Source organism: Strongylocentrotus purpuratus, unplaced genomic scaffold, assembly GCF_000002235.5.
Source record: "Strongylocentrotus purpuratus isolate Spur 01 unplaced genomic scaffold, Spur_5.0 spur5_scaffold_20, whole genome shotgun sequence".
NCBI lineage: Eukaryota > Metazoa > Echinodermata > Echinoidea > Camarodonta > Strongylocentrotidae > Strongylocentrotus > Strongylocentrotus purpuratus.
This window is the reverse complement of record NW_022145606.1, coordinates 38882950-38955038: the sequence shown is the minus strand read 5'-3', so window position 1 is coordinate 38955038 and position 72089 is coordinate 38882950. Positions and strand designations below refer to the sequence as shown.

The window sequence follows — 72089 nt, the reverse complement described above, 5'->3', positions numbered from 1 at the left end:
TCAGTCGCCCTTTAAGACAACACGATCACAAACCATGTGAATATATTTTGTATAAAAGCTGCGCTATATAATTTATTGTTATTATTATTATTATTATTATTAATGTTTGTATAATAATTGCTACCATTGTCACTTTTATTAGATGGTTATTGTCAATAGTGTTATTGTTCTTATTTTCGTTTTCATTATTTCTTATTGCCTCTGTGGAGAAGGGATGTACAATTCATATATATTCTTTATTAATGTAAAATTATTTCACAAGCATTAGTTGAATCATGTAATTCTTACCCTCGTTCTTTAAAAAAAATATAATTTGCAGGAGTAGAAATGGTCCTCTAAACGACAGAGACGACGTCGAGGTGAGTAAACTTTTGTTATACGGGTGCATGTATTTTGCTTTGAAATATCCGAGAATGAGGTATCCTCTGCCTTAATGTATGGAAATTGCAAAATAAGTAGCATCGTTAGTTTTTATGAACAAAAATTAATACGTTATCAGATTATGAAGTTAGGCGGCGCATTTTATAAGAATTGTATTTTCAACTACACTCGTGCCAAGTTATATCTGCCCACATTAAGTCTCAATATATATGTTTCCATTTGCTTGTAGAATACTAGGTTTGAGATACAGCAGTGCCAGCTATCTACTGAGATGACCGAGAAGTTGTGGTCCTGCCTCAGATCTTTCACCTCACTGAACCACCTCAGCATCTCAGACTCCTCTCTCAGTTTCCCTCCATCTCCTCCTGAGCTTCTATCCGTCACAAAGCTATCGGCCGAGAGAGTGACGTCACTAAACTACGAAGGAGTGCTCTCATCGGTACCTGGTGTGAGAGAGATCGATGTCTCTATCAATGTTGCACAGCTAGAGACGAGCAACACCTTTCAGATCGCCGCCGCCTCCAGGCCTATGGGTCAGACCAGGCCTAGGGATGAACAGTTATTAGTTCATATCAGATTACTTGCCTGGCCAGCACCCACCGCAGACAGGAAGGTTGAATCAGGAGAGACAATTGGAGAGCTTAGTCTTCTATATGGAGACCAAACCAGAAACCAACAGCGGCTGCATGTTTCCGGGATGAAGGGCAGAGATGAGGCAGCCTTGGTCGACCTGTTTGTCAAGACTAAACAACTAACGTACTTGAATTTGGGGTACGTAGATGTAGATGTAGATCGTAATTCATGTACAGAATTGCATGTTTATATCAGTCGCTTTTTTAAGACAAAACAAACACATTTTGTTGTATTAGATTGTTTTACTATTAATGTTCGTATTATCATTGCTATCATTTTCATTTTATTAGATGATTATTGTCAATAGTGTTATTGTTATTTCGCTTTTGTTTTCATTATCTTTATTACCTCTGTGGAGAAGGAATGTACAATTCATTTATATTCTTTATTAATGTAAAATAATTTCCGAAGCATTGATTGAATCATATAATTCTTACCCTCGTTCTTTAAACAAATATATATTTGTAGGACTGGAGGTGGTTCTCTACTCAACAGAGACGCAGGCCAGGTGAGTAGACTTTTGTTATACGGGTGCATGCATTCCGCTTTGAAATATCCGAGAATGGGGTATCCTCTGCCTTAAGGTATGGAAATTGCAAAATAAGTAGCACCGTTAGTTTTCATGAAATAATCCAATATATTATCAGATTGTGAATTTAAACGGCGGATTAAAGCCTTTTATTTCCAACTTTACTCATATCAAATTATATCTCCCCACATTAAATGTCAACATGTATGTTTGCATTTGATTGTAGAATACTAGGTTTGAGATACAGCAGTGCCAGCTATCTACTGAGATGACCGGGAAGTTGTGGTCCTGCCTCAGATCTTTCACCTCACTGAACCAGCTCAGCATCGCAGACTCTTCCCTCTGTTTCCCTCCATCTCCTCCTGAGCTTTCATCCGTCACAAAGCTATCGGCCGAGAGAGTGACGTCACAAAGCTATGAAGGAGTGCTCTCATCGGTACCTGGTGTGAGACAAATCGATGTATCTATCAATAATGCACAGCTAGAGACGAGCAACACCTTTCAGATCGCCACCGCCTCCAGGCCTATGGGTCAGACCAGGCCTAGGGATGAACAGTTATTAGTTCAATTTAGATTACTTGCCTGGCCAGCACTCACCGCAGAGAGGAAAATTGAATCAGGAGAGACAATTGGAGAGCTTAGTCTTCTATTTGGAGACCAAACCAATAACCAACAGTGGCTGCATGTTTCCGGAATGAAGGGCAGAGACGAAGAAGTCTTGGTCGACTTGTTCGTCAAAACTACACAACTAACGTCCTTGAATTCGGGGTACGTAGATGTAGATGTAGGTCTTAATTCATGTACAGATATGTTTTTTTTTTATCAGTCGCTTTTTAAGACAACATAAACATAGACTATATATTGAAATGTGTTACTGCAAATGTTCGTATTATCATGGTTATCACTTTCACTTTTATTAGATGATTTTTGTCAATAGTGTTATTCTTAGTATTTTTGTTTTTATTATTGTCTTTATTACCTCTGTGGAGAAGGGACGTACAATTCATTTATATTTTTTTATTAATGTACAGTAGTTTCCCAAGCATTGGTTGAATTACACAATTATTACCCTCGTTCTTTTAAAAATAGAATCTTTAGGAGTGGAGATGGTTCTCTAGGCGACAGAGACGTCGTCGAGGTGAGTAGACTTGTGTTATACGGGTGCATGCATTTTGCTTTGAAATATTCGAGAATGAGGTATCCACTATACTTATATAAAAGCAATTGCAGAACAAGTAGCATTGTTAGTTTATATGAAAGAATCCAATAAATTATCATATTATGAAGCTAGGCGGCGCATTTAAGCCTTGGATTTTCAACGTCACTCATACCAAATTATATCTCCCCACAATAAGTGTGTAGTGACTTGACCTTAGAAGAACTTTGCATTTGTAGATATTATTGTCTTGTCTTTATTGTGTAGCTTGAAGTCTGGCCTTTTATTCGATTGTCACTCATTTCTTTACTGACACCTTTTACATTACTAGAGTGCCACATATACATTCTCTGGCAAGCACATTCCACATCCTATGTTTTGGGATGTGCAACCACCTAATGTACTGGTATATCATATACAGGCATATTACACTTTCTTGCCACACCTATTTTCGTCACGTCTCCTGATGCTGTTCTTAAAGAGCACACGTCTTCTGGAGAGAGTCTTGGGTCTACACCAAAGCTAATTCAGCTTCATTATAATTCATGTCCTTTTTCTTCTCTGCTCGGTTTTGAGGCCTTATTAATTTATAGAGATTATAAGTTTCTTCTTCCTTACTTAATCTGCAAACAAGCGACATTACTTTGTACATATTCTTACATATTCTTTCTACGGGTGCTGTGCAATATTTGAACTAATACTTTTGAGAAAATATATGTCCCAAGTGTCGGTATTCAACAGGTGTATCTATGAAACAAGGTGGGAAAGAAATCATTTTTCATTTAGGTGATCAATTCCCTAAAACTGTCAATATGTATGTTTACATTTGATTGTAGAATACTAGGTTTGAGATACAGCAGTGCCAGCTATCTACTGAGATGACCGGGAAGTTGTGGTCCTGCCTCAAATCCGTCACCTCACTGAACCACCTCGTCATCTCAGACTCCTCTCTCTGTTTCCCTCCATCTCCTCCGGAGCTTCCATCCGTCACCAAGCTATCAGCCGAGAGAGTGACGTCACAAGGCTACGAAGGAGTGCTCTCATCGGTACCTGGTGTGAAGGAGATTGATGTATCTATCAATGTTGCACAGCTAGAGCCGAGCAACACTTTTCAGATTGCCACCGCCTCCAGGCCTATGGGTCAAACCAGGCCTAAGGATGAACAGTTATTAGTTCATATCAGATTACTTGCCTGGCCAGCACTCACCGCATACAGGAAGATTGAATCAGGAGAGACAATTGGAGAGCTTAGTCTTCTATATGGAGACCAAACCAGAAACCAACAGCGGCTGCATGTTTCCGGGATGAAGGGCAGAGACGAAGCAGCCTTGGTCGACCTGTTCGTCAAAACTACACAACTAACGTCCTTGAATTCGGGGTACGTAGATATAGATGTAGATGTTAACTCATGTACAGATATGTGTGTTTATATCAGTCGCATTTTAAGACAACATGAACACAAACTATACAGTGTGTCCCGAAAAAAACTATACACTTTTGAAATGGCTGCCGAATAAAAAAATATATGATTCTAGGGGAAAAAGTTGTATATGTATGGAAAGCCCATAAACTCAACTTTCATATGACACCAACAAGTTTGAAAATAATTCATGCTTGGGTGAGCACTGCTCACTTTTGTAAAGGGTATGAAAATTAGGTTGCGCAGGAATTAGCCTTCCAATGTGTGAGAGGTAAATCCTTTGGAGCTTACAACATTGAGGGTGATATGATAAATTCATGATTTGCTGAGTGAATTCCATGGTTTATTAAACCAAACTTTTATGCATGGAACAGGAATTTCATTTTTCTATTGTAGCATTGTAACTTTCCCTGGTAGACTCAGTGGTGTGTTCATGAGAGTCAGGATGGGGTGATGGTACATGTTGTAATTTCCATGTTACAAACTGTTATTTTTTTACATTTGTGACTTTGAATAAAAACCTTCACCCCACATGTCAGTTACCATTTACCTGAAGAATAAGTAGCCGACATCTTGGACATTCCTTTTTTCAGCAAACCGTATTTGAATATTCGATTTACATTATCCCTACCTGGGTATTGAATAAATCAATGAGATGTTCAACTAATCTTACAATAATTGAAATGTGGGGTGAAGGTTTTTATTCAAAGTCACAGATGTAAGAGAATAACAGTTTGTAACATGGAAATTACAACATGTACCATCACCCCATCCTGACTCCCATGAACACACCACTGAGTCTAACAGGGAAGTTACAGTGCTACAATAAAAAATGCAATTCCTGTTCACTCATGCATAAAATGTTAATCCCATAAACCAAACATTTCACTCAGCAAACCCAAACTCATCACAATTGATCAAAAATTGGTCATATCATCCTCAATTCCGTAAGCTCCAAAGGATTTACCTCTCACACATGGGAAGGCTAATTCCTGCGCAACCTAATTTTCATACCCTTTACAAAAGTGAGCAGTGCTCACCCGAGCATGAATTATTTTCGCAACTTTTGGTGTCATATGAAAGTTGAGTATATGAGCTTTCCATACATATATAAATTTTCCCCTAGAATCATATATTTGTTATTCGGCAGCCATTTCAAAAGTGTATAGTTTTTTTCGAGACACACTGTATATTATAATTTATTACTATTAATATTTGCATTATAATTGCTATCATTCTCAGTTTAATTCGGTGAATATTGTCAATATTGTTATTGTTATTTCGCTTTTGTTTTCATTTTCTGTATTATCTCTGTGGAGAAGGAATGTGAAATCCATTTGTATTCTTTATTAATGTAAAATAATTTCCCAAGCATTGGTTGAATCTTATAATTCTAACCCTCGTTCGTTAAACAAATATTATTTGTAGGAGTGGAGATGGTTCTCTCAACACCAGAGACGCCGTCGAGGTGAGTAGACTTTTGTTTAATACTGGTGCATGCATTTCGCTATAAAATATTCGAGAAAGGGGAATCCTCATCTTAAATTAAGGAAATTGCTGAATAAGTAGCATTATTAGTTTTTTTCTGAAAGAATCCAATGAATTATCAGATTATGAAGGTAGGTGGCGCATTTAAGACTTGTATTTTCAACTTTACTCATATCAAATTATATCTCCCCACATTAAATGTCAACATGTATGTTTGCATTTGATTGTAGAAAACTAGGTTCGAGATACAGCAGTGCCAGCTATCTACTGAGATGACCGAGAAGTTGTGGTCCTGCCTCAGATCCTTCACCTCACTGAACCACCTCAGCATCTCAGACTCCTCTCTCTGTTTCCCTCCATCTCCTCCGGAGCTTCCATCCGTCACCAAGCTATCAGCCGAAAGAGTGACGTCACAAAGCTATGAAGGTCTGCTCTCATCGCTACCTGGCTTGAGAGATATCGATATCATTATCGATGATGCAGAGAGAGACATACCCGAGATCACGGCTTGTCTTCGTCGGACTGGAGGACAGCAGCTCACACACATCAAACTTATAGCACCACCATCGCTCCCATCAGGGAAGAACTGTGTATCGGGAGAGACGATGAGAGGACTGGATTCTCTGATCACAGAACAAATCACGAACCTGCAGTGGCTAGGCCTGTCCGGGATGAAGTCCATGGCCGAAGAAGACTTTGTTGAACTTGTGGAGTCGTCAACATATTTGAAAGCATTGGATAGTCTGCATTTAAAGTGAGTTTGGATATAATGAAAATGAACCAAAATAAACAGATTATCTGAAATGCACAACAAAAGGTTTATCAGAGCCCAAAAGGCGTTGCCTGTGTGTTAAAGTGTATGTGTTAACACCCTTGTGGCTCCAAACTGACGGTTTTGTGTTTCCTTTTTTAATTAAATGTTATTAAGTAAAAATGTCAGAAAATATGAATTAAATATTAGTAACGTGTGTGAAATATAAAATGCTAGCAACATACATTGGAATGAATTCAATGACATTGATGGGGTGAAGAAGAAGAAAGAACAAAAAATGTAATGAGGTTCCCATGGATGCCCGTTAACTCACAAACTCCAGTCAGCTCTATTTCTTATCGAAAGAGGGGTGTCATTGTTATTTTATCATTTTTCTATAGCCCTTATCATATACATCCCTTACCGAAAATATATATATTCAAAGTTTTCAAATTCAAACTATATAAGGCTTGTAAGGCTTGTCATTTTAAATGGCATATAGCCTTTGCTTAAAATCTTATTGACAATTTCTAACATACATGTAACTATGAGCTTCTAGGACCTATTGCATTAAGCGCTTCTAACAGACAGGAATGATTATCAATGTTACGGCTTGAATGTTACTCAATTAAAACCAAAGGTTTCTTTTTCTTTCGCACACATATCTTTTTAAACAAATAATACAGGTCTATTGATTATGAGACTTTCAAGTACGATAGACAATCAGATGTTCAGGTAAGGAAATTTATTAAATCACATGTAGGCCTAATATTATACGACATCCAATGTTTAGGAAATCAGTATAGTATATGCACCTATAGGGTAAACAGAAATACAACTTTCTTTAAAGCAATAAACTCATAGATAGCTCTTATGGATTAAAAAAACTATGTAATAGATCCACAGCTCGTGACATGATATCAATTGCGAGGATTGCAATTTGCAATGTTAACATCCAATCATTAAGACATGACCACAATCATGGTCAAATTCTTGTATTTTTGCGCTATGGGACAAAATGATTAAGAGCGCAAATATTCCTTGCGATCCTATACATATCTAGTCATTTAATCCAGGTATCATCTGTTAGATGGTATAGCCTCGATTGCATTTCGTTACAAGTTACTTAAGTTAATAGTGATCTTATGCCTTGTGTTTTTCTCGAGCTACCCAGTCTTCGTGTCAACATGCGCGCTGACAACGCAAACAATGATCACGTGTAGTTATTGAGACTCAAATTACGTTTTAGAGATTAGAATATTCATTAAAATGGTTTAAATAATAATAGAGGATTACAGTAAAGTAGAGTAGACATGTCACCGGAATGTGAATCACAAGGTCTGCGGTTCAAGCTCCGCCGCGGCACTAATGTCCTTTGGCAAGACTTTAATCTACGTTAGCCACACTCGACCCAGGTAAGGTAAGCGGGTACCTTGCAGGAATTAATTCCTTGAAATGTTAGAGCGCCATAATGGCAGCCACGCTAAAGCCGGAGTTATAATTCCAAAGCTCCTTGGAAGCGCATAAAGAAGTTATAATGTGATATGCGCTATACAAGAACCGAATATCATTATTTTTATATTCAATACCGTACCTGTGATGGCACCTGGAATTACGGGATATCCATGGACATATCAAATTAATCTAATATACAGTGCGAACCAGAAAAAAGAAACCGAGAATTATCGATGTTTTATCATAACTGAATGCATATTTCACGCATGAGTGATTACAAACAATTTGAAGAGAGGAAACCAAAAATTCATTTGGCGGGCGGTATCTGAATTTCAAGGAAAAATTACATTTCTAGAAAGTTCATTTTCTGCCCTTTCATGTGACACCTCAATCAGAAAAAAAATGAACCAGGAATAACAAAGTTCTGTTTGTTTAAAGTAATGCTTGTATTTCCATAATTTGATTAAACGAATTAGTTTTCACTTGCTGCCGGCTGTAGCAACAAACAGAGTTGACAAAAGACTTAACTCCGTTTCGTTGACGATCTGACGATCAATCATCCATCAAGTCTTTCGTCTTCTTTGTCGTTTCGTTTTTTCTGGGACGCACTGTAGAGCATTCTGTGTATATCTTTTTGTATCAAAGTGTCTGTACTTTACGAGGTGTGAGCAAGAGAAGATACTCGAAGGGCTCGCAAGAAGGACAGAGGAAGTGCTACCTAGTAAGTTGATACTTTGTTTTACAATTTATTTATATCCTATTTGGCATTCAACGTCGATTAATATGTAAGTTATGTTTTGATCACTCTAATGTTTATTTGTACTTTTACACACTTTGAATATCTCCTCCAAAGTTTAAATGTCATGATATATGCACAATTAGTCTAATTAAATTTTGGGTGAAGGTCTTCAAAGTCTGATGACACTAAAACAAATAAAAACATCTTACGTACAAGAAAAATTTGCCAAAACTAGCTTGTTTTGACCTTGGATTGGATCAAGCAACAAATCAGACAGTTACTGCATGTGTTCTGTTAAGTATCGAAAATTCATTTGAACAATCATTTGATCTCTATCCTTATACCAAGCTGTGCATACCCTAGGTGGCATAACCAGAAATTGATCAATAGTAGAGAAGCATCCTCCCAAGAAAGGAGTTTCGTGAATCTATCTTAGCAGGCCCTTTATTCCCCATACAAGTTTTAATGAGTTTTTGGAAGATGTTCTAACATTTACATGTTTTCTTTAAGTTTCTAATTTATCTTAAAAGTCACGATTCCTAAGAAACAGGGTATTTTATGTTGAATTTGAAATATATAAAAATGACACATTTTTAATGATAAAGGTAATGCTTTGTTTTCTTTACTTTAAAATATATGCGAAAGATATTGAAACTACATGTCTTTCACATACTTTGGATAGCAATCCGTCATGGAAATGAAAATGAAATGGAAGAGATAGGGGAAACCAAGGAAACAAATTACTTAATGTTTAAAGTATCTCTATTTAAAACAAATATTGAATAACTTTTGAACACAGAATGCCCGAAATTCCAGGACTTACATACAGCAGCAACTGAAGAAGCAACTAAAGCAAGGTTAGAACTATTACATAATCCATTGTTATTTTAACTTTTATCATGCCACATGGCTAATCCCCATTGTGCCAAGCCCAAAATCCGTCCGTGTCAAGTTTATTTTAAGATAATCTGATTCACGCGATGGTTCTATAAATAGCGAGTGCAAAAGACACAGCACATTCCAATGAGCATGAACAATAACTGCTATTACGAATGCGTGCTTGCACGCACAAGGCATTGAAGCAATGGCTCTCTCGCATGTACAAAGCACTATAACGGTAGCGTGCATGCAGCCTCATGGCATGCTTTGAGTTAATAAAAATGTATTCGATGGAATAATCCAACTTAGATAATAACATTATATCGATATCGTTCCTAGATGCAAAGATCAAAATGTGCACACAAGAATTGTCATGAATGTTTGCGGTTTGGTACAGTATTTTCATTCATTGGTTTGACAATGCCATCATCAGAGTAAATTTTTTGCTAGTATTCAGATTTCGTATCCAGACACCTACCCCATGGACATCAATCCCCGGATGAGCACCCCCAGTCTACCCCCTAGGACAACTACCCCCTAGAGCAACCACCCTCTAGGACGACTTCCCCGGGACAACTATCCCCGGACAACAACCCATTAGGATAGCTGTCCGGGGGTAGTTGTCATAGAGGATGGTTGTTGTAGGGGTTAGTTGTATGGGGGATAGTTGTCCGGGGGTACTTGTCCATGGGGTAGTTGTCCTAGGGGGTAGTTCTTCGGGGGTAGTTGTCCCAGGAGGTAGTTGTCTTAGGGGTTAGTTGTCTGGGGGTGGATGTCCAGGGGGTAGGTGTCCTAGAACCTTCAGATTTAAATGAATAAATTTATTATGGAATTTTTTCGAGCGAGCGTAGCGAGCGAACTTTGGGGCAAATCGCTCTTATTCGCTTGGAATTTGGGGCACATTTAACAATGAGAGGAAAAGGTGACGGCTTATTATCAGAGGTGAAAATGGGGCACTTCTCACACTTAAAAAAGAGGCATGCACCAAGGATGAAAAGGAAATGGGCATTTGTCGACGGTTAAGAGGCACCTATCAGATTTTGATAAGGGTTTTTATAAGAAGTGAAAAGGGGCATTTATGAAAAAAGGATAGGTTCCTTATAAAAAAGGAAAAAGGGGTACATATCATTGTTAAAAGGGTAATTATCAGAGGTGGAAAGGGGCACTGATCGCATCTGAAAAGGGGCACTGACCATACATGAAAAGAGGAATTTATGAGAATGAAAAGGTACACTAATGATAAAGGGAAATGTGCATTTGTTGAAATAAAAAGGGCACCGATCAGATTTTATTAGGGGCAATTATCAAAGATGAAAAGGGGTAATTAGAAGAAGGGGAAGGTGCACTTATAAGAAGGTAAAAGAGCATTTATGAGGAAGAAAAAGGGAGTGGTGTCAAAATAAAGGGGCATCTACAAGAGATGAAAAGTGCACTTATCAAGAGGGGAAGGGGCACTTGTCAAAGTAAAATGAGTATCTCTTAGAATTGAATAGGGTCATTTACAAGAGATGAAAAGGGGCACTTATGAGAATGAAAAGGAACTATTTTCATAAAGGAAAAGGAGCATTAATGAGAAGGGAAAGGGACTCTTTTTTAAATGGGGGCACTTATCATAAGGAAAGGAAAAGGAAAGGGGGCACATGTGAAATATAAGGTGCGCTTATCCAAGTTAAAAAGCGGTAGTTATTAAAAGGGGAATGGGCACTTTTTACAAAGGAAAAGGGGAACTTTTTAAAGCAAAAGAGGAACCTCTCAAATTTAAATAGGGCAATGATCAGAGATGAAAGGGGCGCTTATCAAAAGTGAAAAGGGGCGCTTCTCGTACCTGAACAGGGGAACTTACTAGAGATTAAAAAGGGTACTTATGAGAAAGGAAAATGGACACTTATTACAAAGGAAAATGGGAACTTGTCAAAGGAAAAGGTGTACGTGTCAAAATAAAAGGGGCACTTATCAGAGGTGGAAAGGGAAAGGGGCACTCTTAAAAACTAATAGGGGCACTTGTCAAAGTAAAAGGGGCACTTTTCTTATGTAAAAGGGGCACTTTTCCTATGCAAAAAGGGGCAATTTTAGGGTACTTGAAAAATTGGGAGGGCACTGTGCCCCCCTGCCCCCCCCCCCCGGAAGCGCCGCATCTGGACGAGGGTCAACACGATTTTTTTCGGAATCAGTGCAAACTTTTAATCTGAATAAGCTATACAAACCTTTCCAATCAAAATTCGGAATAATGCTCCTTATCTCTATAGGATAATGAGCCATTATTCACGAAGAGAGAGAGAGGATTTAGTGTTAACACGTGCATGAATATTGCTCAAATCTTACTATAAATTGTGATCTTTCGTTTTAGAATTTCGAGTACTGACGAGCAACATGAAGATGAAGGTAGGTATCTTCTATATGCAATTGGTATTATTGTTTTTTTTTAGTAAAGAAATTAATGATGTTCCATTTTCAAAGTGCAGTAAGTGAACCATTTTTAAATGTTTGTATTTATCCAATATTAATCAAACGACATTTGTCTTAAAATCTCCATACCACTAAGTAAAAATGAAATACGAGAAAAGAACAACCCTGTTATGCCTTGTCTTATTATATTAACGTTTCATTTTATTGTAAAATCACTCTTCAAAAAATCCAAGTAGGCCTAACTGAAAGTCAGAAATTTCCCCCAAAATATTTTGATGTAGAATGTTTCTAAAGAACATATTGCTCCGGTTGTCTAATTTTCACTCGCTGGAACATTGCCAGCACACACCACTGACCACTACCTCCTGGACGGATCATTGCCCATTCCCATTCACTATATGTTACGTACTAAAAGGCTGTACTGTCTGACCGTTCATGCATATTCATGTTTTTGCTTATCTCGGCAAAATGTTTGCTTTTACTAAATGGAAAAAGGACGGTGGGGGTTGGATGAAATGGACATAATGAACCAAGCAGAAGTGATCTATGATAATTCATGCTTCTTATCCTTCGTGTGCTTGACCTATAATCTTAAAATCGATTGGCAAACTGAGTCCAAAACCTATTTCGATCAAATTACGGTGGGTGAACTTTCAAAAGTCAATGGGACATGAGGGTTCCGATGAAAGAGCTAGTGATAACGTATGTCGGGGTGGATGTGCTTTTCGTTCAAACAAAAAAATGAATTTTTAACGATTTCTTTTTGGTAAAATTCCATAGGGTAAACATGTTAGGCTGCTGACTCTGACGATATGGGGCGTTGTAAAATGAGACCAAACGGAGCTACATGTTTCTTCATAAATGCCCCACATGACAACTTTAAGTAAAAAAGACGAGCGTACGGCAAATATGTCAAAAGCGGAGATGGTCCCATGCTACCCCTATTGTTTCACGGTCTTCAATTTCTTTCAATTACTATGATAATAAAATACCGGATGCTTGGTATTCAGCTTTTATCACACCAAACCAGTTTTCGCTAGTTTCTTGAAAATGTTGCCAAACGGGCTCAAACTGTGTGCGAACGGAGTTGAACCTAGTAGCAACTATTGGCAATCTGTTTAAGAACTTCACGGACAGGCTCAGACTGACTAGGATAGGAGGGTACTCTAGAACTTAGATCCTATTCAAAATGTTCCTCGTCCTGCAATTAGATGGAGTACGTACTTAAAACGAGACGTAAAACGAATGGACTAATTGCCGTACTATGAACGGAAGTGCCGTACTTTGATCCTTATAGGGACGTGTTACAACGTGACACGGTCGAGCATCAATTAGCAGTAGTTTAAGCCCCATCACACCAAACTAGATCTAACTAAGTTCTGGAACCGTCCTAAAAAAATCGTAGAACGGGTTATATTCGGGGTGGAATGTGTAAATAATGTCTTTTGTACGATCCTAGCTCATTCATAAACTGTCCTCAATACGTCCATCTCGTCTGTACCCCATCCATAGTCGAGTTCATATCAAGTTCAGATCGGGTAAATTTGCCTTTTTTTGAGAGAGAGGCACTTCTTGATCATTTTGAAGCGATTTTTTTTTTGGTAAAGGCTTCAATATTACTCCATATCACAGGCACTAACATTGTTAAACGATGCCTTTAAAAAATAGATGTGCAAGATATTGATTTTCTCTCACACGCTTAAGACTGCAACACCTCATGAAACTGGGATGGCAGAGATAGGGCTAACAAAGGAAACATATTAAGTGTTGGAAAATAGTTTTTATCTCTCTTTTATGAAATTTGAAAGATGCTGGGACACAGAATGCCTGGATGTAATTTTGAGCCGCTCCCAAGACTTGCATTATTCTGGTGTACCACGGCGCGCGCGTGAAACATGTATCAGGCTGGCTCGGTGTAAAAATGTCAGAGGTAATACGTCAGAGGTGATACGTCAGAGGTAAAAATGTCAGAAGTAAAATTGTCAAAGGCCATGAATCAAAGGGTTCATCTGTCAAGCCTTAACAAAAAAACAAAAAAAATCTTCATTTCTTTTGGTCCTTCTTGACTTTTTTTTTACCCAAATACTAGCATCATCATTATATGTTTAACTCACCTGAGCCGGAGGCTCGAGGTGAGATATGGACGTCCGTCCCCGTTTGCCCTCCGAACAAATTTTACATTTTCATCTTCTTCTTGAAAACGCATGGTCAAATTTTAACCAAAGATCTTTATAACTGATAATAACCATCCATTTTCAGAGATCTCACGCTTGCTAAACCCCTCGATAAAAGGTAAACACGGTCACATGGCTTGGTGACGCATTTGACGTCATTGCGGGAATGTCCTTGTATTTGTCATACATATGGCTCCGGATAGTCCCATTAGACAACGCCCTCTGTCGTTAAAGTTCAGCAGCCTAACATGTTAGCCTATCGACTTTTACCCCCCAAAATCGTTAAAAGTTCATTTTTTGTACAAACGAAAAGCACATCCACCCCAACGTACGTTATCACTAGCTCTTTGGACGCAATTTGCCACGCGATTGTAAGGTTATAGGTCAAGCATACGAAGGATAACAAGCATTAATTATCATAGACAACCGGAGCAATATGCAACTAAGAATCTTACAATCTCATTGTAATTCATAACTAGGAATGACGAAACGATCAGAAACGTTCTGGAATTATGAAGTGCATATGATTTTTTTGATCAATGTCTCTTTTTTTCTTCAATAATATCATACCCTGCCTTTTTAAAGACATTTTAATGCCTAAATCACCCTACTTTTCACCGAAAAGTCGCAAGCAGACGATGTTTGCTTAGACTCATACCACAGTCCTTTCATTATTTTGCGTGTGTGTTCTTGTCAGCCTGGCGTCAGTTTCGTCTAGAACACAAACTATCAAACGAATTGGGCAAAGAGTCTACGGTGTCTATTGTTATCAATTGTTTTGGGGGTTTCGTGCTTTTGCGCTTGTGGCTTAGTTTTGTATTATCAATTTTATGGCTGGAATCTGCCGATACTATCAGGCCACAACCATAGGATTGGGATGATGATCATCAATTCATAATGTGAATTACTTGCATGAATTTGATGAGGATCTGAGAGTAGAGTCGCTTACTTCAGGCACGCGCGTGCGTCCGCACCCCATCGTCGTTATGCATTTGTATTGTACAGCAGTTTGTCGTGAAACCTGTGAGAAAGTGCATGTATGTCTTCGTTTTTAGGGAAAATACTCCAAAAAATATAAGAAAATTGACATGAAACAAATAGAAAGATAACGAATTTTAAAGCATGAGCATTATTTGAACAATTTTTGAAGATTTAGTTGGTTTTTGGTATGTTATAGAAATTATAGTAGGGTATCTCCATTCAAGTGCAAGTACGTTGTGTATAATGCCAATGTTGTCTCCTGCAGTGACGTCATTTGCTATTGCGCAATATAGCTCCGAAACTGGGCTTTTTTCTGAGCGTTCTGAGTCGTCATTTTTAAAGCTACATTCCAGAATTATTGATGATTTCTAAGAAATATCATTGTCATATTCGGAATCTCCGTCAAATTTTCTTCTGCATGTCTCTTTTTTCAATTTTAAGCCCGTTTTGATTAGAGGGGACCTTTAAATAAATAGTCCATACCAGTAAGTACGGAGAAAATAAAGGACTTTTTGAATGCCTTGCCTCATTACATCAATATCTATTTTTATTTTAAAATCACGCACTGTTTAAAAAATCCAACTACACTATTTCCCATGAACTTGAAATAATTTTGTTTCAAACAGATTCCTCTGTTTATTTCTATTGAAAGATGTCAATAATCACCTATGACAAGGTGTAATGATTACAAATGAGTCCAAATCGCAGAGGTTAAATGCATGTATGCATAGCATTCAAATGCATAAGCTATCCCTTTGTTTGGTGCTAATAAAGGCAATACCATTTCCTTCGAAGAAACTGTACTCGATGAGTCCATGTTATCAGCCTTGGCAGTATATCATTTTCAACCAAATTGGACGCGTAAGTTCCATAGACTATGCCTTGTCCGCCGCCACTGGCATTACGCTAATAAGATGGACACAAACAAGCCTATATTGATGATCTCCTTGGAATATCACAAAGTGTGGTCTGTAGAATCCTCAAATGTAATCGAAAGGAGGGTAATTTAAGGCCACGAAAATCTGAAGGACTACAAGGACTAAACCACGTTTAAAGGGATATGGTAACATTGTTAAGATGAGAGAAAGTGGTGGTACGGTAGTGACTTCAATGCTAGATGTACGATTAAAGATAATATGAAAACTTGAGTGAAAACGGACCATTATTAATTTACAAAATGGGAAAAACTGATCTGATCGATTCCCTAAATCTCCTAACTACATTATTACAATTTAATTACATTTTAGGTGAATGTAAATCGTCACAAGGAAATTAATTGGCTCTATAAAGCGTTACAGACATTTTAATGGTGAAAGGTTTTTAAAGCCTGTTTTATGTCTTTTTTCATGGAAAAACGATTGGGAAAATTCAAAAATGGTTAGCAGAATTTACTGTTAATCACTGTTATATGGTGTTGCACAGTGACGCCTTCAAAGAAAACAATAAATATCTGTGTGGTTTGAGCATTTTTGTATGGATTTTTTGCATGTTAGAGGGTTAATACATTAGAAGGAATATAATAAGTAACATTTCAGACAAAAATTACGCAATTTGTTCATCAACCTTCAACAATGACTGAGTCACTTTAAAGGAATGCTTACATTTTCATTATTTTAGTAAACGAATCCGTTCCACTAGCTGTCTGCCCTAACAACAGAGAAGACGAAAGACTTCATACATGGCTGATCGTCAACGAAACGGAGTTTGTTGTTTGTTGCTACGGCAGGCAGCCAGGGAAAACGAATTCGTTTACTAAAATTATGGATATGCAAGCATTACTTTAAACAAACAGAACTTTGTTATTCCTGGTTTTTTCCTAATTGAGGTGACATATGAAAGGGCAGAAAATGAACTTTTTGGAAAATGTGATTTTCTCTTTGGAATTCAGATACCGTTCGCCAAACTGTTGTCAAATTGTTTTAATCAACCATGCGTCAAATTTGCATCATATGAGTTGCATCTAATGAAAGAGGACCTAAGCTTTACAAATATTTGTCATTTGTTAATCATAATTGTGATAAAGTTATAATAAATTTTGATAATTCTCGGTTTCTTTTTTCTGGGACGCACTGTATGATACATATAATGTAACATTATAGTATTAATGACTGCTTTGAGAGAAATAGTTGTTTTATTACGCTCAAGGGAAGGTTAGAATTGTGCTATTCCCCGAGGCTTGCCGAGGGGAATAGCCCAATTGTAACCTTCCCGAGAGCGTATGAAAACAACTATTTCTCGAATATTAAAGCAGTCATTAATACTTTTATATGCCGAAAAAAAAATAGACTAAAAAATAAAAAATAAAAAATAATTTACATTTTTGTCGAAGACGGGATTCGAACTCTTGCGTACAACAAGAAGTGTATCGAAAACCAACGCTTAGACCACTCGGCTATCGCGCGCCGTTAACATGCTTGGCAGTTTTCTCCAATATATACATTAAAATGGATTGAAAACGGCTCCGCGTGAGGGATGCTTCGCAAAAGCTCCATGAAACGGACCCTTCTTTTACTTTTGCAATGCATATTGACACGAACTTAGATCAAGATCTATCGGCAGATGTTGTTTTTTTGTTTTTGAGAGTTTATTTTCGTCTTCATGTCAACAATGCAAGATAAAATTGTCGGTAAGATCGATCGAGATTCAATTGTATTGAAATTGCCGACCAATTTTTCGCACACGTATGGTATCCTCCATCGCTCAAACCATTTTTTAACATGTAAACCTATGGGGTAACCATGGAGACTGACCTATTTTTTTAATAACCATGGTTATTAAAAATATTGAAATGTTTTAAGCATGGTTACCGGGAATTTTACAGGAACAGTTGAAGTTTATGAATGCAATTCGACCAATCAGATGGCTGGATTTCTTAAGTGAGGTATATAAATTCTGTTAATACATACATTTGCTGTTTTCAGATGGAAGCTCTGCAACTGGCATTTTTGGAGCCCTTGGAGGAGAGCTGTCTTCAGAATCCCATGGGTTTACACTCCACATTCCACCTGGTGCCCTTGAAGAAGATCAGAAAATCAGTCTTGGGGTACTGACCGAGATTCCAAATGGCCTCACACTGAAAGACGACGAGGTTCTTGTTAGCCATGGGTTCCAGTGTTACCCGTCCGGGTTACGCTTTAACAAACCGGCAAAGCTGATAATACCTCACTGTGCAATAGTCACTGCTCCAAATAAAATACAGTCCGTACTGTATTCCTGGAACCAGTCAGGTATCGAAATCAAGTTTTCAGCTTTTCCGTATGTATAAACATTTAAAGCAAATTATGTGTTGTTGTCTTTAAGTATTTGTTGGTTTGAGGTGGCACATAATCTACTGGAGTTTAATACTTCCCATTGACATCACTCTAAAACATGATACCTAATGAGGCAAAATGATTATGGAATGAGTTTGGCTTATTTTGTATTTTAAGAGCTTGTTTTCTCGATTTTCTGTTTTGTTTTGGTTGGAGTTGGAGGTCATCATTGGCACTACAGACTCTACATCATATAACATGATTAATGTAGGGATACACAACTCCCCAAACCCCGCCACTGACGGACTTTGATAAACATTGTTATAACTTTTAGTACAAAATATGACATACAGAAGATAAATGCCCATTCTCCAATTTTCAGATTGCGATATCGGATACGTCCACGCTAAAAAAAAATAGCAAGTTCACAAAAAATATCTACAATACCAGTTGGGAACTCATTACACAAGAAACGTTAAGATACATTAAGAATGGTCCTACGAAACGTTTAATAACTTGGATATCATTTCGTGACCTCATATTGACTAAGTTTGACAATAAGTAACAAATGTAATAGTGGAATTTATCAAAACCTTAACGTTGATTGTTTGTTTCGTCTTATTTATGTCAACACAAACGTTACCAAACACGGCCCGAGGAATGGCGATGTTGCCAAAACATAGAATTATGTTAGGATGTCCATTAATTTAATGAAGCCTAACATTAATTAGCATGCATTATAAACGGTGAATACATGTACACGTACATGCCGTGATTCATTTATTATGATGTTTACATCCCCAATTAGTTTGATATTTTTAAACAGTTTCTGAGGTTTCGGGGGCGCTTACCCGACATTTTTTTAATTTAAATGCAATACATTATTTATACACGAATTGCCAAAGAAAATTGAACAGTGGCTAATCTTGGTATAAGGATAAAGTAAACATGGTGATCAGAAATTAGAATTCTAATTTCCTCCATTAAAGATTGAGGCCTAGCCTTTATATAAGTATGTGGGAGATTTTTACGTTACTCGACAGAAATATTATTACAAGAAAAAATATGTTTTGGAATGTTCATTTTGAATTTGTGCAGGAAATTATGTTTATTGAATTGAATTGAAAATATATCAATATTACATCTTCATAGTCGCCAAAGGTAATTGTTTGTGGAGTTGATCTTTAATATTAAAATTTAATTGTTCCTGGGAGAAATTTAAATTGCTTAAACCTATTTGTGGCTCACACACAGTAAATAAGATCTGTAATTGAAACATGTTTAATGTTCAAATCCCGCTGGCTCAAAAATCTGTTCCGACGTTTTTTTTAATTATGGATCGATCAATCGATCTAATTTACTAGATGTAAGCCACAAATATGTTTAACCGATGGGAGTTTATCGTGTTTTTGTGTTTGTTTTTGTTATTGTAACTTTAACGTTCGAATTGTATTCCAGTCACAAAAACACGATGTGAAATTAGGCTAAAGGTAAAGAGCAATTTTGGAAACGCCCCCCCCCCCCCTCTGGAAAAATGAAATGTAAGCTCTTATTACCAATCATGTGAAAGAATATGTTTTCACTAATACGTGATAATTTTGCCGGGAAACCGCCTACTAATTGATATATTTGGTAAATCATTATATCTATCCGGACTGGATAGATATAGGTTAGTCCCGTTTACATCTTTCTGTGTACAGTGCTTGTAGCTTTACCAAGACTGGGCCAAATTTCTTTTCATGTTGATAATTCCATAACCTTGCAGTACACACCAATACTGTCATGCTAGATGATCAACCTTTTCTGATCAATTCCATAACGTTTCTTTCACAATGCAATCGCATGACCAGAACTGGTCTATACCTTTAACCTTACTTAGCTAAGAAAAGTCCCTGATATTTCAGTCCTTTCCCGTCATTTTCCATTGAAATGAATTCGTTTTTGTAATTTCGAAGGTACACCTAAGCGACTTCCTCATTCGTCTGACATTATTTGTTCAGTACAAGAACGGTGGCTAGACGTCTCAATCAGCCGTTTTTCTGGAGGGTACTTTGCCTTAATTTGGGACTTGCTATTTCTGAAGGGCATATTACTGTCATGCATGTCGTTTCTACCTAGAGTCTTGCCTTATAATAGACATCCTGTTCTTGAAGTCCGTTTCGTCAAGATGCTTCATGAACAAAACAGGGTAAATGTAAATGTGAAACACCATTAGGCCTTTAAAAAAAATGTTGTATTACCATTTAGGTGCCATTACTTCGGTCGGTCGACTTTAACAAATAAAAAAAATCTTCCTTCTTTGGGCTGATTTTTTTTCTTTAGTTTTGAATGCTTTAATCCTTTTTTTAATTCATTAAACATTTTTTTCTTTAAAAAGCGGTTTAGAATAAATGATAAAAAGCCGACCGTATATTTTAAGATTCTGGGGTCGGTCGTAAAGAGCAATACAACAACTTTTTTAAAAGCCTTTATTGATGTATTTAAGCTTGATCAATTCAGGTAGTTACACTGGGGTCGATGGTTTGTAAGTGTCATTCTCCTATAAATCTTTCTGTCTCAAATTAACATTCTTCAAGCCTTGTCTGAATGTAAGGGATGAGGCAAATTCTTTTCTGTAACCATAAATATTTCTTTGTTAAAAACAAAACTTTACCTTCCCTTTGTTTAGATTTTTCTCTTTTTTCTCTTTTTTTTCTTTCTTCATGTTTGTACATTTTCATTGGGCTTGGTCTAATAAACGATTTGACTGCTATCTTGCATTTCGGACAATACCCTGTAACTGTTCTACTTTGATAATATCAATTGAACACAATAATGAATATCCCGAAGCCTGAATATACTATTAGACTTATCTGTGACATCTCTACGGTGATTAGCAAGCTCTATACTGTTCTAGCTGTATCTCAACGGTTGGCCATTTCAAAAGCCATCTTCGTTTTCCTATTTTCCTGACAGCTAAAGCATATTTTAACTGATCTAAATATAATCCTGGACACCTGGAATCTCATACTATCTTTTAGAACGATTCCTGTGCAGGATAGACTGTAGTTGAAATGAAATAAACCCGAGAGAAGACATATGATACAAATGTGAAAATGAGTTCTATCTACTTGATAATTTCCAGATAACTTTATCAAAACTCCTTTTGGATACATGATTTTCTAGAATGATGCCCATGCATTAACGGGAAGCAGTTTCTCACACCCAGTCAAGGACGAGGACGATTATGTTGTGTTTCGGCGGAGCACCCTAACAGTCTCTTGCCAGCTTGGTGAGACGAGTACCGAGACAGATGTAAGTGTGTTTTGACGACGGGTCTAGGTATTGCCATACTTAGTTAAAATAAATTGAAACAAGGGCCAGCTGGAAAAAGAACAATTGAAATTTATGTTTAATAGTCCATAAAACCAATTCGTTTTGCTTCATTCATATCTTAAAGGGCGTCTTTACTTGTTTGGTTAGGAGGGATTAGACCGCCCAGGGTGGTCACTGGCAGGTGGCTATCTCATCAACTCAGCTTTAAATTAACATAAGAAAAAGAGGTTCATGGGGGACCAATGGTCACCGATTAGGCATTGTTTTCTACATAGAGAGCAAGTAGCTACAAGTAGAACAGTGTGGCTTTACTAACAAACATTTGGTTTTTTTAAAAATTAATTATCAATACCAACTGGTCTTTGACACCATATATACCCGAATAAAAAACTAGTATATGGTAAAAATGCTTCTAATATCATGGTTATAACACGTGCGTAACTTTGAAGGTACTAAATTTTCTTCTTGTGGCGATACAATTTAAATTGAACGAGGAGACTGATAGTGCAGCTACAATTTACATATTCGATGTTCTTTATGTACAATATATTATTATATTTAAGGATTTCCTGTCCATTTTAGAACTTTTTTCCGAATCTGAGAACGTTCTAATATTAAAACTTATAAGTAATTTGTCATTCAATTTGGGCGATTGTTATCGATTTCAACGCCTTTGCATTAATTTTCAGCAAATTACATATGAAAGTGTTTCCCCTGACGGATTGCTACAGAATATGATGATCGAATTCATTTATACATGTCATTGGTAAAATGAATTAAATGTGTACTATTGCTTTCTCGTATTTTGAAAGCAGGGAATGATCATGATCAAAGGTGGATCAAAAGGAGAATGTTTAAAAACAAAGTGGCAATGAACTCAAGTAAATAACTCAAAAACTTACTTGACGAATATTTGTTTATGGACATACACGTACATAAAGAAATAAATTCATGGAAAAAAGTTCAAACAGACGGAAATTCTTATATTTTGTTTTTATTTTCACCATGCGCATTTTAGTGCATATTTCATTCAATCATGCATGATCATTTCTTATTATCTGGCAGTCTCATCAGGCTATTCAGTACAGCGATTTGAGTTCGAAAACGAAAGAGATAAAGTACTTTCCACTCAATCTAACCGAGAGGAGTGATGAGACATTAGTGACGCTTAGCTTGGTTCAAACCACTACACAGACGATCAAATTCAACACACATTTCCAAGGTAAGGCATTTAAAGAAGGAGCTTTCTTATTCTAAAGTGGTGTAGATCTAGGTATACTAAAGGCCATCAATAATTTATATATTAAATTAGACATAATTGATATAAATGAAATTAAAATTAGATAAACTGAAGATGAAGTACAGTATGGACGATTTGTATTGGGGACCAATACAAATCAAAGTACATGGTTATTGCTTTTATTCTTATATATGCCATTTAGTGTCCTTTTAGGTTCTAAAATTGCTATGAAGGTAATTTTATACACCCAAAATGTGTGAAATTTAGCCAATACGATCATATCAATTCAGCTCCACTTTCAACAAATTACGGTGACCGTTAATTAATTAATTAATTATTATAACAATACATGGACCGGCTGGTTGTGTGTAATATAACCAAGACAAAAAAGCCACACAAAAAAAACTCAACATCGGCATTGGCTGAAATACAACTTAAAAGGCGCTATTTTGTTTTTCTAATGGCTTTCAACGGCTGGTTCAAATTATATAATATTTGTGGAGGTACACAAGTATTAGAAATCGTTATATTTATGGATATTTCAGCCGTCTCTGAACCGATTTTGATCAAATAAAGATGATTATGTCATTTAAACTGTATGTTCTTTCAAATTTGACACTCAGTTTTTCATTATCTCACAAAAAAATTATTTTGTGTAGCGCCCTCTGCAGCAGAACTTTCCATGTCGAAAAGTCACTCATAATTTAGATGAGGACCAAAATTGAAGTTCGAACAAAGCAAAATGACCCATAATTGGCAATATAACAACAATTTTAACTCTGAAAACTACCACTCTTTCTCCCTTCCAAACACGCCATGCGACAAAACAACATGACGATACGACATACTAGATGGCAACCACAACAAACCGTTCACACCTAGGCTACACGACATGACGATGTCGTGTTTGATGATGAGAATATCGTGATGGAATTCATTTATAGTGTCTGAGATCTTTCCAAACAAACATATTTATGTATGTTAGAAGAGACTCTAAGTAGATCGAGATCTAGTTTACGTTTAATAGAGGCCATGGTCGAGCTCTAGATCTATAAATAATCTTGATAGATCTTCTTTATCGAGTCTTTAACAAACCCTGGACATCTATTCCAGTTACACAGTGATGTAATGAGAATTAACAAGTCCAGTTTCTTACAGTTAGAGTATGTCTAGACTATGACCATCGACGAGCTATTTGTACAAATAGAGTCTAGAAGCTAATTAAGAACGAGTAACACGTTTGTTTTCAATCGTCCTAAGGTTAAGTTACATGAATATATAGATTACAGATAAAGAGCAAACTGATAAATCCCGAGTCTAACTAATTTTCTAAACTCACCTGTGACTAATTGGACCTGCCAACGTAAGTATAAACGTTTATCTACAAAAGATATAGGCCTACGTTACTCAAGTCGTTAGATCTAATTCAATATGTCTTGTTAAAGTCATCTCACAGGCAGGCGCCAGCCGTAGACTGACTATCCACATGTAGGTATATGTCTTTTTTTTAACAAACGGGTCATCAAGTCTTGGAACGTTTACCTGTACACGTGACAGTGTCTCTACATTCTAGTAACTGCTACCAGCATCAATTAATTTAAACACTGCTTGGATTCATTTTGGTCAGACAAACACTTTGTAAAATAGCATAGTCTGACATCCACGCATGCACTGTTTTATAAACCAATGTACCAAGTGATTGACGGGAGACCTATAGTATAGTATAGTATTGATGACTGCTAACGCCTCGGACAATAACACAATTGTAACCTTCCCTTGAGCGTATAAAAACAACTATTTCTCGAATATTAAAACAGTCATTAATACTTTTATATGCCGAAAAAAGAGTCAACATATGACACCGCCTTGGCCTTTCTCTAATTTATCTGCACGGTTGTTTTTTATGACTATGAGTATGACTGAGTGTATCTTTCAGAGTAGACTAGATCTATATTCTAGTCTAAGGAAGAAGATATTTTTACAATTTTGGGGGTGGGCCGGCCCTGTGGGGAATATGGAGAAAAATCTGCTCTTTCATATGACACATCACTTTATTGAGTATCACATTCAGGATCACGAGCAATATTAGTTTGAATCTCATGAGTGCGCAATGCACAGGGAAGTGTGCAATCTCTATTATAGGGATGTGTGCAATCTCTATCATAGAGATTGCACACATCCCTATGCATTGCGCACTCATGAGAGTCTATGGGAAGGATTTTAGCACTACTATAGATCCATTTTCAATACATTATGGAGAATTTGATGTTCCCTTTTGATGTTCTTGCTGTCAGCAAGTCTTGCATTTGAAGTTTAAATGTTGGGAGAGTTTCTTCAGCCATTTTTGCCCGAGAATGCCGTACGTACGGTCGTCTGCTCTGTGCTGTGCTGTATTACAAATATCGACCAATTCTTTGCACACGTACGGTATCCTCGATCGCTCATACCAGTTTTTAACATGTGAACCTATGGGTATTTCACCAAGACTGAACTATTTTCCCGGTAACCATTGTAACTGGAATTTTGCCGGGATTTTAGAACTATTATTTTAGAACTATTACATGGATTTGGAATTTCACCGGGAATTTTACAGGAATAGTTAAAGTTTATGAATGCAATTTCGACCAATCAGATGGCTGGATTTCTTAAGTGAGGTATATAATATAGGCTATACATGATATCCTACACTCCCGTATAGGCCTAGGCCTAGCTTGATGATAATGATGTATATGTAGTAGTAGAAGTACTAGTAGTAGAAGTAGTAGTACTGGTACGTCACACGTATAATCTAACTTGCTCTTTGTTAAGATTTAGACCCTTATCTAACTTAGAATATTGTTCTAGGCCTCTAGTTATAAAGTAATTATAATGTTCTCACTTACCGTAGTCTCGTAAAGAAATATGCAGCAACTTTTAAACCAAAGTCAGGGACTATCAGACCGCAAGTCTTTGGCAGAATCTAGGACTCGATGAGACGCCGTGTACTAGATAGTGCGGCTAGGCTCCGTATGGTAATTTTAAGGCAGCATAATAACACAAATACACATAAAATCCTATAGAGATTTGAGGGTGAGGGAAGAAAAGCTTCTGACAATCTATAACCGAGCGTAGATAAATATGACGTCATCGGAAATCCTCCGCGCTAAAATGATTGATAGCCAAAATGTCGTTTCATCGATTTTTCGGAATTGATACAAACGTCGTAGGCCTACACGGCATTTGAAATTGATGTTGTGTCATACTTCCTACGGTCAGTAAGCACGGGACCAGTGTCATAAGATTCGTGTTAGAGCGATTTTGTAAAAATATTGTCGTGGTGTCGGGTCGTTTTGTAGTGTGTCGTGTTTGGTGTGCAGAGTCCTTCACTGTCTGATAGATACCCAAGACGAAAATCCAATTGAAACCAATTGAACACCAATTGAAATTTCAATTGGTTTCAATTGGTCTCAATAGGTTTTAACAGGTTTCAATGGGACCTCAGATGTTTTCAATTGGTCCAGATTGGCCCCATTGGACAAATTGGCCCCATTGGCCCCATTGGCCTAGGCCCCATTAGACTTTAATGGGTCCCCAATTGGTTTCAATTGGTCCGGATTGGCCCCATTGGACAAATTGGCCCCATTGGCCCCATTGGCCTAGGCCCCATTAGACTTTAATGGGTCCCCAATTGGTTTCAATTGGTCCGGATTGGCCCCATTGGACAAATTGGACCCATTGGCCCCATTGGCCTAGGCCCCATTAGACTTTAATGGGTCCCTAATCGGTTTCAATTGGACCAATTGGCCTTAATTTGGACTTCAATTGGTCCCATTGAAACCAATTGGCCAATTGAAACTAACAAATCTAGGCATCTCATGAATATTCATTATCACTTTACACGCGTCACAGAAAAATAAATTTATCATGATTTGTTAAGCAAATCATGACAATGCACATCAATTTTGTGATTTCTTTATTCCTTCAGCAATTATTAACCAATAGATTATTTTGTCTGATCATGTAACAATTACATTCACGTTTTAGCAATAGATATATTGATTTATATATTGATTATATGATTACTAACCAAGAAACAATATACATATTTAGTATATATATTTGTACGAGCGAATGTCACTGTAAATGAAACTCTTGAATTCACTTCAAATGATCTTTGTGATGTAGTTAATGCAAATGAGATTGGAATATACCTAATTGGTGGACAGTTGCCAATATCGATTATGAAGAATCAATAATTTATTACTGGTTCTTCTAACTGGATCGATTTACCAATTGAATCCCCATTGAATGCCCCCATTGAATCCCAATTCAATACCAATTGGCAATTTGGAGTAAATGGAAAGTGAAACAATGGGTACCCATTGAAACCAATTGGCAATTGGTCCCCAATTTGGAGTAATTGGAAAGTGAAACAATGGGTACCCATTGAAACCAATTGGCAATTGGTCCCCATTGGTTTCAATGGGTACCCATTGTTTCACTTTCCATTTACTCCAAATTGGATTCAATGGGGATTCAATTGGATTTTCGTCTTGCGATAATCGAAAGGGCCAACACCCCCCATTTAACATATAAACCTAAATGAAATGTGCGGATTTTGGTTACATTAATCAATATACAAGTTTAAAAATTAAACTCATCTCGTGAACGCAAATAACAAATTACTATGCTGTTGGTTGAGCTGGTGACAACACTCAATCTGAATCACTGATATATAATTATGGGTGTAATTAAATTTCTAATGAACAATGATTATACAAACAATAACATAAACCTAATTACGAAGTTAACACAATTTCCCACTCTTACAATCAGGAATAACCGAATCTCTGAGACCGGCGGCATCCACATCAGTCGACATTGCTCCTCAAGATGCATCAGCAGCAGCCGGTGAGGTTTATAGATCTCGAGCCAGGTTAGAATATGTTCCCTGATGGTCGAAAAGTAATCTAATTGACCCTCCCCCCAAAAAACAAAAACAAAAAACAAAACAATCTTGTTCAACTGTTGTCCACTTTCAGACCTTATTTTTAGTTCAGTTATAATCAAAGGACAGGTAAGTTTTGACGTCGAAATACCGTATGAAAATATGTGCTGATATCAGCAACTTCAGAACAATTGATCTAATTGAATAAAAATTACTTAGGTCAACATCGAAAGAAAAGAATTCAGCCGAAGTAAATGAATGGTATGTTGAAAAAATAGGGCTGGTATTTAATAACAAAATTAAAAATTTGTCTTAAGTCTACAAAAATGTCTTAGAACATGTCTAGTTTAAGAAAAATACCTTAGCCATAATCACTTCGTCTTAGCTAAGATGACAGACAAACAAAGACTAGATGACGTAATGTTGGAAAGTCATTTTGGTCGAGTCGGGTGACTCAACTGCAGCTCAGTTTGTCTATGCTGATGGAAGTCATTTTACCTATTTTCTACCATCCGGGCACATTTTAAAATAGAACATGTCTATCAAAGCTCCTTTTCTGACGATATGAAAATAAGCTTGACCCTGACAAAACGTGACCGAAATGGTCAGAGTGGGCCAAAAATAGTTGTCAAAGAGACCGAATTATCATGACGAGGGTCAAAAGGATTTTTTAAAACTATCAGCGCAAACTTTTACCCCGAATTATTACAAACTATTTAAACCTATCCGACTAAATATTCTGATTACAGCTCTTTATCTCTTACGGTTAACGGCTCTTTATTTACCAAAGGTTAGGTACATTGAATGCAAAAATCTGAATACTCAGTGCTAAAATGTTATCATTAATGTTGGCCTTTCTTTTCAGAACTCTGAGTGTTAACGAGCAACATGAATATGAAGGTAAGTATCCTCTTGATATCTTTAATATTATTACATATATCTTAGTATTGGCAAGTAAAGAAATGAAACATGTTCCATGTTCAAAATACAGTTAGTAGACCATTGAGAATAAAAATGAATATTGAATCGAATTGAAAATATTTTACTTGATCACCTAACAAACTTATATCATCATGCACATAATTCGTATGACAATAATGTATGATCCTGACGCTGTAAACTCCTTGGAATACTATAACACATTAACAGCCACCCCGAACTTAGTGCTGTACTGATTTAAAAGGAACATGAAAAATATATATGTTTATTGGCTCAAATAAATTCAAATGAAACAACGATGACCCTCAATATCACTGGCAGATTCACATTAGCAAAAAACATAGGCTTCCAGAAGTCCTGGAGATTAATTTTACTAGGAGTAATTTCCCTTAAAAATAAATTTCTTAAAAATTGTTTATTGAAATTATTTCAATACACCATGCATTAAATATTCAAAGTACCCAAGGTAAGATCTCCTCGCATCCCGTAGGCAAATACCATTCTGAAGGGATCTTTGACCAAACCGGAGGAGAGCTACATATTCCGTCATACGGACTCACTCTGTCCATCCCCCACGGTGCATTGCCAGAGGGTTCTGGTAAAACGATAACGTTAGATGTTCTCACAGACGTCCCACCTGAAATCACTCTGAGACACGACGAGACGCTTGTTACTTATGGCTTCCGGTGTCTTCCGTCAGGATTACAGTTTGTATCGGAGAAACCTGTCAGATTGAAGATTCCCCATTGTGCCAACCTCATTGATCCGGACAAAGTGCAAGTCGTTTTGTACTCCGTTAATCACGGTAAAGCATTGTGATCAAGAAACCGAAAGTTAATTAGCATGTCTAAATTAGAAGAAAAAATGGTTTGATTTGTAATAATCAGTGGTTATAATTACATACCCTCCAACTATTAAAATGGACAGCAATTCATCCGTCACCATTTACATGCATGCAAATTATAAATAAACTAAACCGAACCCATTTAAGCAGATAGCCGTTTAAAAACTGAGTGGAGTAAATTAGAGGATCGTAGATTGACAACAAGTGATTATTCTGCTGGGCGCTACAACAGGGTGAATAAAAGTACATGCAGTAGAAGTAGTAGTAGTAGTAGTAGTAAATAAAATGATAATAATCATACTGGTCGTAGTTATAATGGTGAAAATGATGATAATAATATATATAATAATAATGAACATAGTAACAATAAAAATAGCAATATTGATAATAATAATGATAATTATATTACTAGTTATAGTAAACAAATATATATATATACAAATTTATAATAATAATAATTATATCATATTTATAATAACACTAATTATAAAAAATAATAATGATAATAATGGTGTTGTTTACTCCGCAAAAATCTTCACGATCAATGCTATTCCTCCTAATGACCCAGCAATAACTATTACCACAGCAATTGCCAGGTAACCACTGCAATATGAGAGGCGATTAGCAAATCACTACTATTATAACTACGACTACAACTTAAATCAACATAGAGGTTCATATGATTGGTGATGTAACTTGAAATAAGTTCTTTGCTCTCAAACAGGGGGGGGGGGGGGATATGAATTAGGTCTGAAGAAGCTTTCAGTACAGCAAGTGAAAGCTTACCAAAACAGGTAACATTTCAACTGATTTTAAAGAAAGAATATGTATCATACTCCTTCTATTTGTGGTGGGCAATTCATTTCATTTTTCATTTTTTACAGAAGGGGAAGGTGATCGCATCGTACAAACTTCAAGAACCTGTAGGGTTACATCCAACGATGTGGAGATTGTACTGGAGCACTTTTCAGATGGAATTCTGGCCTTCATTAAAGACTGGTTTTCCATGAGAGACAAACGAATGTCCTTCATGCCTTTTCTTCAAAAGATTATGCCACAGTGTAGGGAGATGATGCTCCAGTTTCGTATGGTCAACAAACCTCATGGAAACTCTTGGGTATGGCATACATATCTGTCGTACGAAGTAATCTCAAACAAATGTTTCTATAAAACCCTACATCCATCAATACTCATCATGCATTGCTCACTAAAATAATAATAATGCTTAGATTGGATTGGCTTCATTGTTATTAACATGAAAGACTTAAACTAAATCCTTGCCATTTGTCATGACTACAAATCCATGTTAAGGAATTAAATGTATTCAAAGGTTCGGTTTTGCAGGGTGATTTGTGTAATATGTATTAACTTAGCTTTCAGTATGTAGGTAGTCCATAAAAAGATTACATAACTTGACCAGGTTAATAATGCAAATAGAGTCATGACCTGGTTCACCCACACTTTCCTGCACTCTACAGTGTGAGTAAAAAAAAAGGTTTACACCTAGAAAACTGCTAATTATTTATAAATCATCTATGAACATTAAATTACTATCCATCTTATGAAAGAATGTTTTATCCCGAATTATTTAGTACCAGTTTTGTGTGGTATATGTTCCGTGACGCTTGGATGAACAGGAGGCATTGTTTGCGTAAGTGCAAAAATCGACTTGAGCCAAAGTTGCTTAGATGTGATGTTTGAATACAACAATTAGGATTTTGGTATTAATTCGGTCATTGCAGATCCAAATGATATCCCTAACCCAAATTAACCATGCCACGCATATCAAATATCGAATATCAAATATCAACGAACATCTTTGCGTGTGTTTCTGTGACTTTGCTTCTGCAAAAAGCATATGCAATGCATCTAATTTGATACATTCAATTAGTCCTCTCACTTTAATCCCAACATATTACATACTGTAGGCATCACTATATTGGGCAAGTAGATTTGTGCTCTCTCGTAAACAATGCTTCCTGTTCATCCAAGCGTGAACACACACCACCAAAAACAAAAAATACCGAAGCATTTGGGATAAAACGCTTTTTCATAAGATGTAGAATAGTTTACTGTTCATACATGATTTATTTTTTTAAATAATTAGCAATTTTCTAGGTGTAAACAGTTTGTTTTACTCACACAGTAAACACTAGGGAATTCCCGGCAGCCAAGTTTTGTCACGTTGTGCCGCGTTTAGTCACGATTTCTTCACGACTGCTGCGCATTTTGTCCCGTTTTGCCACGTTTTTTTTAACGGTTCTCACGCCAAGGTAGGTTGTATGGCAGCCGTTTTGTCGCGTTTAATCACGGCTTCCCGGCGTGTGACGGTCAACGGGTCCGGCGCGCTACAGCGCGTTGCGTTCTACTACGGTCTGACACAGCGCGCCAGATCTGGGAGCGAGTATATAAAAGCCAGGGCCGGCAGGGGAGCTTCATTCGAGCCTGAGCATTCGACAACACAATAATGCATCTACAATACGAAGAAAGAAGACCAAGCTTTGAAGAAAGAAGGCCAAGCTATGCCACCGAAGAATCCAAGACGTACGAAGCCCCCCCCCCCGTCCCGCACCACCACCACCTGTAGATGAGCAGGTGCAGCCTGAACATACCCGCCGTTCACCGCCGCCAGATGAAGAGGAGCGTGCTGCTGCTGCTGACCATGTCCCGGTCTCTGAACTGAACCTGAACCTGTGGCTAAGGAGGCTAAAGAAGATGCACCTGCTGGGAGGAGGGCAGAGCGAAACTTCGTGTCTTGTCTCTCGTTGGCTGGTGTTACCCTTCCTAGGATCTCGTCGAAGAGCTCTGGAGGCATCCTCAGATAGTTCTGGAAGGCGTTGACATCTTCGGTGGGGAGCTCTCTAGAGAAATGATGGGTAGTGGCCCAACTGTTGCCTTCTATCTTCCGATTATCATCTGCGCGCATCCACTTGGATCTTGGTCTTCTCATCCGCCTTCTTCCCGCCAGATGCACTCTGGCCTTGCCTCTCTGCAACTGCTGCTGGCCTTCTTCTTGATGACGCAAAGACTGGATATATGCAACCTTCAAACATGCAAACAATAAATCCTCTTCATCTTGGGCATTCATGATGTTGTCTCGTCGAAATATCAGGATAGTACACTTATTGATGTTGCTTGGGAGGCCTTGTTTATATGCAACCTTCAAACATGCAAACAATAAATCCTCTTCATCTTGGGCATTCATGATGTTGTCTCGTCGAAATATCAGGATAGTACACTTATTGATGTTGCTTGGGAGGCCTTGTTTATATGCAACCTTCAAACATGCAAACAATAAATCCTCTTCATCTTGGGCATTCATGATGTTGTCTCGTCGAAATATCAGGATAGTACACTTATTGATGTTGCTTGGGAGGCCTTGTTTATAACGTGGGCACAAACGTGCTCCAAAGCTGCACGGCGTCCACGTATAATCCGTAGAAAGCCCAGACAGAACATGAAAAACGTGTCAGACCTTGATCAGAACGTGAGAAACGTGAGGGGCCCAACACAACGCGACGGGCCAGTAGGGAACGTAACGGCATTCGTGGTAGACCGCAGGCCGCACCGTAGTGGCCCAGTCTTGGTAAAGTTACAAGCAGTGTTAACTGAAAGATGTGTATGGGACTACGCGACACGTTCACGATATCTAGATGGTCCAGATAGATATAATAATTTACCAAATATATCAATTAGTAGGCAGTTTCCCGGCAAAATTTGTATCATCGCGTATCAGTCAAAACAAATATTCTTTCACATGATTGGTAATAAGAGCTTCCATTTCATTTTTTTGAGAGGGGGGGGGGGGGGGGCGTTTTCCAAACTGGTCTATTCCTTTAATGTCTATTACGTCTATCCCATTTTGTCTATGGTGGCCTGAAACCTGAGTGATGTGGCCGCCGGGAACATAATGTAAACGGAGCATGATTCTCTAAACCTCTCTCTTAACAATATCAAGTAGATTACGCTTCCTCTCAATTTTTCTTCTATCCAATTGAAACCCAACAGCCGTTTTTCACAACTACTTGTGTTCTTTATAAACATCGAATTGTCACATTACTTTGTCACAGAGAGATGTTCATGTAATCGGAGACCAGGCAGAATATCAACCCGTTAAAGATGATGACGATGAGATGAATGTCAAAGATGATGATATGGCAGTCATGTGCCAACTAAGTGATAGAGCCACACTTACAGAGGTAAGAATCCCCCCCCCCCCCCGCCTGAGTTTTTAGACTGGTATCGACTGTATTAAGAATAGTTTGTATTCTAATTATTTATTCCCTACATCTTATTGAATAAACCTTAATAAGTCGACCAAGTAACGCATGATGACACAATTCATTTCTATTCCGATCGTCTCTATAGATCATGCCCTCATTTTAGATTCACTTGTAATTTTGTAGTCGGCTTTTTCATATATCAATTATTCGCCTGCATTATGTTCAAGCATATAAAAACAAATGAGGGTGTGTTTTTTTAAATTTCAAAATCCTCCTTCAAGGCCTACTAAACAGCTTTTTAAAGAGTTTTAGGGGGAAGTCATTTATTAATCCTAAATGATTTGTATTCATAATAAATCATTAACGGCAAAGGGGCCGACTTGCAGATTTGTTTACAACCACGATGTACAACATAAAATAATTGAGGCAAGGAGGAAATAAAGAGGGAAAATGATAATTTAAAGGAAGGAGTGGAGAAAGTAGTAAATGGGACACAAAAGTGTTAGTGATCACCGCATCCCCCACGCAAGACAATAGGGACTTTTAGATTGAGTGGACGTGAAGGGCGTGAACGTTCACTGATCATGCGTGTCCACGGAAAGCCGTTTTAATATGTATTCCTATTTCTTGATAGCAAGAATTCAACTTTTGATATGATTTTATGTTGTAAAGCAATGGTAATTCTTGATATCGAGAAAATGATTTTCTGTTGTATAGCAATGGTAATTCTTGATTTTAAAAAATAGGAAAATGTTAAAACGGCTTGCCATTGACACCCATGATTAGTCGACGTTCACGCCGTTATCGTCCATTCAATCTAAAAGTCCCTAATGTGCCATTCGGTGATGGTGGGCACATAAAATAATTACCATAATTATATAAAGATGGCATGCTCCGGCGTTTAACAATAGAAAATTTTAGATTTGCACATCGACATTGTGAACTGCTACGTGTGACGTTGTGCCTTAAAAGGAAGTCACAGTGCCTTAAAATGACGTCACACGTAGCAGTCCACCATGCCGACGTGCAAATCTAAAAGTCCCTAATAACAAAGTATATGAACCGACAATTTCAAACGTCCCGAGTGGTGTTTAATTTCAACGAAATGCAGGCTGAGCTGTACATTCAGGTTTGCTTTACGCAGATGCTCGACGCTAAGAGATTACAAACAATGGCGGTGTTCTTTTAATACAAACAAGTAACCCGTATGACAGTAGAGACTTTTAGATTGAGTTGACGAGAACACGACGAACGCCGACTGATCAATAACTGCCCATGTTGACTACACTAAGGGAGTTTACAGATAGCACATGGTACAAATGATCCCAAATATCCACAGATCTTTTACACATGAAGAAGTTCCACTTTGAGCATTTTAGAATAACAACTGCCAAAGTCCTAGATGTGCTTCATGAATACCTTTTGTTTGACCTCTTGAAAAGAATACTTCCACCTGCGTATCATAGAATGTACCGTTGGTGCATAAATGAATAATGTTACATAACTTTCATGAGCGCATATCTAGTATTCATCTCTGTGGGTTTTACCATTTTGGAACAAATGACCTTTATCTGCCCATGCGCAGATTGTATCTGTAAACTCCCTCATTATAAATCTTTTAGATTGCACTCGACGATATACATGCATGCAGGAAGTAACACTATGAACATCACGGACAAAGAAAGAGGACAAAATATACAGTTCCTCATTCTACCCTCAACAAAAGAACATCCCTTCACTGCTATTATGTAAAAATATGTAGAACAGGTGAATATGCATGTGACACCTGTTCTACACATTTTTACATAATAGCAGGGAAGGAGTGTTCCTTTGTCTACCTGAGGAACTGTATATTTTATGCGCACGCGGCATACTAGTACCTTGAGCATGTAAAGGCGCTATATAAATACCAATATGTATGCATGTATGTACTAGATTTAGGAAAATCAAGGTTGACGCATTCTCGATCGCCGACTGAGACGACGTAACACATGCGCAGTGCCCTAAAATGACGTCACACGTTGCAGTCAAAGCTGTGGACGTGCAAATCTGAAAGTCCCTAGTAGTCTTATTCAGACGGAGGCAAGTTACCCTGGGGTGTTAAGAGCTAGTCGGGGTAAATATGGTGAGGTAGGTGTAAAGGCCGAAGTAGTGACCGTCTAAACGATGGTCGTGTTGGCTACGCCTACCTTTTCCCCGACCTATTTACTCCTGGAATTTTCCGGGAGTAACTCGCGAACACGACCAAGTGTAGCGTATGTTGACCGTGTGGATGATCTCACTTACACCCGGGAGGATATGTGACCTTTCACGAGCCATCTATACACAGCGTTTGGCCAACTTGGTATCACGGGGTCACAACATGGCGTATATTAATTATTTTGTTTTGTTTTTGCCCAACAAAGCAGTAGTCGCCACATATAGTGTCCAACTTGAACCGGGTTAGCCAAACTATATGTGTAGATGGCTCTGCGTGAGTTACGCTGATCGGTGGAAGGTCGTGTTAAATCAATCGTTGGAAGTTGGTCCGGGTAAGAGCGTGTGGACAACTAATGGTGTAAGTGAAATATACATGAGGTATTTACTGCTGCAGGGATGAATTGTCGCCGACTAGCAAAACCCTGTCTCAACAAGAGCAATCTAATAATGCGATAGCAATACTCTGTAAATGTCTCTTCGTTATGTTATAGAGAGTTATTTGGTTGTTTTCTCCTGCAAGGGAGGCAAATATTGCTCATGCTTCATGCGGCGGCTCAGATTCTTATTCAAAGACAAGCACATAGCTGTAACTTATCTATTATCCTACCCCCCCCCCATAGTACCAGTGTATTTTATTCTTAAAATGCAGATAATTATCTTTACTTTTGCATGTTATGTAATTCATGTGTAATCCCCTACAAATACATTCATTAAAAATTGTGTCAATCATATCTTACTGCGAATTGTATCATATAAACGCTTACTTAAATCAATTGGCAGAATGTCGATGCAAGCCTCATCCGAAATACTAAGCATACCGTCTACTTCGATTTGGATTTTAACGGGAAAGCAGATGACCTGCCGGTTAAGCTGAAAGTGATGCAGTCGATGATTACGAAGGACATCAAGTTCAGAACACATGTTCTTGCTCATCGAGGTGGGTTATATTTTGTTATGCTTATTTCTTTTGTTCGATTATAGTAAATGAGGCTCCGTACTTCACTTTGTCTATAAGCCGTAACTGTATTAACAATGATACATTTTTGGGGGAATTGATAACCAATACATTGAAGTAAAGTTTAATAACATTCGGTAATCATGTTTACCTCCAAAGTCCAAAAAAATTTGAAAGGCTACTGACGGATAAGATATAAAACGGGAATCTCGACTTCGGTTCTGTTTATTTTTAATATAACATAACTTACCTTCGACTGCAAATATTTTCAAACCGATCGAATTTAAACCAAGTTCCAACCTCTGCGAGAGGTTGGGAAACTCTTTGGCATTGACGGACGTTATGAGTGTCATGGACCCTCATGAACTTTAAATAAAACCTTTGAATTTCCTATTCAAGGAACATATACTATGTTCTTTGTCCTTTTTCTTAAAATGTTTATTTTGTTTTACTATTTCTCTTCACCTCCAATATTAAGAAAGATGCTTAATGTAGATGTAAGGATTTTGCTTACATTAATCAATACAAATGTATACGATTTAAACTTAAACTCACCAACATGAATTATATTTTGATCGTTAGCAGATGACAACAATATTAAATAAAATGAGGCAAAAAATTTAATCAAAGACAAATTATGATTTGTCTTATTGAATCGTAATTAAATTGTTAATGTAACATGAATATAAACACGATAACATGAATATAAAGAATTCGTAGTTTAACAAAGTGAACACAATTTCCCACTCTTGAAATAGGAATAACCGAGACATCACCAGGAAAAAAATATTCCGCATCCCCGAGACTGTCGGCATCCACATCAGTCGACATTCCTCCTCATGGTGTGTCAGCCGCAGCCGATGAAGTTTATACTTCTAAAGCCAAGTAAGAATTGTTTACTACGCGCTAATGTCGATAAACGCCAATCCCTATTTTAATATCATTAATGGGATAATTCATTTCTTACACAATGATATTCCGATATCGTTTTAGATAAGTATCTAGTGTAAGCCAGGCATGGATCAAAAGGTATAAGCGAGAATTATCATTATTGTTTGCGTTCTGTTTCAATATTTTCATTTAACGATTTAATTTGCAATGCCATCGTCTAAGTCCAGTTTAACTAATAAACAGATTTGTATAGATAAATATAATTTGGGGATCTTACTGGAGTGAGAAGGAAAAGAATAGAAGAATACAATTTGAAAGGATTTGAAGAAAAAAAAACGTTCTCTTGACACTCATCAATAATTTTTATTTCAACTCCTGACATCCACGCTACACAAAAAGAAATATACCTTATAATAATAAAATGAGAGAGACAAGAAAGATGAAAAGAATTAGATTCCATGCTTATGCTTCGGAAATATCCGGGAAATCTTATCAGATTAGGTATTTATGAGGCACGTTATACAGTGCGTCCCAGAAAAAACGAAACCGAGAATTATCGGTTTTATTGTCACTTAGTCACATTTATAATTACTAAATGACACATATTTAGAAGGCTATTATTTATGATTGAAAATCCAAATCAAATTTTGCGTTTGTCAAACGGTTTTTATAACACTACAGTCTATAGGGGAAAATGAGTATGGTAAAACCGGTCACTCAAAGATTTAAAAACAAATTTTTTGAGGCACTTCTTGATCATTTGGAAGCGCGAGTTTTGTAGGGCTTCAATATTACACCATATCACAGACACTGACTACATGTAGGGCCGTGCATCTCAGATTTAACATTGTTAAACGATGCCATTAAGAAACAGAACGGGAAATAAACATAAAATAGAATAGGATTCTAAAAATTCGAATAAATTACATCGTCCATTTACAGACTTATGTTTAACATTCTTGACAACTCAGAATAACAGCGCCAAAGCAGACCAATATGTAAAAGTTGGCCTTCAGATTTAGGTTCGCCCCCCCCCCACAAAAAAAAGGGAATACAAGTAATATAATATAGATGATAATAAAATAACAAGTAGACACAAATATATAAACATGATTATGAAAACATTTAATGTGTAAATAAATAATTAATTAAAAAAATAATGCTTTACAAGGCTTCAAATATTCAAAGATAAATGCTCCAAAGGCCTTCAGAGCTTACAAAAGAGTATCTACCAAAAGCTTAAAGAGAATTGAAATATAGATTGACGAAGTCTCCTCTGACAAATCAAGCTCCTAATTTTAACTTTTAAAAATTAAATTATCAGATTACATCCCCCTCAATTAATGGAGAGCTGCTTAAGGAAATTGTGACAAAACGTCTAGGCATTTATGCTTTAATATGCATTTGTATTTTGTAACATTACTTTGTTTCAATTTTGTTGAACAAAACATAGGCTGCTTCTGAGCCCTATTTGTTGGTCTCCAGGGAACGTATTATGTCATGACTAGCACCATGTTATTAAAAACACATAATAGAAATATGGTGATTTCCTTTTATAAAACAAATTTACCTCAAATCACTTTTTTTTCCAGTGATACAATGACCATCTGATGTACAAACGAACATGCTTAAGAGCGTTGGTTGCTGTGTGGTCTACTAAGACACATACACACACCAATGACATATCGGACTTTGTATTAACAGTTGTTTGTCTGTTACCATAACTTCATTTTATGAGGATTATAATTATACCAAGGTTTTGATTCCTAGTCGCAGCTCAAACAGATGGAATATGGTTTATTAAAGAGCCTAAGTAGAACTTTATAGTCCGTATATGTATGTATGTTGATTGAAAAGAGAAAAGAATGAGAGTAGGCACATTATCAAAAGCCGATATCTGCTGGAACATTAAAAAGCTCTTGCATGTACATTGCGATTAAAGTGGAATACCGGTACTAGACATACATGCACATGATATGATATCACTCAAATGCAAACTTCAACAACGGCGTCGAATGCTGATTTTAAACAGTTGTTTGATGTGAGTGCGCGGAGTGTACATTGGACGGTGTGAAAGAACCCCACAGACACCCAGAAGTGTGATCACTAAATACTGCTCTTTGCTCAAGCTGATTATGCAACCATCTTTTTTTAATGTTCATTTGATGCTGATGAGAACACATCCAAAAATCAAAATATATTGTTATGGAAAGAAAATATCGATCTCATCCAATAATCAAATGGATGAATTTCGTAACATGAAATTAAACATATTTATGGAGCGGAATATTATTTTGCTGGTAAAACCACGCGTCGCTGACGTTCTTTATAAATGAAGCGATATTCCTACGAGTATAGGATTACGCCTCTTCCACACGACTGCCAGGAGCGTAATACGGTCGAATATTTCGCAAGGGGCGGGGCATAGATGATACCCTCTTTGTCACTCCAGTTCGGATAAGCTAGAAGCCCCTAGACCCCAATCCCCCCCCCCCCCACCCCCTTCCCGGCCACCGCACAATATATATACTGGTTGTATATGCTCATAAATATTGTTTTGAACTAATAAAGCTGAATAAGTTGATCTGCATTGATCGAAGAAAACGAAAGGTAAAAGCAAAATGTTATCATGTCAATCGATTGTATAGAGTTCTGCCTTACCTCTAACATTCTCACCTCTGACATTTTTAACTCTGACATTTTTCCTCTAATATTTTAACTCTGAAATGTCGACATCTAATCTCTTTTTTTTTTCTTCTTTTTTTACCTTTGTCTGTTTAATTGTTTCTTTTATATAAACAGGAAAGTGAGCGGCGCGATGCTAAATAATTTGGCAAGATACATTCCAAGCTACGCCTACATTCAGTTTAGTGAAGAGCTTGGAATCGAGCACAACCAGGCCAAGAACATTGTGGTTAAGTATAGCAGCGACTATGAGAAGGCAACGAGGGAATGCATGGGGATATGGATGGATAAATCAACCCGTAGTGTGGCTGACTTACATGATGTTCTGAGAAAAGTTGAACTTGGGGGTTTAATTGTTCACTTTAATCAACAACAATAAAAAGGATACGCCATATGGGGGGGGGGGATTGTCGGTTAACAAACACTTGCGATCGCGAACTGATATATATATATATTTATATATACAGTGTATATGTATATGTATATATTTAAGAGATTATTATGTTTTGCGAGGGAGGGGATACGTATTAGACCCAAACACAAGAATAAAAGACTCTGTTGACATGAATAGAGGTGACAAAGATCTTTATCCCATCCGGTTCCTTCAGGATATATATCAATATAATGTATAATGATGTAATTAGGCAGCCATACATGAATGCCAATGGAGTATTCTCATATTCTTTGAAAGTGAAACATGTTTTGAATTATTTTAGAGATTTTTTCTTTCATGAAGTGCAATGTGTTCTTTTTTACACTTAGTTATGCCTCCGCCCACCGAAAGTGGTGGAGTAGGCTTCATGTTTCCGGGTTGTCTGTCTGTACGTCCGTCCCGCTTTCTCTTTATCGCAATATCCCAAGAATCACTTACGTTATGAACGGTATGTATCGCCATAGAAAGACAATCTACTTATATTGTGGAGTTACTAGGTCAAAGGTCACGGAGGTGAACTTATGACATTTCAAGTTTTTGCTTCTTTATCGCGATATCTCAAGAACCACTACAGATGCTCAAAGTTGTTGATAATATGTATCACCCAAGGAAGACAACCTGAAGATTTTTGGGGTAGGTCAATGGTCACAGAGCTCAACTTCTGATATTCAAATTATGAGTCTCGTTATCGCAAAATCTCTAGAACCACTAGAGATATCAGGCCCAAACTTGGCGATGATATGTATTATCCTTGGAAGATGATCTGACCAGTTGGCATTTGGTTATAGGCTTTTTGTTTTAATCATGATATGTCGTGAATACAAGCACCCATTTCCAATCATTTCCGAATCGTATCTAACCTTTGACTAGGCCCGAAATTCAGGTGTATTAAACAATTCCATGATTACGTAATTATTACAAATGGGGCATCATTGTACTATGGAATAAACAGGTTTTTCAATGCTACCAAGATTAAACGTCAAGTATGATAATGATATTCTAGTACTTAGGATGATAGACATCAAAGCTCAAAATTGACTGCAGAACTTGTTGAGGATTTATATCCATCCTTATCAATAAAATTGTGTAAGAGAATATAGGTTTGCAAATTTCAACGACGATTGCATAGTAGACTTGGGTAGAGATTGGATTTTACTGCATAAGTCTGCACATTATATGAGTGGATTTTCTATGCATACATATATATATATTGTATATGATATCATACTGATAATGGATTTGTGTGCATAAGTCAGCACATTATAATGATGAATATCCAATGCATATGAATGTAATATCATATCATACTGAGATTGGGTATTGTGCATAAATCTGCACATTAAATCTAGTGGGTTTTATATGCCAACATGTATATATTTTTATATATCATATTGAGATTGACTGATATGACATGTCATATGTTTTTTTTGTGTCGAAATTAAACTTCCTCAGATATGACGCAGTAAACTGCGGTGATTTGTTTGATTACGTATAAGTGCAATACGCTTCACCTTTTTGTATCTGATTACACAGAACTAAGTGAGCACATTCGGGAACTTTTTTACGCGCTCTAGATAGCTGTTCATGTTATACACCATTGTCAGAAATTCATGGCGTGTATTTTTTCGCGGTTTACCGCAGCATATTAGACCAAGCCTTAAATGGATAGTTGAGTTATGTTGCAGAGGGCGCTACACAATTGTTCTTGTGTTGGTGAGATAATCAAAGACTGAGTGTCAAATTTGAAAAAACATACAATTTAAATGACAAAATCCTCTTTGTTTGATCAAAATCGGTTCAGAGATGGCTGAAATATGGCCATAAATATAACCATTTCTAATATTTGTGTACCACCACAAATATTACATAATTTGAACCAGCCGTTAAGAAAACGAAAAGCGCCTTATACGTTTTATTCAGCCAATTCCGATAGTGGTTTTTTGTTGGCTTTTTCGTGCTGGTATAATACTCACAACCAGAAGGCCCATGTATTGTTATTATTAATTAATTAACGGTCACCGTATTTTCGGGAAAGTAGAGCTGAATTAGTATGATCGTATTGGCTCAATTTCACACATTTTGGGGTCTAAAATTACCTTCATAGCAATTTTAGGGCCTAAAAGGGCACTAAAAATGTCATAAATAAGAATAAGAGCAACAAGCATGCATTTTGAAGGCACTTCGGTCTTAAAAAAGAACACAACTACCCCTGTGTACAAATCTCAACAGCTTTTCGAGTTTCGTCAGAGTGCGTACATCTCCACTTATCTATGCCAAACATTCAATGTAAATATTATTGTATAGGCCTAAAATCATATCCACGAAAATAGAATTGGAATTTAGAGCAGAAAGTCTTCAATATTCCCTGATACATTAGTAATCATAATTTCCAAATCCTTTGTAGAAGACTTAGCGCAGCCTGTCCACAGACTACTTATTACACATGAGCTCCAATAAAGCAATACTACATGTTTTTAGCAATGTAACTTACGCGCTACTGGATGAATAACAATTTTCATTAAATTATGATTAGTCTTGATTAGTATGATATCACATATAACTGTACAGATTACTTGTCTGTGCATAAAATCTACACTGTTAATAGTTTCTATCTTGTGTATATTTTTTTTAATATCATGAGTTTAGATTTGTATGCATCCGTCTGGTGAATATGATAGTGAATGTTTAATGAGTATGCCATAAAATTATGATGTATTGTGCGTTGCTGATACGGGATTTTTCTGCATAGGTTTCCACATATATTGTGAAATGAAGCTCATGGTATGTAGATTCATTTAAGATGATTTCTCAGTTTTAAGTTCATTATATTTTCTTACATAAACATGCACATGCCTGCACATGTTGAATATCCAGTGTATTTAGATCTGGAATATTATAATATCTCGAGTTTAGATTTTCATGCATAACTCTTAACATAATGTAAAATGTCCAATGTATTTATATTTCGTATAATATACCATATCGGTCTCGAGTTTTTTAAGATTTGTGTGCGTAAGGCTTCACATAATATAGAATGTTCTTCAGGATATATTAAAATACCACATCTCAATTGACTCAGGATTCTTGTGCATAAATATGCACACAATTTTAACTGTTTTAAATGATATATTTACTCACTGTTGATGTTCGATCTTTGTACAAAAGGCTGAACATTTTTATTGCTGAAAATTCAATTTATATACAGATTTTATATACTATCGCTTATTACTGTAATGATTACATTTGCGTGAATAGGTCTGCACGTTGCAATGCTGCTTGCCAAATGCACCTTTCTGTTTAGAATATTTTTTTGCTGCATAAGTCTGCCCAATTGTATGATGATTGCCCAATGTATGTTTAATTAATACGATATCATATCTCCTTGATTAGCTTGGATGTATGTATAAATCTGGACATTATAATGGTGGATGCCCAGTGTATTTATATTTCGTATAAAATCATGTCTCGATGTTTTGTCTGGATTTATGTGCATAAGTCTGTACACGATGTTTAGTGTTCAATATATATGTATTTAACATGATAGTATATATATATCTCTGTCGAATGCAGACGTCTGCAAAACAAAATGGTGAATGTATATTGCATATCTATATCATAATTATGATATCATACTGATATTTTATGTTTGTGCATAAGTCTACACATCATATTGGTGAATATCATATATTTCATATAATATTTTACTGAGATTGGATTTGTGTGCATATTTCTGCACAATATATTAGTGGATTATCTATGTATATAAGTATAATAGGATATCATACTGAGATTGGATTTTGTGCATATGTCTGCACATTATATTAAGTGGGTTTTATATGCATACACGTATATATAACATGTATATCATACTGAGAATGGATTTGCGTGCATAAGTCTGCACATTATAATGATGAATTTCCTTCGCAGACAATCATGTGTATATTTTATATAATATCATACTGAGATTGGAATGTTGTGCATAAGTCTGCACATATAATGGTGAATTTCCGAAGAATTAATGTATATATATAGTGGATTCTTTATGCATATAAGTATAATAGGATGTCATACTGAGATTGGATTTGTGTGTATAAGTCTGCACATCATAATGGTGAACGTCTATTGGATTTTTTTAATTTATTTATTTATTTATTTATTTCGCATCTTTATACAGAGTAACATGTTCAGCTAAAAATCATTACAAAACATTGTTAAAAACATTAAAATAGGCTGGTTTACAACAGGGCTCTGTTTAAAAACAACATAAAAATGACAATGAACAATATTATATATAGAAATGACAGGGGTAACGAAAGCTTACACACTCCTGTTTACCACCTGTTTACAAACTAAAAATTACATTAAAATCAAGCATAAAATGAATTTGACCTCACTGCAACCCCCTCCTCCACCTTCATTAAAAAAAAAGCTATTTATTGCAAGGTTTGATACATTTTTTGAAAATGGCTAAGGACTGGGCAGATCGGCATTCATCGGACAAACAGTTCCATTCATTTACACTAACTGGTACAAATGTCCTCCGATAAAATTGAGTTTTGCATTGAGGGATACGTAATAACAGCCTGTTGGTGCTTCGTGTTACACGTGTAGAGACATTGTCATTTAGAACAAATTTACTACTTAACTGGGATGGTGCTACCCCACTTACACATTTATACACCATGCATGATATTGACTTGTTAAACAGTTCTTTTAGAGTAGGCCAGGCTAGTATTCGAAAAACTGTTTCCGATGAGGTTTCCCAAGTATATCCACTTACAATATATGCTGCGCGCTTGTGTAGCGTGTTTAATATTTTGTAGTTAGATTCGGATGAAGATGACCAGACGGTTGAACAATATAATGCATGGGGGAGAACAAATCCCCAATATAATCTTTTGAGTTGATCAACATTAAATATATACTTGTTTCTTCTAATTAGGCCAAGTTTTTGTTTCACGACTTTTGCAATAGAAGTAACATGAGATTTGAATGTCAGAGTATCATCAATCGACACCCCCAGACACTTATATTCAGATACACATTCTAGTAAGGTACCATTAATTATAACAGATATTTTTTTATCCTGCAAGGTATTCAATCGTTGTCGAGAACCAAGAAGCATCACTTTCGTTTTTTTATCATTTAGTACCAATCTATTTTTAGATGTCCACTTGTAGACTTCATTCATTGCAGAATTTAGTTGACTTTCAACCGATTCAAGATTACTACCACTAACATACAGAGTTGCATCGTCAGCAAACATGACAACTTTTCCTGACTTTATACTGGAAACCAAATCGTTAATATATATTGTAAACAACAGGGGCCCTAAAACAGAGCCTTGTGGTACCCCAGAGATAGTTGACCTTGTATTGGATAATTTACCCCCTATTTCTGTCAATTGATCCCTAAAGCAAAAGTAGGATTTAAACCATGCCAATGCATTCTCAGAGCATCCTATCATAGAAAGTTTGTTCAGCAATACATCGTAGTTAACAGAATCAAAGGCTTTACGCATATCAATAAACGCTACCCCACAAAATTTACTCCTATCAACTTCAGTTGCCCAGTCATCAACCATACACAATAGAGCACTTTCACATGAATGCTTTGGTCTAAAGCCAAATTGACTTTCACTGAAGAAATCGCTATTTAATAAGTATGTCTGTAAATGCTTTTGTACCCATTTCTCCAAAATTTTTGAAACAATTGACAATAAGGATATTGGTCGATATTTATTTCACATAATATCATACTGAGATTAGATTTGTGTGCATAAGTCTGCAAATTATATAACTGGATTATCTTATATAAGTATAATATGATATCATACTCAGATTGGATATTGTGCATAAGTCTGCACATTATATTTAGTGGATTTTATATGCATACACGTATATATATTATGTATATCATACTGAGAATGGATTTGCGTGCATAAGTCTGCACATTATAATGATGAATTACCTTCGCAGACAATCATGTGTATATGTTATATAATATCATACTGAGATTGGAATGTTGTGCATAAGTCTGCACATATAATGGTGAATTTCCGAAGCATAAATGTATATATATAGTGGATTCGTTATGCATATAAGTATAATAGGATGTCATATTCAGATTGGATTTTGTGCATAAGTCTGCACATTATATTTAGTGGATTTTATATGCATGCACGTATATATATTATGTATATCATACTGAGAATGGATTAGCGTGCATAAGTCTGCACATTATAATGATGAATTACCTTCGCAGACAATCATGTGTATATTTTATATAATATCATACTGAAATTGGAATCTTGTGCATAAGTCTGCACATATAATGGTGAATTTCCGAAGCATAAATGTATATATAGTGGATTCGTTATGCATATAAGTATAATAGGATGCCATACTGAGATTGTATTTTGTGCATAAGTCTGCACGTTAATGTCTTTTGCATAAATATTTCATGTAATATCAAACTGAGTTTTGAGTTTTGTAACTAAGTCTTCAAATTACTATGTGTAATGTCCAAGTTAAATATATTATATATGACGATACTGAGATTGGACTGTTGTGCATAAGTCTTTACATTACAATGGTGAATTAACATTGCATATAATTTCATATGATATCATAATAAACTTATATTTGTGTGCATAAGTCTGCACATTATCATGTTCGATATTTAATACATATATGTTTTATATCTCATACTGACATAATATTTATGTGTATAAGTCTGTACATGTCGAATGTCAAGTGTATTTAGATCTCGTATAATATATGTCGATGTTGAATTTGGGCTGTTGTACATTAGTCCAATGTTGATTTGATAAGTAATCACGCTGAGATTAGGTTATTGTGTATAAGACTGCACATCATAATGTAATCTGCATACATATGTATTATTATATCATTCGGAGATTAGATTTTTTTTAGTGCATAAGCCTGTATATCATAATGGTGAATGCTCATTGTATATAAATGTTTTACAGGATATCATATTGAGATTTTATTTGTGTGTGCATAAGTCTGCACATCACAATGTTTAATGTCCAATTCATATATACTTCATATGATATCATATACTGAGATTGGGCTTTTGTTTTATAAGTCAGCGCACAATGGTGAATGTTCAAAGATATATTTTGTATATCATATCATACTGACATTAGATGTTCGTGTATAACTCTGCACTTCATAATGTTATTAATGTCCAATGTTTATATATAGACTTGCATTTCATACGATATCATCCTGATATTTGATTTGACATGCGTAAGTCTTCACATATCACAATGATAAATTTACATTGCATATATATTTCATATGATACCATACTGAGCTTGAATGTTTGTGTATTAGAGTGTACATCATATTTTTCAAATGATATGACACTGAGATAAGATTTTCTTGAGCATAAGTCTGTAAATCATATTGTTTAATGTCCAATATAAATATATATATTTCATCGTACTGAGAATGTTTTAGTTCTTTGGTGTGCATAAGTCGAAATATCGTGTTTTATGTTCAATGCATATATATTTCATATGATATTATACCGAGATTAGATTTGTTGTGCATTAGTCTGCACATCATGACGGTGAAAGTATATATATTTCATATGATGTCATACTAAGATTAGATTGTTATGCATAAGTCTGCGCATTCGCCCCAACTGTTTCCATTATATCATTTCCACCTTCAACGCATTTTGGTCCAGAACACTGCTCAATTCCATCATGTATTATTCCTGTACTTTATATTTGATTGATTCTAAATATAGAATTGCACAGTAAATACCTTTGTTCTATATATTCATCTCTTGAAAATACAAATCCTTCCAGGGTACACATCATATCTTGATGCATTTCTGTAGTAAAGTTTAGATCTCTCCGGACTTGCATTATTGTGCAAGAGTCTGCACACTTTATGATTTCCTGTTGATTTGCTTTTTTTATTGGATTTGTGTCCATTATTCTGAACAAGTACATTTATGAATGTCCAAAACTATTGTGTGTATTATCGGGGCACACATTTTTAGAATAACGCATGAATGAAAACATATAAGTCTACAAATATATTTGACTTAAGAGTCATTCAGATATTTTTGGTTTTGTTTCATGTGACGTTAAGTGTAAAATAATTGTTGCAAACTACACAGGGTTGAGTATTTGTATGAATTATTGGCCTATAGTCCAAGTTAATTCTTGGTTTATTTATTAATTTTTCCATTGCCATTATGTGCCTTTATTCCGAATTTAATATTGTTATTTGTTCCGATCAATCTATATATTCAATAAATTGATTATAATGAATTAAAAACGTGCAATTATATGGTTCCTGTGTCACATATCTGTCATTGCTAAGTGGAGTGCATGATGACGAGCTATAACTACTGAAAACTAGGTACCAAAGAGGATGAGTACTGGGAAAGGTAAAAAACATAATTTTTGAGAATTTACATTTATTTTATGTTAGTGTCATAGAGTGAAAAAAATGTCCAAGAAAAAGGCTTGTGTGATAAAAGATTTCATGAAGTTGATACAAAAAATGCATGTAGGTTGAAAGATGAGTGATTGCGTCTAATATATAGTAATTGCTTTTGTGATTTATAATCCAATTATGTTACTCTTTACAGCTGGAAAAAAAAACTGAGTTGTTACTATTTTGTTGTTATGATGGCAATGTAAACAAGTACTTATGTTTTGGGGGCAATACACGTTCAAGCAAATCATCAAACGCATGCAGACTGTGCGGTCTTATTATTTACTTTGTCCATGTTGTGTACGTTTTCAATGGGTTTCAGTGATAAATGCAAGTAATCAATCTGATACTTGATTCCCGAAATTGTGGCATATGACATGTATGTGTAAAGCAAACATTAATGTCAACACAGATTTCCAAGACAAATTATGACTCTTTCATTATGAATGGAGAATTGTTCTAGCGCCACCTTGTGACTGCCTTTGTAGTAAACCACATGAAATACTTTGCAGTCGATACCCGGTATAGTCAATGTGGAACTCGTATATTTATTATCGCCCCTCAGTTATCAATTGGAACACACCGGTAATTTCAATGTTATGTAATAGGGGTCAGTATTCCAACTTGTACCAACACAACAATATTAATTTGTTTTCCCCAAAATAGATGACTCAGGGGAGTATTTTCTTTTTAGATGACTTGTAATAATATGCTATCTATTGATGCATGAATATTAGTGCCCCGAGGAAGAGGCACATAAGAGAAAAAATATAATAAAATATATTTTGTACACGACAAACGGGAACGTTACTCTTGACGATATACGTCACAATCCACTGACTAAAATTGCAATATGAGATTCGCATAGCTATAGTGATCTTATATTTCGACCTTTCAGAACATTTTCATTATTCTTCCGATTTATTTTAAATCATCTACCATTAAGATTTCTTTATTTTCTACTGTCATACAAATGAGGATTGGATCGCCCTCCCCCTTCTTCTTGCCAATATCGGAGGGATGACATAACAAAGAGCATGATAATGGGGAGGGGGTTTCCAGTCCGCAGATCCTATCTGCGCATGGGTAAAAAAAAAAAAGGGTCATTAATTCACACGCATAGAGATGACAACTAATATGTGGTCATGACAGTTATGTAATCAGTATTCATATAAAGAGATCAGGAGTGAATCTTTAAAAAAATGGGGAAGGGGTCAAACAGGAGTAGGGGAGGTTGGGATTGAATAAACTGCTACTGCGACGGTCCATTATGCGATAGACAGGTGGAATCATTTCTCTCAAGAGAACAAAACAGCTATTTTCAGAAAGCACCGCATTGACTATCTAATGATTATTTCAAAATGCATAAATTCAAAATGGGCTTTCCAGTATTCTAAAGATCTTTAGAAAGGATCAAAGCTATCTATACACAGAGTTCGACCGCCTTGGTTTCAATTGGATACGACATGTCTTATATTCGTTTGTTTTGTGCTAGCCCAACAAAGCTGTATTCGTCACATTCGGCCCAACTCCATCCGGGTTGGCCAAACTGTCCTATAGTCAACAGCCCTAAAAAGTTATTGTTGTCGAGCGCCCTCTCACTGTGATCTTCGCTTTCGAAAAACTAGTCTACGATTAGGGTTTCAAAAAGAAAAGACAAGTCATCAGGCAGCACACTACTACGGAATAACGCATGGTGAGACTAAAAGCTATCACTCATTAAATATATATTTTGTCACCATAGTCTAATTTTAGTTTTAGCATTTCCTGACAGACTATAATTTAGCCTCTATATAATTTCAAAAATGTGGAAGCACCATGCATCTAACCTTTATATTTTGACAGTGTTTTGTATGGCTGTGTTTGTCCAATCTTGGATTTGTAATGCTGATTTCAATTTGTTTACCACCCTGCCTACTACTCTCATTTTATATCCTATAAATGTAACCAGAGTAAGATGTGCGTTGCGTTGATGGCTAGGCAAAACTAAGAACAGGATATACTTTATTCTCATGTAAAGTCTGAGCACAGTCTGAAAATCCCTTCTTATACATTTCTACAGTGTTTAATCTTCCTTGACCTTGCATGAATAAACTATTTAATTGAAAGGCTTTTGAAATGAAAGGAACGAAAGATAGAAACCACTGAGCGAATTATCGGCCGGCACGATTCTTAAATTTCAGCACACTAAATTTCAAATTGATTTCAAATCCCCCCCCCCCCCCCAGGAAATCCTGGATCCGCGCCTGCCGACCCGGTATAATCTTTCCTCCTATAATGTATGTATGTCTAGAATTTAATATGTATAATAGGCGTTAAAGAAATAGAGATTTATCCATTCTCTGCCTTCTTTTGTTCTAGGCTTGCCGCGAGTGCCCCGGTAGTAGTTGTAGTTGTTGTAGTAGTAGTAGTATCAGTTATAGAAGGAGTAGAAGTAGTAGAAGGAGAAGTGGTAGTATTCGAAGTAGGAGTAGTAGTAGTAGTAGTAGCAGCAGCAGCAGTATCAAAAGTAGAAGTTGCAGCGTTTCGAGTGACAAATTATTGATTATTGTATTGGTTTAAAGATATACGTATATAAACATATATGTATGTTAAAGGACACCTTTTCATTTGTGGTGGTAGTAGGCTAGTAGTAGTAGTGGTAGTAGTAGTAGAAGTAATATTATTATTAGTAGTAGCAGCAGTAGTAGTAGTAGCAGTATTAGTTTGCAGTAGTAGTAGTAGTAGTAGTAGTAGTAATATTAATAGGCTATTAGTGGCAGTAGTAGTAGTAGTAGTAGTAGTAGTAGTAGTAGTAGTAGAAGAAAAAGTAATAACAGTATCCGTAATATTGTTTTTATTTACAATTTATTATGCCTATGATTTGTTGCAAAAGATTATTTTGTATTTCAAAGGACACTTTGCTTGAATCCATTTGCGGTAATAGAATTAGTCATTATAGTAATAGTTGCCCGAATCCGTCTGAAGTAGTAGTATTAGTAGTAGTAGTAGTATGAGTAGTATTAGTAGTAGTAGTAGTAGTATGAGTAGTATTAGTATTAGTATTAGTAGTAGTATTAGCAGTATTAGTTTGCGGTAGTAGTAGTAGTAGTAGGAGTAGAGGTATTAGTAGTAGTAGTAGTAGTAGTAGTAGTAGTAGTAGTAGTAGTAGTAGTAGTAGTAGAAGTAATAGTAGAAGTAATAGTGGTAGTAGTAGTAGTAGTAGTAGTAGTAGAAGAAGTAATAGTAGAAGTAATAGTGGTAGTAGTAGTAGTAGTAGTAGTAGTAGTAGTAGAAGAAGTAATAGTAGAAGTAATAGTGGTAGTAGTAGTAGTAGTAGGAATAGTAGTAGTAGTACTATATAGTAGTAATAGTAGTAATAATAGTAGTTGATATTGATTTTTGTATCAATTCAGTTCTAGCTTATCAGGGTTAACCTCAGTGAATGTTTTACATAGTTTCCCAATGATATTACCGTAATAATTGTATACCCGTAGCAAACACTTGGCTTCTTCGAACCAAGAATTTCAATTTTAAAAGGAGGATGGTAAATTCAGTCTTGCTGAGTTTGCATTATTCTTATATTACCATCCACCGTTTTGATCGTTTTGGTATCATAAACATTTAGTATATCATGCGGCCATACACGTCTAATGGGCCTGTACTACGACCATATTTAGATATTGACTCACCGCTGTGATGCACGATATTTTCCACCCTTTCCTTTTTTCTTTTTTCTTAAAAGGGAAGGACAAAAAGAAATTACTGGTATTTTCGATCCATACGCATACCAACCGATTTAAATCAACATTCCTACAATATTGTGTCGTCGTCTTCGTCGTCGTCTTTTTTTCTTTCTGCTGTGATATTCTCCTCAAGAGAGTCAAATAGAAAGGGAAATGGCTCCCGCTTTCTTTTATATGATGCCGTGAAGTGTAATATGCTTGAAGTTTCTTGTTTTAAAACACAGAGCTTGGAGACAACGCGTAACTACCTTTGTTGCCATTCTTTTAAACAGCCATACCACTACTGACGTATATGGCTTTTCAACCTAATTTCAGTACCATTATATTGTTAACGTTTGGTGTGAAATCTTTATAAGTGTACCCTCTGATGATCAGAAAATGTTCATTTAAGTTTATAATCTGGCAAAATTTCAATTTCAATCGTACCAATTTCAATCCTCAACCCGCCATCTTATGAAATGTATATAGATATGATATTTTTCAAGTGTTCCCGTGACGAAATAACACACTTGAAGACACCATACATAATACGTGGCATGTTTCGGTCAACTAACTCTACACTACACGGTGCGTGAAGTTCAGTGATTTCAGCTCACGATATCTCATCCCAAGAAATAACTTTAGTTATTCAGGTCGATTTTTTTTTATTGTCCTTTAATCTACAAGCTTCCCCACCAAAGTTTATGAGAGAGGTATACCGCAAGACATTCTTAGCATAATGAACAGTTTGCCAGCACGACATAGGCATCGCCATTTTCTTGATTACGTGATGTATGTTATGCGAAGTCGTTTATTAATTAAGGCGAGGCGTCAAAAATATCGATACCAGCAGGCTGCCGCCTCACGTATTGGCGCATCGAGGCTGCAATTACGGCCGAAGCCTGGCTGGGGCAATTATTTTTCACTTATTCGCCCAGCCGGCTTGCGCCAGGCTGGGATCTGAGGCTCGGTTTCCATTCGAAAGGCGGCAGCCGGCGCATGCTTTTGTTCGGAGACCATTATGATGACATCATGAGTTAATTGAGGGTCCTACCGCCAGCGGTAGCCGGCTGAGCTAATTTAAAAAATGCAGCCAGGACGCACAAGTGCAGTTAGCTGCCGCTGGCTGGTATATTTATTTTTGACGCCTCGCCTAAATGTTTTCACAATGATAGGTTCCTCCTTCCCACGTGTGTGTGGTGATAATGTATTTCATTCACCAGCTTTTATCTTCTGTACTGTAATTGTCAGAAGGTAACAAAATCATCAAACAATTGTTTGCTCTTCTGGAGTGAAGCTTTCGTAGGCCTATACATTAAATAGATTTGTCTAGTGCTAGGAAATGAATCTTCAGACAGTTACACGGATTTGTGATGTACGGTGCTGAAGCATTAAAGAGGAGATGTTGAAGATCATCCCTGATACAATGAAGGGGAATGTACAATGTTTAAAACTTGTTTACTTTTCCTTTTGAGGTTACAATCTGTAGACGCCCCTTTCCCCCATGAAGTGCCCTTTTTTGTTAATAATGCACCCCACTTTGAAGGACTCCTGCAGTGCAATATTGAGATTCGTCACGAATACATATCTCTTTAATGTTAATCCATGCGAGCAAGGCATTGTTCAGTTTATTTCATCTTTCTCAACATGATCACGATCAACTAGACTTGTTGACGCTGTACGTTAATACTTCCTCATATAGGTTGCTGCATGTCGGTCTCTTTGGAACAGGGAGTCAACTTTTGAGAACTTGTATACCTCCTCAAATCAAGCAAGCTACATCACATTTTGGGGAATCTGGAGATTTCAATACAATTTTAATCGGACATGAGAATGTGGCTTTAGTTGTGATTCCGGCAAATTTTTGAAGTTTTCTTCATTCTCACAGTTTACACCTGTTCGAGCTGTTTATAGAACCTCATACTTGGTAAGCAGAGTTTTATCTTGAGCAGAATATCATTACGGACAACATCCTCAACCAGTTGAGAATAGTTCAATTAATACTCAATTCGTCATTACATCGAAACAACTCATCGTGCCCCTAAACTAAAGGCCTACATGACGTTATCGACCTGCTGATTGAGAATTTACAAAACGTGAGTGTTTCATGCTATTTTCTATTTTGGAAAAAATCACAAGTACTCAGGATTCTTAGCACAATCACTATTGACGTGTAGTAGCAATAGTTGTAATAATAACTCTACGTACAAGAGAACTATAATGACGTACGCACCTTTTTCTCCAGGTACGTGGATTCATCGGGTGAGCGCGCTTGAACGCACTCGATCAAATGTAAAATATTAACAACCACCAGAATCTGGTCTATTAATATAAGGCTATGTTAAAACGATTCCTAGTTTCTCGTCGGAATTTTTCGTAAATGAGGAGAAGTCGTTTCGAAGTTACTTGATAGTTTGCTTAAATGGTCGCTGAACATACAAATGATTTTATGCAGGGGTCCATGTGAGATTGTGTTCTTGTGGGAGTTCATCTAGATAAAATCTAATTTCATTAGATTAAATAGGGAAATCTTGAATTAAGAAGAACTATGAAGTCTTAACTATGAAGAAAAGGATTCGTTATTACAATACAACCAGTTGAGGAGTTCATAGATATTTTTAGAATAGGCTTTAACCAAAAAAGTAATCGATTCATAATAATAACAAGGCAATATTATATGGGCAGCTGTGATATCTACATGAAACTTATTAGTAGTACATGCATGTTATTTAATAATCTAAAGGACTTTGTTATGTAACGTGTGCTTCTGTAGATTGGTGTTGTTTTTCGGGCGTGAGTGTGGATTTATTCACGTGGTTTTGAGAGGCGGTTGCGTTTCAATGAATCTGAAAACAAATCAAAGCATTACAACTCAGAATAAAGTTTAGAAACAGTCTTCTTCATGTCGATATGTATATGTATTCATCATTCATGTCAGTTTGTTGTTAATATTGTTAGGATTCATGTTGTTTGAAAATACGTGTAGCATCGAGAAAAAAAATTGTCTTGACTAAATTTACTTTTACAGTTACCTACGACATTAGCACGTGCCATGTAGTTTCTATACCCTTATAAAAAAAAAACGACTTGAAAACGCAGAACAACCCCAAATTTTCATTTCATCATGAATGTTGAAACTGTCAGTTCTCTGAAGAAAAAAAACGTTACGGTAAATTCTTAACAAATATCAAATGTAGTATGCCCCAGAAAATATGAAAAAGTAAGCTGTTAATTGTTAAGATTGGTTTAGCCAGACTCACAAATAATGAATTGGCAATGTGTTTAGAAAGCCTCTGCCAGACTTGTGTCCGGTTCCTCGAAATGTTCACATGATTATGATAATCACTTTCATTACGTTACATTTGTTGTTAAAAAAACATATAATTGCATTTAAGATACGTTTGCTTATTTCATAGTAACCTTTGAATGGTCAAGCGCCAAATTAATAGTCTGAACTATTATATTTTGATCGCATCCATACTCAAATAAATTTCCAAGTAAAGTATATAGCTATACCCTAAATTAAAGTAGCTCAGTTGTGCTGCTCCATAGATTTCAAACAGCCTACAACTAGACATTAAACAAACCCTCACCTGTTGCCGTCTCCAAAGCTTTGTTGAAGACGCACTTATTTTTAGAAGCTTTTTAGTAATGTATTTATTGTGTGTCCGTAAAGTAGCACTTGTTATGATATTGTTTTTGTTTTTGTTTTCTTCTTTTCATCACAGCGCAGTGGGGTATAATATATTGCTCTTAAAGATAAACAAATTGTGATTGGTCCCAAACTCGTCATGTAAAATCGATTACGAGGATCGTAATTAGCATATTTACCTACTGGTCATTTGTTGATGTGCTATTGACCACCCGGTCAAATGATGTATAGTTTGGTTCCATACCGTATCCAAGCAATACTGACCGCATGCACTAGCGCAATGTTGGGTGACTCGAACAATTTAAACGGCATGGGATCACAAATAACCTTCATTATATATTACAAAGTGTATATGGACGCCTCGTGAAAATATAACCCATTGAAAGTTCCTACGGTGGTTCACACACAACTTTGCGGTCAATATCTGTATTATATTCATATATAAAGAGCTGCGGTATATACATTTATATCATTGGTATTATTGAAAATCTTGCAGTCACCAGCTAAGCGGATGGGGGGGGGGGGGGTGTGGGGTGTTACTGAAGGATTCCTTCCTGAAGCTCTGGCTGTAATGCTCCCTTGCGCACACCCAGCAGTTAATGCAGCTGGCGAGTCGTCGGCAACGCGCTGCACTAAAATTGGTTATATTCTTATTAAGACTAAGTATGGAGGAAATTCAGGCAAATTAATTCACACATCTAGTGTAGTTTGTATCATTATTTTGTTAAAAACACAACACTCAAGATCAAAACTTAATCCCATTTAATCAAAATTAATTCAGTTTGGAAACCACTATTAATGTCAGAAAATTTACTTTGCACTACACCATTTGGCACAGGTTCGACAGACCACTCATTAAATCGTAATCAACTCCGTGCTTGTTTTTGGACTTTAATTAAGTTCCCATTAAATACACTAGAACATGGTACTTTAATGCTTACAATAAATTATGAAATATTTGTCAAAGATATCAATACTATGCCTTTTCTCTTACAATTATGCTCGATCTACGTGTAAGGTATTTCCAAATAATTTGGGTATCTTATAGTAAAAATATAAAATGACACGAAAACAAAAAAACTGAAAAATTGGAAGCAGGCGCAAAAAGAATGCTTGCGGGGACGAGAAACTCGGAATAAATTTTACCTGGCCTTTGTGTGGAAGAATACGAAAACATCAATCCCCTGAAAAGGATAGCTCTTCAAAGGGTTCACGCATAATTAATTCCTTGTATAGTGTAGTGACGTAGTGAGGGATGACATATTCATATTGACACTTGTTTTCGTAACTATTTGAGACATATTTCAATTTCTTTAGCTTTAGGCATACATAATAACGGGTACAAAATGAAAATTAATCTCTCTCTCTCACTGTTCGTCATTCAGTCATCTGTTCATCTCTCTCTCTCTCTCATACACACACTTAATATTTCAATTTTCCTCTTCCAACCTCTTTCTCTTTCTCACAAACACGATATCACTTTATTACTATCTCGCTGTGATTGACCACTTAATTATTCGTTTCTTTTAATTTCGCTCTTCCTCTCGCTCTTTCAAAGTTGCTGTCTCTCTTTCCCTGCATTGACCTATTTCTTCTATTGACATCACATAATTCAACAAACTCACTCACTTTTTCCCGTCTTTCTCCCTGTGTCTCTCTATCTCACCCACGCACTCACAATCAATTCTTATCCCTCTCTCTCTGCCATTGACGCACAAACTCACTTAATCCCTGACTTCATTCGCCACCATCCAGCATATCGTGCCTGGCGCCGGCGTTAACCTTTAACGCCCCGCCCCTGAGAAACTTATTGAAGCTGCAGCGGAAATGATCTACCAATATTGCAGTCATGACAGTGGTTGTGCCCATAGCTTTCTGATTTGTTTTCATAGATTGTCTTAACAACAGGCATTAGATTTTACAATACTGTCTTCAAGTATACTCTTATTTGCATTTTCCCTGATTTGTGCTTGGTTAGTTGGTGCTGGAAGATTAACAAATCTGGTTTGCATGATCATTTTAACATGTTATTCATTCTATTTTCAATATTCTCTGTTTTAAAAATAATTTCAATTTCTGTTGATTATAGTTTTATCTCTTTAAAAAAAAACGTTTTAGCCCTCCATAGGCTATTTTGAGTAAAATAAACATTTTTACAATTCAATGAAATCAAGTCTTTCCTTAACTCAAACAAAACAGGATACTTTCACATTTCTCTCCTTGTTGTTCATACAAACAAATGTTGAAGTGACTGTCATTTAGTAACAAAAATTGTTATACATACCAGTTATAGAATAAACATATCTCTCGTCTTCATTATAGTGAATAATTTCTTCTTCAAAGAACTAAAATTTGGAATTTTGTTATTAAGCTTTTGAACAAATAGTTGATGCTTAATCAAAGTCGCCATGCAATTTAAAGCATCCTTTCTTTTGTCTTCAAAACCAAAAATTACATTTTCTAAATTAAACTTCATCTGTGATCGACAAACTTCATTTTTCCATCACCGTTTCATTCCAGATTGATATACTAATTACACAATTGTAAAATAAATGTACAATATCTTCCAGCTCTTTTTTTTTCCATTCATCATTACTCACTTTTTTCATCTTATACAGTTGCTTATTATAGTTTTATCTAGCTTTATGTCTCATGCTGAATTTAAGCAGCAACCGTTTGCCCTTTAATACAGTCATGGCGTGGCAATTTAGTATTTCTGGTAGGACTCATAATAATTCGTTTAACAGTTGATTCCGCTTAGTCGATTTCATTGTTCGGAGGATTAGGCAGAGTTAGAAAGAAGTGAACGTTGATGTGTTATTTTGATTTTTTTTTGGTTCATTTTCTCTACAATGCTATTTGAAAATTTTGATGACAATAGACATTGCGGTACTATTCATAAGGAGCCGTCACATGGCAGATAAATTTACCATAACAAGGCATAATAACATGAAAGAAAACTGAATTTTCACGCCGGGCTATATTTCCTTCGTCTTTCTCGCTCTTTCTCTCTCTCTCTCTCTCTCTCAGTACGATCGAAGAAATGTACCTGCCCCCCTCTCATTGAAGCTATGCAACCAATGTACAACATTATCGAACTTTTTTTCCAGCCAGCAAGCCTTACAATACAAACAAATAGTTATGAGACCCTGGAACACTATTTACAGCTACCTAATAAAGAAATAATATAAGGTGGTTTTGGGGCAGAATCAAAAGAAATCTTTATTTTGGAAGCCAATAACTGCAGTTGAAGATAGACGTCAAGCTTTGCTACTTGAAACCAAAAATGCTTGCTGTTACGAAACAATTCCTATGCAATTAATTAACGATAGTGCTAACTATATTTCGCATCCACTGACAAATATATTTAACGTATCAGTAGATACTGGCGAGGTTCATGATGAAATTAAAATGGCAAAGGTCACTCCCCTACACAAAAAGGGCCTATAGAAGATCCAGGTAGCTACATATCAGTATCGGTTCTACCTCTTTTAGGTTAACACACACACCAAATTGATACATTTCAGAATGATCCAATTTCTGTTTTAAAAAAAAGATGTGTACTATTACCAGTATGGATTTCGGAAGAATTATAGTACTGAATTATCATTCATCAGCCTGATAAATTCAACGTTTAAATCTATATATAACGGGAAGGTAACTCTTGGTATCTTCATCGACTTTAAGACAGCATTTAACACAATTAATCGTAACATGTTTTACCAGGTAAACTATCTGATTGTGCTATTCGAGGTGTACCTCTTGAATTGTTTACGGACTATCTTAGTAAACGATTTCTGTTTGTTCAATGTGGTCAAATGCTATCTGAAAGGAAAACGATAATATATTGTTTTCCACAATGAACAGTATTATGTTAATAAGTAAAAGGAGGGGGAATATGGGTAAAACTGGTAAACTGAAATTTGCTGTAGAGGAAACTTTAGACTGAGGTTGATTTTGTTAGATTAATATTGATAGACATCTGTCTTGGAATAGCCATATTCGTTTTGTAAATCAGTTTATGGTAAAGGAAGTTGAATTGTTACTTAGAATTCGAAATTGTGTTCATAGGCGTACTTTGATATCATTATATTATGTATTTATACAACCACACGTTTTATTGCCGGATAGAGGTATTTCAAGGCACTTATAAGACTACTAAAAAGTATTATGTGCAGAAAATGGCAGTTATTGCTATAACATGCAACTCCACAATTGAGAAGATATGATTTGAAGGATTTATAAATTCCTACTATAGAGTATTGCTATTCCACAAGACAAAAAGAGAGTGGACAATGTCGTCTTCCCAAATTTAGAACGACACAATGCAAATTGTCACTGTTTTCCATGGGCAGTGGATACCTCCCCAACATTTAATCCAATGTAAATGATTGAAAGCCATTTTTCAGACCGTTACACACAACAGCAGAGTAAGGTGTTGAATCAATGGAAAATCTACAAAATCTAAATTTTATATTTTTACGATTTGAGATTATCCTTTATGGGTTCCCTTTTTTTCAGGCAATGCCTCATTTTTTCGGTAACCCCACCCCCTTTAAAAAACACTCTGTTACCCCTATTGTACCAAATATATGATTTGTTACATAAAGCTTTCTCCATCTCACTGGGCACGAGATATGTATTCAATTGTCTGGTTTTCTGGCTACATGCAAATCGTCAAGCAAACAGAAACTCTCCTAGATGGTGCAAATTGGATCTGGTGCCGTACTGACCTAAGTCATAAATTCCTACTTTTTTCCCCTACCAAACTCATTTTTCAGATTCATTTACTTGTAGTTCCTCATATTCGATGTAGTTTCCATTCCCAGATTTCTAGGCTACATTTTTGGTAACTCTGAACCTGCAAATCAGTGCGACTTCTTTTAATCCATGGATATATTATCAACAACTTTACCAGCGACCTATTGGAATGAAAGCATTTCAAGGCATACATAGCCCCACTACCTCTCTCTCACAAAAAGGTGCGTTTACAATTTGTAAACGCGTTTAAATGGGGTCAACGCACTGACCTCTAGTGGGTATACGTAGCATGCACGGTGCAGGTTTGCGAATCCAGCTGCAAGACCAATTACGGCCACACAGCAAGAATTGCCTGGACGAGCCAGAGAAGTGAGCATAAACAGTACACCGTGGAACTGCGATTATGATGAGCGTTTATGATGAGCGTTTCATATAGCTCATTCTGCCTTCAAAATTGAGCTTAAACGCAGCCTCAGACACACACACACCTAATCTCTCACACTGTCTTTCATGCCCTTGCACACCCTCTCATACGCTCTCCAGTATCATAAATACTCCCATGAAAAATGTCTGATTTGCAATGAACATAATGCCTTCTCCATCTCACTAGGCAAGAGATATGTATTCAATTGTCTGGTTGCCTGGCTACCATTAAAAGCAAACCCCCTCATATAATAGTTTCATTTTCAATGGAACTGGCCCCTAATACACAAAGTAACAAACGCACGACTCTAGCTCTTTGAGCGTTATGAACCATCAATAAAAGCCAAACCCTTTTTCTTTGTATTAATCTTTCAAATTACGTATTGTGGAGTTAATTTTCTTTATTTCTAACCCGTTCAATAACAACCAGATTCTAGTCAGTGTCATCTGTTACCTGATTATCATGATCATGCTTTCATACCATTAATGATATTGCAAGCGTAGAGCCGTAGTTCTAAAACTTTTTCATTGACGATACGGAACGGATGTGATTTCCATTTATACTAAAGGGTCCGAAACATGGGATGCCATTCGCGCAAAAGTTTCTCCCGGTCATTCGCATACGTCCAATGAAGTGTCAATCATTATGTTCACTTTAAAGGAGTAACATATACCTGATCAATCAGAATTACTTTACCCTTTAGGGCTACAATTGAAATGGCTCAATATCTTGTGGTCATAATCAAATATTCATATACATTTGTGTCAAATGTTGTGCTTTTATGAAAATTCGATAATTAAGATAATATTGTGACGTGACTATAAAAGGAAGGGGAGGGGATGTCGTGAAATGAAGAAGATGGGAATTAGAGAAAGAAGGGAAGGGGCGTCTAAGCACTTCTGTCCACAGGGATGGAAATCTCACACCCTCTTTTATCAGATGATAATTGGTAGAAATACTGGCTGACTGGCACCTATACCGATAAACCTAGCTGGCATAAGGAAAAATCACTCTCTCGATTCTGGTTCACTGCCACCATATGTTTGTATAGGCACAGGACCCCTGGACAAACGATCGAAGTTTCACAGTCGATCACAACTCTCTTAAATGTCCCACACACCATTCTGAAGATCAAGCATTGTGGCGTAATAATAGAGAATCTTGAAACTTGAATTTGTTGCACCCTGAAAAGCTTCGTTGGTAGCTGTCCAATGTGGAGTGAAGGCAATAGTGTGAGTGTGTGCAGTGAGCAAGTAAAAAGGAAACATGTCTAGGAATGTTGGTGAGTATTAATTTTTCGCACATTATTCACTTGTACATAATGAGTGAGCTCTCACAGTGGCGCGTAGCTCCAGGAGGTTTGTCTCCCTCAATCGAATCCCCCCCCCCAACAAAAAAGGCTGGACCTAAGGGAGACAGAAGGTAAGAGGAACAAACAAACAGGTAATATATGGAGATAGATTGCTCAAAGAAGACTTCAAAGACAATGATATGTATGTGAATCAGTAATGATAAGGGGGAGGTTGGGGGTGATAGGTGCCAAAATATTTTTGGTAATTTATCAAAGCAACCAAGAGGTAGAGGCGTGTGGCAGGTTGCACCCCTCCCTTCCAAGTTATTAACTTTTACAAGTCACCTTCAATAAAGATAACATTTCAGAAAATATAAAAGTGGTAATAAAATTAAAAACATGCTAAATGTTAGTCCTGGCTCTTGACTGCAGTGTAGGCCTCCAGACACTTATACCGTCTATTTTTAAATGAAATTTAGACATTACCAACAAAAAATCCAATGGTGAGGGATATCAACTTGTGAAAGTATAATGTTACCAGTGGGCAAATGCAATAATAAGCAACCAGGAAAGGTTCATGTAGACAGAAAATTCTGTTATTTTCTGGTGATAGAAACATACATTTTATGAATATTGATATCTCAAAAAACAACATTCATCGTGAAAAACCCATTCCAATATTCTGTGTAAGGAGATCTAAAAAAAAAACATAGTTCTCATTCGTAAATGAAAAACATATTGCTTTTGGTTCTTCATTTGACTCTCTTCCTTTTTTAATTAAACCAACTGAATCCTCTCTGCGGGAAACTCAATTCAGTGAAACAGATATAACTGATGCAAGATTTGGTTCTCAAAATGACAGAAAATGTCCACTCCTGATCTCATACAAAATGTCTGGTTCTTAAAAACATAATATAAAACTTACGTTCCAACTACCAAACTACAAACTTCCATTTTCTCCTTCTTCGCCCAGATATACTTATCATACAATATACGCTCTAAAATATAAGCATAATATTCCCCTAAGGCCCTGACCAGAGCACTATTTGTTTTCTCCAAAAACTATAACCAGTATTAGAAGGTGCATAATCATTGGACGGGTGTTATAAAGAGAACTTCAAACTTAATAACATTCTTACCTTCAAAAACACCTTAACTATCTTATGTCTGTTACGTTTTAATGTACTACATAGGCCCACATCAGCTTTTTAATAAAACAAAAATAAGTTTTGACATAATAACCTTTCTCTAAAATGTCGAACTGGAGTATTCTGTTCTATTGCCTGTTTATGTACATACAATGAGCTTATTTTAAAGAGGCACTATATCCATTTGTGTAACTTAAGAAAGAACTCTTTGTTTACCCGATCTTGTTCAGGTGTCTATGGAAAATTGTTTTTAAAAGATGCATGTGTTCTCGTAATTTAGGTTAATAATTTAGTTCAAGGTTAATAGAGAAAAATATATATCATTATCTCCATTTGCTATCAATTTTGTTTTGCTCCTTTCGGAAAAAAAGCTCTTCAAATGGTTTACATGTAGAGATATAAATAAACAAAGAAATGAATGAAATTTAAAAAAAAAAATAGATACGGAGTATGAATCAGGGAACAAACTAAAAGTTTCGTCTCCTACATGCTGCCATTTGGACAAAACCGTCTTTCTCTTGTCTTTCTTTACTTTCTTTCCCCTTCCATGTTTCTTCTGCCCGTTTCTTCCCCCTTTCCCTTTTTCCCAGGTAGCAAGCCCATATGGGGCCCATATTGGAATGATCTGGGTCACTTGTGCCATCTGGGCTAAATGGAACCCATATACGTATCCCATATTGGGTCAATATTTAGTAACTCATATGGGATCTATCTGGGCCAGCCCTTATGGGTCCCAGATGGGAATGAGCTGGGCGTACACATATGGGTAGAATATGTCCATATGGGTAACACATGGGGGGGGGGGGGAACTGGGTTAACCCACATGGGATATATCTGGGTTAACCAATATGGGTACCAGATGAGATTAAGCTGGGCATACCCATTTGGGCCAAGTTTGGTACGGGTCCCATCTGGTTCTTATCTGTCTTATATGGGTTTACGCATTATGGGTCCCATATGCTCTTTGGGTGCAGATGCCTTAGGGCCCCATATGGTTTTCAATACGGGGCCATGTTTAAGAGAATATGTGACCCATGTGGGTCCCACATGGGCTTGCTACCTGGGTTATTATACTCTCTGTTTCTCATTATCTCTCTCTCCCGCTCTCTACTTCTTTTTTGAACGTTTGCGCTTCACGCTTAACATTTAGCTCGTTGCTTGTTAACGCTGCGGCTTTGCATTTGGTGCTCTGCATTTCTACGATGCTGTTGATTGAATAAATCAAATTCATCAATTTCTGATGAAGCCGTATGAGCAAGAATTCAATTTATTCTTGTCTCATATACGGTTGTCTCTATTTATATATGTATGTATTATGAAAATGAGATAGCAAAATGTGTATATTGATGGTCATCTTGCGAGTAATAACCATCAACTACTCTCATCGGGCTTCCATCATTAATTTTTCTCTTCATTTTTTGTTTTGTTTTGATGGTGAATTATTGGGGGGGGGGATGATTGTAAAGGCCATCACCCCCACCTAAAATATTTGGGGGATATATCCCCCCTTGGATCGACATCCATGATATTAATCAACAAGATTATAAATAGAGGATCAGGATTCTGGGAGGTTTTTAAATCTGAGAGTGCCATATTTAATTGAGATGCTCTTGTCATTTTTATGCCAATTACACTGGTCATATTCACCATTATTATAACATTGACATCGATTCTGCCCCTTTTCCCTTGTAATAAATGCCCCCTTTACCTTTTTATAAGTGCCTACTTTTCCTTCTTGAGAAGTGCATCTTCTCTAGTAGATGTGTGCATTTTTACACATATTTTATTCGACTTTTCCAACCTATCACCCCACGCCCTTTAAAACTTAATCAATCACGCTTTGTTCAAGAATATAAAGTTTAGAAATTGCAGGAGTTTTCAAACTCAAGGGAACATGGGACCAATATTTAGTAACCCATATGGGATCTATCTGGGCCAGCCCTTATCACACCTACTCTCTCACACTGTCTTTCATGCCCATGCACACCCCCCCCCATACGTTCTCCAGTACTATACGTACTTCTCTAACATTCCCATGCCAAATATATGATTCGCGATAAACATAATGCCTTCTCTGTCTCACTAGGCAAGAGGTATGTATTCGAGTTTGAGTTTGAGTTGAGTTTGAAGTTTATTATCCAAAACAAAAAGTACATCAATATAACAATCAAATGTGAATGATTAATTAACATTGAAAGGATAAATGGGACCAGAAAATAGCATTTAATGCTAATCGTGTCTAGTACCACTAACACACAAAAAATATCACAGCAATAAATGAGAATGTAATGAATAAATATGAATAACTATTGAATTCATACCTAAGCTACAAACTATTCTACATCTAGGGTAAATGTGTTCTGTGCTTATATACAAAGCTTTGGTATTTTACACTAAATAAAAGATGAAGAATTATATAACAAAATATTTACAAAAAGGCAAGAGCCTTGGTTCTAAGTTATAAACAACTATTCTATTAACATTTGTGATATAAGAGTTCTGCGAAAGCAAGACACTGATGCTTTCTCCCTTACAGAAAGGGGTAGATCATTCCAATAGCGTGTGCCTCTGAATGACATTGAAAATTTACCGTGCGTTGTCCTTACTTTAGGCACACTTAACTTCTTACTTTCTCTTTGTCTAGTTTCATAGTTGTGCTCTATGAAACAGCAATACTGAATTAGAGACTGTGGCAATTATCATTCAATAATTGATACATAAAAACACAAACAGATAATTTATGGAGTTGATACACATTCAATAATTTTAGCTCCTGGAATATCGGTTGTGAATGAGTCCTAATTGGACTAAACGTTATAACTCTTAGTGCCATCTTTTTGCTTAATAATAAACACTTCATGTTCATTTCATAATTACTTCCCCAAACCTCAATTCCGTAGGTCATATGCGGTTGGATTAACGTCTTATACAGTAACAATAAAACACGCCTTGGCACAAATTGTCTTAATCTATATAAAACACCAACTCTTTTCCTAATAAACTTATTAACCCTTTGGATATGAGGTTTCCACGTCAAGTGTTGATCTATATAAATTCCTACAAATGATGCAACATCAACCTGGGCTATTTCAGTCTCTGCTATTTTTAGCACCCCTTGAGTCACTACTGATTGCCTACTCCCTCTTATTAACAAATAATTAGTCTTTAATAGATTGACTGTAAGTTTATTCACCTTACACCATTTGGTCACCTTGTCAAGATGCATATTAACTATATTATCCATATCAATTGAATTCTGTCTCGGTGGAAACGTATGAAACAAGTTAGAATCATCGGCAAAAAGTCTAAAATTAAAATAATTTGTTGAGTTTGATAAATCGTTTATGTACAACAAAAACAGTGTAGGTCCCAACACAGAACCCTGAGGAACACCACATGTTATTATCTGCTTCAATGAGCTATGTCCATCATAGTTCACAAACTGAAATCTATTACAAAGATAATCTTTAAACCACTGGAGAGGCAGGCCCCTTATTCCATAATGTTCTAATTTTCCAGCCAATATTGCGTGATCAATTGTATCAAAAGCTTTCTGGAAATCTATGAATACACCTAGTGTTACACTGCCCTTATCCAGTGATTTTAGCACATCATTAACCAAATTAATCAAAGACAACTTAGTACTATAATGTTTACGAAAGCCATACTGGTGCTTATACAAGACATCATTTCTTTTAAAATAATCAAGTAGCCTCTTGTTTACTAATTTCTCAAATATTTTGGCCAAAAGAGGCAAAACTGAAATAGGTCTGTAATTGCCTGGGACATTTCTATCTCCCTTTTTAAAAATTGGTGTAACTTTGGCTATTTTCATTGCATCTGGGAACACACCGTTCAATAATGACTGATTATAAATATAAGATAGTGGTTTTGCAATCACTTCAGCAGCATCCTTCAGTAATCGGGCTGGAATATCATCAAAGCCGCAAGCTTTCTTTACATTTAAAGTTAATAAATAGTCTCGTACCTCATAATGAGTAACTGGTTCCCAAAACATGGAGTTAATTATTCCATCACTAAGATAACCTTTGAATGTAATAACATCGTCAACATTACCATTAATAGATTTAGCAAGGTTAGGCCCAACGTTCACAAAAAAATCATTAAAGCCTTCTGTTATTTCTTTCCCTGAGGTTACAACTTTCTTACTACCATTATCATTAACACAGAGCTTATCTACATGTGACGTTTTTACTTTACTATTTCCACTCTTCAATAGCTTATTTATTGACTTCCATGTTTGCGCTGTGTCACCTTTATACATTTCAAATACATCACTATAATATTTCCTCTTCGCATTCCTCAAAACTGTAGTTAAAACATTTCTATACGTCCTATATTTTTTCAAATTATCTTCACTATAGTTTGATTTTAATACTTTACCATACAATTTATGTTTCTTTTTAATTGACTTCTTAATAGCTCTTGTCAGCCATGGTTTATCATTTTTCCTCCTGGAAGAGTGACGATGAACAATCGGAGCATATTGATCACATATACCTATGAATGATTGTACAAATATATCATATGCTTTATTAACATCAGTACATTCATATACATTTTCCCAGGATTCCAAGAGTAGCCTATCCCAAAACTGTTCTTTCTCATAGTTTTTATAACTTCTATATCGTACTTCTCCTTGTGGTTGTAATTTTACTTAGCTATCTTCAAAAATAGCAAATATAGGGAAATGATCAGAAACGTCAGTTACAATTGTACCAGTACATATACGATCTGCACCCATATTTGTGTAAATATGATCAATTAAAGAACCTGACATGGGTGTTACCCTCGTAAGGGTCTTAATTAATTGATGTATCCCCAAACACACTAAGGAAGTAACTAACATTTCAGCATTTACGCTGGGATTATACAAATCAATATTGAAATCACCCATTAAAATACACAACTTTTTATCAACTTTAATCCTTTCTAACACAGACAATAAACTCCCTTGAAACTGGAAAATATCAGTGTTTGGTTTTCTATAAATGACACCTACAACAACGGAACGATCACCGATCTGAACCTCAAGCCATAGTGATTCAGCAAAGTCAATATCATACTTTAACATTTTATATTTCAAAGAAGAATGAACATAGACTCCAACACCTCCTCCCCGTAAACCAGGGTCCCGGCAATTCACTTCCAAAGTATAACCATCTATCCCAAGGATATCTGCACAAGATACATTCCAGACTTCAGACAATCCAATTAAATGAAATTTTGATTTGATGCATTCTTCATACAATAATCTTAAGGCATCAATATTCTTATTTAAAGATCTAATATTTATATGAGAAATCGTAAAAGCTTTTGGGAACTTTGAACATAATCTGTTATCAAATTCGAATGGGGTTAATTCAAAAGAGTCAATATCAAACAAGTTAATGTCTTCGTTAATATCGAACATAATGAAATATTCGGGAATCTACATGTAACATAGCCTCAAAATTGAGTGAAACATACTAGGCAAGGAAATGGAGCTTAAAATCACCGTATTGGACATTGTCAACTCCGAGTTCAAAGAGATCATCCGGGCTCCGGATGATCTTGTATGCATCATCTTGAAGTTTGCAGACGATGCTTCCGTATTTGGTCGATACCCTTTTCACGGCAGGGGTCTCCTTTGATCTCATCAAGAGCGAGAATCTTAATGGTGTGAGGTCTTCATTAATAAACACCCCTCTCATTCCATCCTTCCCCTTCAACCGAAACCGTCCATCGTAGAGACGGTCTCGCTTTCTCCGCGAAATAAATCGAACAATGGCCTGCCTGCTCCTCCCTCCTTCTCTCTTCTTCCCGAGCCGATGACACGAAGAAATATCGGTCGGCTTGATGTCGACACCGACCTCCCTGGCGACTTCGCAAACCCTCTCCGCAAGAGCATCTTCCGACTCCTCCTCGTTCTCCTCCAGACCAGTCAGCCGCAGGTTGTCCCTCCTCTGTTCTTGCATTATTTCGTCCTGCTTAAACTGCAGACGCAGCAGGTGTGGGTTGACTGCCTCCTTAAATCTTGAAAGGCAGGCTTCTCGCACCGCCTGGATGATAGTCGGGAGTGTAGCTTTAACAGCGGTGGAGACCGCAGTCACAATAAGCTGGGCGATGTCATCCCGAGGCTCACTCCCAACCAGGCGCGGATCCAGGATTTCTTAGGGGAGGGGGCCCAACTTTTTTTTTTTTTTGCTCCCGAAAATTTAAAAATCGCGCCGGCCGAAAAGTCGCTCAGTGGGGGGGGGTGTGGGGTTTACAGAGCAATTTTTTTTCATTTTTTTTTTTTTTTTTTTTTTTTTTTTTTTTGCTCCCGAAAATTTGAAAAACGCGCCTGCCAAAAATTCGCCCAGTGGGGGGGGGGGGGGGGGGGGGGGGGGGGGGGGGGGGGGGGTAGTGAGCACATTTTTTTTTTTGATCCTCAAAAAAAATTCGATTTGCACCCCCCCCCTTGAGCGCCAGGGGGGGGGCCAACCCCCCAAAAAGGTAAAAATCACGTGATTTTACATGATTTTTTTCTCAAGGGGGGGGGCCCGGGCCCCCCGGGCCCCCCCCTGGATCCGCCACTGCTCCCAACCTCTCTAAGCTCTTCCAACAACCCATCAAATTCGAGCTGGATCCCTGCACTCGCCTCATTCGAGCCCCCTAGATTAGAGCTGGTTTCTTCCACAGCTGCCATTCAATTGTCTTGTTGCCTAGCTACCATTAAAGGAAATTCACCTAATACAATAGTTTCATTTTCCTATAGAACAGGCCCCGTACACAAAGTAAAAACGCATGCTCTCATGACTCCAGCCTTTTGAGCATAGATGAACAGGAAATAAAAGCCAAACTTTTTCTTATCAATCTTGCTTATTACATATATTATGGATGCATTTTTTTTTTTTTTTTTTTTTTTTTTTTGGGGGGGGGGGGGTAAACTGCTAACCAGTTCAGGAACAAAGCATTTCTAGTCGGTATCATCTGTTACTACTAGTGGAATTATCATAATTATGGATAAATAATATGGATAATATCAGTATTGTAGAGCTGGGTTTCTCAAGCCTTTTCCTTAACGGTACACATGTGATTTCTTATGAAAGCTAAAGGGTCAAGAAATGGTATGCCATTCGGGCAAAAACATTCCGGTCGTTCGTATACGTCGAACGAAGTAGAACAACTAACGATACTTTTTATTGCTTGAAAGTGCGGACACAAGTCAAACATTACTGAGTTTCGATTCAGACTATTACAATCAACTCATAATATTATTACATTAATGACACATGTAAAATGTACATCTAATGAAATGAGGCTGGTTAAGGTCCATATTTAATGCAAGGGGGAACTGTTACAGTTGAAACAAAATAATTAAAAAGCTGAGCCTTCTTGGCAGTCCGGATGCGTACCATTGTCCTGACTGAAGCCTTGGTACAGATTATACACTGCTGTTGAGGGAAATTGGGGCTTGTTTCTTTATGATTTTATGACCAAGCTGCAAAAAAGTGAGGTTTGGCAATGAAGACAATGAATCAAACTTACATGATTGATAACAGCTAATGCATGTATGAATAGGTCGCTACCCAATAAACAAAATCACGTGAAAATCACGTCAATATCAAGGTATCGACTTGAGGAGAGTTACGTTCTTCAAACACCGGACATTTACGTAAATGTGTTAATACGTTTATTGCACTAGGTCACTTAAAACACACGTACACTAAATCACGCAATTGTTACT

The 72089-nt window shown here is 36.5% G+C and overlaps 1 protein-coding gene across 1 annotated transcript; it reads left to right on the top strand.

Moving 5' to 3' along the window:
- Nucleotides 1–30394: 30394 nt before the first annotated feature.
- LOC105446027 lies at nt 30395–37774 on the top strand. Its single transcript, XM_030993930.1, has 4 exons — nt 30395–30625; nt 33579–33707; nt 36711–36867; nt 37644–37774. Exons 1-4 carry the CDS (start codon nt 30515–30517, stop codon nt 37772–37774), a joined length of 528 nt encoding a protein of 175 aa, XP_030849790.1. The 5' UTR covers nt 30395–30514.
- The last annotated feature ends 34315 nt before the right edge of the window (nt 37775–72089 follow it).

Coding starts and splice junctions, on each gene's coding strand:
- LOC105446027 (XM_030993930.1), top strand. CDS start 30,515: ATGAGAGACAAACGAATGTCCTTCATGCCTTTTCTTCAAAAGATTATG. Junction 30,626..33,578: donor AACCTCATGGAAACTCTTGG/GTATGGCATACA, acceptor ACTTTGTCACAG/AGAGATGTTCATGTAATCGG. Junction 36,868..37,643: donor ACATGTTCTTGCTCATCGAG/GTGGGTTATATT, acceptor CTCTTGAAATAG/GAATAACCGAGACATCACCA.